Source organism: Acanthochromis polyacanthus, chromosome 6 (genome assembly GCF_021347895.1).
Source record: "Acanthochromis polyacanthus isolate Apoly-LR-REF ecotype Palm Island chromosome 6, KAUST_Apoly_ChrSc, whole genome shotgun sequence".
Taxonomy (NCBI): domain Eukaryota; kingdom Metazoa; phylum Chordata; class Actinopteri; family Pomacentridae; genus Acanthochromis; species Acanthochromis polyacanthus.
In genome coordinates, this window is record NC_067118.1 from 6513740 (window position 1) to 6574687 (window position 60948).

Consider the following 60948-nt stretch of genomic DNA (forward strand, 5'->3'; position numbering starts at 1 on the left):
TTGGTTTTAAATGAATGTTGATCCTTCTCTGAGAACCCGAACTCACTGCCATCCATCTCCTACTTATCTGGGTCGGTCTCCATGGCAGCAGATTAGACAGATCTTTCCAGATGTTCCTCTCTTCAGTGAAACTCTGCCTTCAGGCCAGATGAGATATGTAACTCCTGCAAAGTTGTGGTTCTACCTGAGTTCTCCTCCCAGCTGGAAACCTCAAAAGAAGGAGGATCCTGATGTTGAACCACCTCAGCTGGATCCTTGTAGAAGAAGTGTTTCTACTCTGAACTCTTCAGCTTCTTTAGGACTGAGTTGAGAAACCCTTAAAGCTCGTTTCATGCTTGGATCTCCTCATTTGGTTCTCTAAACCATATCTAATGATCCCAGTAGAACGGTGGAACAAAGACCGACTGTTAAGTTGAGAACTTTACCTTCATTATGAAGGTCCGTTAAACACCTTCATCACTGCTGAGGCTGAACTGATCCATCCAGCTATCTCACTACATCTAACCATCACTCTGAGGAAGATCCTCAGAAACTGACAATCCTTCTCTTCCAACCAGAGGAAAAATCCACCGGGTTCTATCAGAGAACCTCAGCTGCTGACTCATCTGTCCACGTCATGAAGCAACAGAATCCACACACTCTGAAGTTCTGACCTCCTTCAGATCCATGAATCTATGGACCATGAATATCACAAACAGATCGGAGATGGTTGTACACTCCAGCAGAACCTCCTATGGGGTTCTCTAGAGAACACAGTTATAGGTCTAACTCCCATAATCTTCTCAGCAGCTCTGCAGGATAAACTGTTTCATCACCATGAGGTAATGACACGGTTCCTCCTTAATCTGAGGATTTACAAGAGATCACATATCTCATTTGGCCTGAGAAGACCTCGGGTTCCCCCAGGAACCAAATACGTCTGGTAAAGGAAGATCTGGAATGATCTGCTGCCACCAAGAGAGTCTGGATCAGAAGATGGATGGAAGTTCTCTTACACTGTGATGAAACCTTTATTTAAACCCAACCTGATCTCCAACAGAACCTTTGATTAAATGAATGTTTTGCAGCAGAACCTCAAATCTGACTTATCAGAGTTATTCTCACGGGCTTCGCAGTTTAAGCCCTGGTAGCCCTCCTGGCAGGAGCAGGTGTAGGTTCCAATCCCGTCTTTGCAGTGTCCGGCATTAGCACACGGCAGCGACTCGCAGGCGTCGCCATCTGCAGGACCAAAAGAGCAGGTTCAGTTTGTTCTGCTGGAGAACGTCGTTCCAGCACCGCGTTCTCTCCAGACACCAGGAGACACAAACTTTAGAACTTTAACAAACATCTTTAGGGTTTCTTCAGGGCCTCTTCAGGGTTTCTAAAAGAACTTCCTTACCGACATATTTGGCCCAGAAGTCATTCTGGAAAAAAAACAGAAAATCCGAGATTTTAGAACAACTTCAGAATGGATCAAAATGTTTTAGTCTATCAGAAAGTGAACAGACCAGGGTTCTGGTTAGAACGTTAGTCTGTCTGTTCTACGTGTTGGATTTAGTTTCAGGTCAGTCAATAAAATCCACCAAGAAATGCTCCAAAACCTCAACATTCAGTTGTGTGTTTCTAACCTACAGAAGATCTGAGAGCGGGACTTAGTTAAACCTGGTTCTACTTAGACGTTATTAATGGGACTAAAATCCTGAGATCTGTTTGATTGGTTCTTTGTGTCCTGCTGGGTTTGATGTGAGGGTGGAGGAGGTTCCAAAAGTGTTCTGTTAGTGTGGTTTTACGTGTCCTGTTAGTGTGGTTCTATGTCTTCTGGAAGGTTACTAAAGTGTTCTGTTAGTGTGGTTCTATGTGTCCTGTTAGTCTGGTTCTATGTCTTCTGGGAGGTTCCTAAAGTGTTCTGTTAGTGTGGTTCTACGTGTTCTTCCTTGTTTCTACCGTCTTCTCTCTGCTTTCAAAGATCTCCCGGGCTTCCTCCCAGTCGCAGCGCTCCTCCACGCATTCTCTCTCTAGGTTTCCTACTTTCATCTCCTCCAAGAAGCTGTTGGCTCTCCTGGACCGGATCAGAACCTGGCTGGCTGCCAGGCCGTCCAAAAACACTGGGGAGAGAACTGAGACATTACTGCAGAAGGTGTTCCGTGTCACCTGGATCTCAAACTATCAATTATTAACAGTCCTGACAGTGAAGCACCGAGGTGGCGGTATGATGATGCTGATGGCATTTCAGGATGAAGGTCTGAGGAAGAACCAGAATACTGGCTGACCAGATGAAGAGGAGGAACATTCCAGTAGGAGAACATCCAGAGAACAACATCACACCAGAGCTTCTCCACTAGAAGCAATTGGAACCAGAACGTCTATAAAAAGACGATTATTTTCCAAGACGACTTGAAATGTATACAAGATTAGTCAGATTCAAAATAACAAACTTCTACAAAAGTGCTGTAAAAGTAGTGGGAAGTCGCTCAGAATGACTTCAAATCAGTTTAAAATGACTTCAGATCAGTTTAAAATGATTTCAAATCAGCTTAAAATGACTTCAGATCAGTTTAAAATTATTTCAAATCAGTTTAAAATGACTTCAGATCAGATTCGTCCACTTGGGTCCAACCGTTTCCTCACATTAGTTCCACTCTGAGTTCCTGCTGTGGATCCTGAATCTTCTATCTGAACTGTTAGAAGTAATCGGATTACTGTGAGGGGCTTCAGTTCCTCTTTATCTCATAGTCCATGAGCCAAGTAGGTAAAACTGGAGTCATTGGTACCACTGTGGGGGGCAAATTCTCATATGCATTTTTGTTAAGGGCAATATCCCTGGTAACTATTCCTGAATGATAGACATGCACAAGTGGCACCTTCAAGTGAGATATCCATGGTTTTTATTAGGTACGTCAATGCAATTTTCTAGCCTCTGATACGCTAAATACAAACATACACAATGATTTAAATACTAACTACACTCATAAAAGACATTCAAAATCATCAAAAACTATAATGAGTTGATTACTGATATGCAGTGATGCAAAGAACTTAAAAAAAACTTGCAACTTGAATAAAATACATTAAACTGTCACTTTGAGAGGTCAAGCATAGGAAATTGATATATGCATGGGCAGCACAATGGAACGGTGTATGTGGCAATTTGCCCCTGAGTGGTACCAACCTATCTGGGTCATGGACTATCAGCAGTGAGATCTACAACTTCAGACACAGAACAGATCCACAACCCTCCAAAACCCACACCAGAACCCAGATCAGAACCTACCATGAGCAGCGGCCTGCCAGAGCAGCAGGAGGCCCAGAACCAGACGTAAACACCAGAACATGATGCTGACAGACAGAATTTGGACTGAAGAACCTCAGAGGGCTGAAAGAGTCTGACTTGGAGCAGTAGCAGAAGATAACCTGGGGGGCGGGAATCAGCTGACCTGCTGGGAGGGGCTTATCTGGGGCTACCGGGAAGAGAATTACAGCTCCCAGAATACGCTGCTGTTAATATATAAACATTGGAGAACGACAGCTCCCAGAATGCCCTGCTGTCACTATATAAACATTAGAGAACTATAGCTCCCAGAATGCCCTGCTAATGGTGGATTGGGAGCCATGGCAACAGCCTGGTCCTGACACTGAAGAACAGAGACCTGAAGATTCAGATTTTGTGGTTTTCCTGCTGGTCTGTAGATCAAAGCTAAATTGCTGCAGCTTCATCACACAGAAGAAGAAGAAGGTGGGAGGAGCCTCAGCACTGCAGCAGCCAATCAGCTCGCTGAACCTCCACAGCAGGAAGTTTATCTGAAACACCCAAAAGTGAAAAATGACCAGAAATGAAAACTTTTATACTAAAAGAAAAGCAGAAAAAGATGGAAAAAGTCAAAATAACATTCAGATAAATTAATTTAAAACAAATTCTGTGATTTAATGTTTTACAAGTAGAAAACTGAAAGTTTTTTAATAACAAATCTAACTAAATAAGTAAAAAGACAAATAAAAGGTAAACGTTTGGGTGATTATAAGCTGCTTTATTGGTTTTATTTAGTATTTTTACATCAAACTGATTTTATTTCCATAAAATAAAATTAGAAAATAAACAGACATCAAACACTCTGGTTTGGAAACAGAAAAATCATCTTAGTTCAAATCTGACCTTTCAAAATAAGAGTCAATTAATCATTAAAGAGAACCAACAATGATTTTATTATAATTTTTTATCTTATTTAGCTGTTTTACTAGAGTCCAAGCACCAAACGGTGCAAAGACCCTACGGAAACCCTATGGTTTATTATTCTTTCTTTTCCCATCTTTTGAAACTCAAATTTGGCGGCCTGAACATACCTCAAAATGCGTGAAACTTTACACATACATCAGAACTTGCGCATGCGTGTGCCAAAATGGCTCCATAGCACCCCCTGCAAAATTACAAAATGTGGTCATTAATCCAACGGGCAGGACATTTCACCTGCAGCTACAAAATTCTGTCGGCATATGAAGCATGTGTCGATTACAGCCATACACTAAACTGAACAGGAAGTCAGCCATCTTGAATTCACTGTGAAATCAGTTTGAGAGACCTCAAATTTGGACAGCCTATAAAACACACCTTCCAGATGAAAAGTTATCAAAATGCTCCGCAAGAGTCAAAGGGTGTGGCCATGGCAGCCCCTAAAAATACTGATCGTTCGCCATGAAACAGGAAGTGCTAACTCTCCTGTACATGCTCCAATCTGCCTGAAACTTTTCATGTTTGACCGAGTCCTGCCCTGATGTCATTGGCATGGTAAAATTCATTCACAGTCACAGCGTCACCTTGTGGTATCAGGAAATAGACATTTTATACACTTTGATGCACTATTGTCAGCCCGTTGACCAGATTCACTTCAAATATAGTGACATAAGCCTAAACATGAGAAAATAGAGTCATCATCAAAGGGCGTGTCTGCGGTGACGTGGCACATTTCGATGTTTTGCCATGAAAATTGCCAGATTCATATCTCAGCTCCACATAATCCAATCTGGGCCAAATTTCATGTGATGGACACCAGTCCGGGTCTGAACACATCCACACTCATACATTTAGATATACTCATAGCGCCACCTGTTGGCAATAAGAAGTTTTTGTAATTACAGTTGCACGTACCATTGCTCGAAACTGTCATATCATTCTCGAAACTGGACAGCTCAGTGTTAAATTCAATTCAATTTTATTTATACAGCGCCAATTAGAGTCAAACTGTCTCAAGACGCTTTACAGAACCCATATGCCTGAACCCCCAGAGCAGCCCTAAGGCGACAGTGGCAAGAAAAACACCTTCTAACAGGGAAAAAACATTGAGCAGAACCCAACTCTATGTGGGAGGATCCATCTGCTGCTGGCCGGCGGGTTGAGAAGGACAGAAGAGGTAGAGAGGTAGAGAAGTAGAGGTAGACAGGTAGAGGGGTAATGAGGTAGAGAGGGTGGCAGGGAACAAGGAACATATAACACACAATTGGATACATGTATGATAAGACAGATGATACATACAAAGTAAAAGCTAACACTGAAATTGATTCATAGTTTACTGTTATGGTGTACAGCTCTGGTATTAAATAAACTACATATATAGATGGTAGTAAAATTCAAACAGTGTGTAGATGAAAATATCAGGTATTGTGAGGGTGATGCAGAGTAGATTGGTGGAAATGGGCAGCTGGAAGCAGTGGACTGGAAGAAAGTCAGCAGCAACATCCCACAGTGGACATGGTGGAGACTAGACCAGTTGGTGGGACAGCAACCACAGATCTGAAGCATCCAGCTCTGGGACCAGGGACACTCAGAGAAAGGACACAGGAAGAAACAGAGTGAATGTAATGCAATAACAGTATATCTAATTAAATATAAAGGTGGATAGAGAAGGGCTCAGTGCATCCAGAGAGGTCCCCAAGCAGCCTATAGGCCTATAGCAGCATGACTAGGGGGCGTTGAAGAGGCAGACTCCAGCTGACCCCCTCAGGGTCGCCCAGTCAGCCCTAACTATAAGATTTATCAAAAGGGAAAGTTTTTAGCCTGGCCTTAAAAATAGAGAGGGTGTCTGCCTCCAGAACCCAAACTGGGAGCTGGTTCCACAAGAGAGGAGCTGATAACTGAAGGCTCTGCTTCCCATTCTACTTTTAGAGATTCTGGGAACAAGTTAGCCTGCAGTCTGAGAGCCAAGCGTTCTGCTAGCCTGTTAAGCTTCCGTCAATTTTCGCCTGAAATTTCTACTGAAGATGTACAGAAAGTAAATTGAATGCTGTTCTTGAACTGTTTGGAGTACAGGCATGGTTGGGGTCTCCTTTGAAAGCTGACAACCTGAATTTTCACCCAGTGCAGTCAGAATTACTCTAGGTGTTACTGGCACAGAGTATTTTATGTTGGAACACACTGAATTAGGATGAAATTTATTTTCGCCTAAATTTTTCCCTAATAAAACACCTGAATATAAGTGTGGCAGCACTGTGAGAGCTTGAAAACACAAAAAGGCAACAGCCTGGGGTCTTACATAGTTCAGGTCAAAATTTCAGAGCAATACTACAAGAAATGAGTGTTTCACACATGTATTTGTACTGCTATGGCCAGGCGCTGTCAATTTTGGACACCTTCTGTACAGCCTCTGCACACTCTGGGCAAAAATGGTATGTGTTCGTTTTTCAGCCCATTTTCACATTATTTTCACTCCAAAAACTCATAAAGAACTCAAAAACGGCACTTCAGAGCAGATCCAGTGTGGATCAGACACAGAGACTGGGAAGGACACAGAGAGGCTGCAGCTGCAGCCCGGAGACGAGGTGTGAAAAGTCACACAACCCTGCTGGCAGAGGCTCAATTTATATCCTGCTATTCAGCAGGCTCATTGGCTATCAGCCCTGTCAGTCAAACGTTTCCTCCCACGTGATTTGCTCAGAATTTACTGACGAAATGAGGTAGGTCCAGATCGGTCAGTCTCGGCTACGGTTGGCCGTTTAGGTCTGGGAGGCAGGCCAGAGTGACTTGATTGGTTGAAATGTGGTGTAAACCAAAAGGAAAGACTTCAGTCGCCATTTTGAGTGCAAGACCGCGTGGATTTGTGTATGCTGAATAAAAATATGGACATAAATACAGTGAATATGAAACCCACAGTGTGGATTATTTACTTATTTCAAGACATGTTTTGGACAAAATATTATACTTGCTAGTTTTGTCTAGATGCCGAAGCTTGGATTCTGGCCGGTTTTTGTGGATTATTTTCATCTTTGACCAGTAAAAGAGCGTCCAAAGGTGAGTTGTGCCCTTTAAATGTTTTGTTGTTTGTTGGAGAAATGTGTTTATATTACCCGCTGTGGTAATCACATCTGAAAGTGGTTTATACCGGCGGATTCATGAGAATCTAAGCTTTCCATGGGTGTGTAGTTTTTGTATAATCGCGTTTGCAGCTTCAGACATTTGAGGAAATGCTTATGCAGATCTCAAAGTGTTCCACGGGCGGAACACTGAAGCGCAACGGGCTAGGATAATATGGTACTATCAGGTCTTTAAGATATGATGGAGATTGGATGTTAAGAGCTTTATATGTCAGAAGGATTTTAAATTCTATTCTAGATTTAATAGGAAGCCGATGAAGAGAAGCCAGTATCGGAGAAATATGATCTCTCTTGCTAACTCCCATCAGTACTCTGGCTGCATCGTTTTGTCACGCCTTGACGATGCCACAGTGTGAAGATTTTGACAATTTATAGAAACGCTGTTGCCGTGGCAATGCATCGTTGCCCTAACAAAGTACTTTTTGACAGGTTGAAAATGCTCACCAAAATTTCCATGCATATCTGGACCGGCGAAGCATTTAATATTTTAGGGGAATTGCAAATGTGTGGCAAAATGGCTCAATAGCACCACCTGGAAAATTTCAAACATTTACTATGGCCACTAGGTGTCACCTACAGGTATGAAACCTGGTAGGCATATGTAACTCGTCAAGACGCACAAAAATGTAATTGACACCCATGCCCAAAACACAAGAGGAAGTCGGCCATTTTGAATTGTGTCATATTTTTGACGATTTAGGGTCATTTTTAGACATTTTCTAAAGCTATATACTCAAACAGGGTAACTCCGACAGAGCTGAAATTTGGCCAGGATGTACAGCAGACATGGGTGACCAAAAGTTATCAAAAGTCTGCGGGCGCGGAAATGGCAACCCCAGGGTTTTGACAATTCTCCATCACCCAGGAAATGCTGTGTACCTGCCCTGTACATGCTTCAATCTGCCTCAAACTTTACATGTATGACCAGAACCCGGTACTCATCACATACATATGTCAATATACCCTCTTGGTCACAACGCCACCTGGTGGACATGCTTGGATTCACCGATCAGCAAGGATGTGAGGACCCGTTCAACACTGCTTACAGCTTTAATTTTTCTTCTTTTACTCATTTTCTTCTATATTCAAATTAACATATTATTATTTAGATGTTTTTTATTGTTTTGTTTTTTTTATACATTTGGGTCTTATGGGGTTAAGGTGTCTCTCTGCTGCAGTTTTTGTGCAACATTGATCACCAATTCAACACAGATCTGATGAAAACAATAAGAAAACCCCAAACACAACAATGTGATTAATACATATCTCCACTCTAAACAGGAAGTAAACTGCAGATCTTTCAGATTAAAATCCAGACCAGGCCTCTGATTACTGTCTTCATCAAATGAAGACATTTTGGTATAAAAATGTTTGAATTCCATAAAAGCCAACAGTAACTTTAACACAGCAGCAGGTTCCTGGAGTGATTTTGTTCTTTAGGGATCAAAATATTTATAAAAGATGAGCCGGTGACGGAGGTTGAGGCAGTAGTCGTGTCCATTTACTGTCATTTCATTCACTATGACACTGAGAAATAAAAACGACACAAATTGAATAGAAACCAAAAAAAAAAAAACAGCAAAATTTCTCTTTCCTTCACCCGTTATTTATAGACAGAAACTGAATCACATGAAGCAGCTGCACTGTTTGAAACATTAGATACAATAATTAGCTTTACAAACCTCCAAAGGTTGGCACATCCAGATGCAAAATAAACATTAAAAAAAACAAGAGAAGAAATGAAAGCTGCGATCTAAACGAGGTCCTGCTTCTAAGTCATCAAATCAGGAAACAGAAACTTTCAAGCCTCCAATCAGACGGTGGGAGATCTTTTTCTCAAATTCAGTCACTCAGATTTATGATGTTCGAGACTTTTACAGGAAAAAATGTGGATTTTTTAAGCACAGATTTGCTCTGAAGATCCAGAATTTAAACCTGGTGCTGCTTTGTTTTGACTCTCCAACGAAAAGACCAAGAAACACTGAATGTATCCTGATGATTCAACCTGAAATATGAGAGTCCAGTTGACGTGTTTCATTAATGTGACCAAAAACAACATCTAGTCTGATGTTCTGCTGCAGGAATCACTTTGTAAAACAAAAAATGTGGATTAAAGATTGGAGATAGCAAAGGTTTTGGACCTGAGGTGGATAAAAAAGTGAAAATGCAGATAAAAACTGCCGAAACAGACACGCTATTTTCCATTTCTGACAATATTTGTAGCTGCAGGTTCAATCGTTTGGTCGATTTGCTCTCAATTCACCAAATTCTTTCAGGATTAATCCATTATTTTACGCTGCAAGAGGATTAAACTACAAAGACTGCATCCTTTTGGCTGCGTTCTGTTTAAAAAACGGAGTTTAAACTTTGCGAACAGCAGTTTTTTTTACATCACGACTCGACAAAAACACATTCGATCGTCTAGAAAAAGTTTGTGTTTTAGCCCTCAGTGGTTCCAGTGCTGCAATATTTCAGAAATCTTGAATATTTGATCACTTCAGTGGAAAATATCCCAGTAGAAAAGATGCACTACGCTAAAAATAGTAGCTTTGTGATTTATTTATGCAAATAAAGCAGCAGATGGTCCATTTTTTGCAACCATTTGATTCGTCAGACAGCAGATTTCAGTCGTTTTGCATCATTAGAGCCTGAATTTTGTTGATTAAAACTTCCGTCCTTTTAAAGTTTTCTTTTTACAGCAGAAATCAGTCGAGATGTTTGGTCTTTCAGGGACAAATTACAGCAACAGCAGCGTTCTACTACCACATGATACAACTTCTTATTGATTCAGAAGAGCTTAAATGCTCTCTAATGAAGAAACAAAGACAGCAGCACTAGGGAAAAACTCCCAAAGCGCTTCAAATCAAGTCCAAGCCTTCCATAATTAGAGCCACTGAAGGTAACAAAGTCTGATTTAAAGGTGAAATGTAGATTTTAGACTCTTTACTTGTATTTATGACATATTTTTGTCCCTTTTTCAACATCAAACCTGCAGCAGGTTCTCAGGTTTTGTGAGGATATTCGTCTGAACTCTGAGGCTGAAATTCTCATTAGTTTCCGTCAAAATCTCTTCAGTGCGACTAAAAAAAATAAAAACACACAAGCATAGAGAGAAACGACGACTCCTACATCAAAACAAAATGACTACATGTTTTTTCTTAAAAATTAAAAAGTAAAACTGAAGTAAAACAGAAAGTAAAACTGGTAGAAACAGGTTGACCTAATCGTCGTAGTGGTGCTGAGAAGGAAGGTTTTATTAATACCGGGCAGTTAGAAGCAGGACGTATTCCAGTGTACAAACTGTACTTTTACTGACAGGTCAGATATTTCTGTGTTTGGGGCTGAAACACCGGCAGCAAACCGCCTGAAGTGTCGCCTCCACCCAGCTTTAACCAGAAACAACCTGAAGCTTCACCACTGAGCCGTCAGAAGGGAAACATGGAGCTGCTGCTGAGGGTTCTCACATGTTGGGTCGTTTTAAATACATCAGGAGCTACAGGTTGTTTGCTGGACAAGAGCAAGTTCACGGAATTCCTCCTCCTCCTCTTCCTGGTTAGTTCTGCGGCCGCCGTCCTGCAGCTGCAGTGGGTTTTTCCTGCGGTCGTCAAGGAGACGTCACACCGCCGTGCAGCATCTGTTCTGGAAGAGCTGCTCCACCACCGACGAGTCGGCCAGCGTGGAGGTGTCGCCGAGGTCACGCTCGTTGCAGGCGATTTTACGAAGAACCCGTCGCATGATTTTCCCTGAAGAAAGAGAAATATGTAATAAAATGCACATCCTATGCTTAATCTAGCATGTATTTTATTTATTTTGAGTGAGTTAGTGTCCATTTTTAATTGTTGCACTTTTAATATTTCTCTGGCGTCTGTCTTGGCCAGGCTTCCCCTGAAAAAGAGGTCACTGTATCTCAACAGACCGACCTGGTTAAATAAAGGCTAAATAAATAAAAATAAATCAGCCAACACCTCGTTCTGTTTACTACGATGGAGGCTGCAGTTCGTTTGTAGTGTTTAATGATCACAGGAAGTGCCCAATCAGATTACAGAACTCAGATTACAGGAAGTACATATTGGCCAGCAGAGAGCGTTGTAGGACTTAAGCTAGCGATGGGCACCATGACAAAGACTTCTGTGGAGGTTAATGACCTCCAACCAGAGATGATGTTAATGAAACAAACTGGGAACAACCAGGACGGCGTTTCTACATCCCAATGTCATATGCAACAGGAAACATGTCTACTACACTGAATTTAACCAGCTTTGGTTCATAATGCTGTTGATTACTGACTGAGGACAATATTGAAAATGTGTGCAGTCCTATTCAGAAACTGATCACAGGAGGTCATCGGTTATGACGTCATCGACCTACGACATTTAGTCTTTACATTGGAACTGGTTATGTGGAACTAGTTGATGAGCGGACGAATACGTCGTCACACTGCACCATAAGACGGCTTCATTTACATTCTGGTTGTACACCACCTTGGATTGTGCTACATTCACGAACTTTTTGCCCTTCATTGTGGCTCCTAAGCGTAAATCAGACTCTTCTGATGGAGCTCCATCTTACGTCGGGTCGTAGGAACGAAACTCGAGGACCAGCTGTAGTTAAAAAATGCTGGTCCTAGTCCTGATCTTTCAGATAGGATAAAGACATCCCTTTGTTGTCCAGATTTCTGTACACTCCGTAGTTTTAACAAAATAGTTTAAAGCTTACATTTTTTCCCAGTGAAAGTAACGGCAGGACTTAAGCTAGCGATGGGCACCATGACAACGACTTCTGTGGAGGTTAATGACCTCCAACCAGAGTTCATGTGAATAAGACAAACTGGGATCAACCAGGACGGTGATTTCTGTTCACTGTAGTTTTAACAAAATAGTTTAAAACTTACATTTTTACAGCGAAAATACAGTGAGGCTACTGTAAGCTACCAATGGGCACCATGACAAAGACTTCTGGGGTGGATAATGTCCATGTAATGGTAAACAAGGACAGCAGTCCTGCAGCCGAGTGGATGATATTACATTTCCATGGTCAGACATGGCTTCAACACCACATTCTGATACATTACTGATCGATAACGTGGCTAGTAATGGATAGATAACGATGAACTGAAACTAAGAGCTAAGAAAGATTTTATTTTAATCGAGACGACAATATTATTATAGTTTCTGCGGAAATGTTAAAATAAATACAGTTTTAATCGGGTGCTGACCAATTATCAGATCAAATATTCAGTATTTCAGTCGGAGCTTCAGAAACATGTTCCTGATGCAGCCTCACGAGTTTTAGGATTCACATCACATCAGCTGTCCAGAGCACAGAGTTCCTGGTGAGAATATAAACCAGTCGGTCCGCTGTTCACACACTTCTCCTCTTAACAAAGTACACAAGTAAAATACCAATAAAGGAAGTTTTGTGTTGCCAGATGTCAGATACAGGATGGAGTTATTTTGTAGTTTGGGTACAGATTCTTTTAAGAGATATTTCCTGAACAGCTCCTTTTCTCAAATGAAGGAGGACTTTACCAGATCTGGTCTTGGGGAGTCCTGGTGCGTTCTGGATGTAGTCTGGAGTAGCGATGGCACCGATCTTCTCCCTCACTGCAAAACACAAACGTCAGTATTCATACTTATTGTTACGTCACCAAGAAATGCAATCGTGTCGCCTCCAAGTTGAGAACAAAAACTCAGAATTCGCTCTTTTATTTAAAAAAAACTAAACAAAAAAAAAACAAATCGACAACAAGGAGTAAATAAAAACACTTGTTGGTATTCAGAAGGTTAAACCAAAAAACTAAATACAGGTTTTAGGTGGAAACAGGCCAGAAACTGTTACTGTAGTTAGAAGAAGCTATGATTTCTCAGTTTATCATTCCACCAAAGAACGTGGCAGAGTTTTGTGACGATTACTCAAAAACAGACCGATGGATTTGGATGAAATTTTCAGGGAAGGTCAGAAATGATACAAGGACCAAGTGATTAGATAATAGCAGACATCTGAAAATCCACACATGGAAGAATGAGCAGTGATAAACAGTACCAGTCAAAAGTTTGGACACAACTTCTCATTCAATGCTTTTTATTTATTTGTATTATTTTATACATTGTAGATTAATACTGAAGATGAACACTTTTTGTTTCCAACATAATTCCACATGTATTCTTTTATAGTTTATTAATCTACAATGCATAAAATAATGAAATAAAAACCACTGAATGAGAACTTTTGACTGGTGGTGTACATACTAATAGTGTGTTTATTTGCCCTCTCCTCTTTGTTTCTTTGGTGGTTGATGAATACTCATCCTAAATCTGAGGTAACGTTTTAGTTATTAAAGATCAGAAGCCTCTAGAGGAGCTGCACACTGACCTTGTTTTTTGAGTTCTGCCTCCAGAGAGTCGTTGTACGTCACTCCCTCGGTCAGAGTGACGAAGCAGTACAGGCTCTCTCCTTTGACCGGATGAGGTCGGCCGACCACGGCAGCTTCAGCGACCAGTCTGTGCTCCACCAGAGCCGACTCCACCTCAGCGGTGCTCAGCAAGTGACCTGGAGGGAGGAGATGGAAGAAATAAAGAGTTTAACACACATGAGAATGATGTTAAATAAAGTTTAGCTAAGATCACACACAGTTTACTCTCAGCTGACCCACACACACAGACCCTGAAACAGTTTTAAAGCAAATCTAAATTGAAAAGAAGGAAAAAAACAAGACGCAAAACGGCAAAAACGAGACAAACGACACGAAGCAAAAAAAGAGACCAAAAAGTAGACAAAAAAGTTACAAAGTGACAAAAAAATGGATCGACGACAGAAACGAGACACAAAATGACATTTGTGAACGTTTAGACTGAAACATTAAATACTTTCAAGATTTTTTATTTGCCTGTCGCCTAACTTTCAGCACATTATTTTCACATTGAAATTTGAACAACAATATCTCAGAAACTACTAAAGAAAAAAATGGATATTTTACTGTAATTTCTCAGCATGTCCTCAATTCAGAATCTGGAATATTGGACAAATAGATAATCTGATTATGAGTGAGTTGAAACATTCAATCAAAATTGAAGTCGACATTGAAAGTCCAATCTTTTAGCTCATTGACAAAAAAAAGAATAATCCAAAAGTCAACTAGTGATTCTGGTGCAGAATGATGTTAATACAGACACAATAAAATCATTCACTGAGGCAATAAATTAACTGAGAAGTCGGTTCATTTTCTCATAGACGGATAAGCACAGGAGTCGCCCCCTGCTGGCTGTTAGAAAGAATGCAGGTTAAAGTCACTACTTTTCAATATTTAATTTATTATGACAAAGACAAAGTCGTGTTTTTATCAGGAAACGTCCAGCTTTGTTTGATTAAAACCTTAAAAGATGATCAAAAACTACCACCAGTCAAATGAACAATCAGCTTTATTGTTGTAAATTTGTGGGAAAGCCATTCTCCTGCTCCAGGATTCTGACCTCTGACATCTTCTATTGTGCTGTATCTTTTATTTTATTTATTGTTATTGTGTTTTTATTCAGATTTGTCTTGTTGTGCTTATGTCTTTTGGGTTGCTATTTAAATTCATACAGCACTTTGTTTAATATGTGGTTTTAGAAGTAAATCTGACTTGACCTGCAACACTGAAATGTTTTTTAACTTCTTTTTAATTGCCCCCTGGGGACAAATAAAGTTTTCTGAATCTGAAATTTAGCCGTTTATTGATGCCAAAAATCTTGTTCTAGTCAAGTCAATATTGTAAATTAAATTCAGTCCAATATCAAAGTGTTTTATAATTTGTACAGAACACAAAAACTTCTACCTTCAGATTTAGAAACAGAAAAACTCCCAACAGTCCTTTACCAGAGAACAAACAGAAGAAACCTCTGAAGCATTACAGCAGCAGAACAACACCGTAGATTTACATTAAGCATGCTATAATTCCCTTAATGAGTGAAAAGGTTCTGACCTGAGACGTTCAGCATGTCGTCTATCCTCCCTGTTATCCAGTAGTAGCCGTCCTTGTCTCTACGGCAACCTGTAGGATTAAAACATCGTTAATTTCTAGAAGTCCAGCTTCACTTTAAAGCTCCTTTTATTAGGATTAATCCTACATGATGGATCTCATTTTTGTCCATAAGAGTCACGTTTAAATCAGACCTTCTATCATTTGCTATGATAATAAAAGCAGATTGTTCATATCAGTGTTTATATCTGTCGAGGAGGGACGTAAAACTGGAACAAAGTGCATCTTTCAGGCTCGAAAAGTTACAAAATACGTTCAACAGAAACACAAATAAGTGATCCAGTGAGGACAGTCAGACCCTGAAATCATTTTAAGTTATACAGCTTTAAAACATAATAAATTATAATAAAATGAAATAAAAGGAGGAAAAAATGTCTAAAAACATTTAAATATAAGAAACTAGAAAAGCACTCAGAGAGCAGTCCTCCTCCAAGGCTGTCCATTCCCCCATACGGCATTGTCAGAAATGCAGCATTTGTTTATTAGTTATTGATGATCAGAAATCAACATAGAATGTGTTTGTTTAATATAGATGTACCCACAAACTGAATGAGCTTGCGCTGAGCACAGGACAACTGCAAATTTTGTCCTCATAATATTTTTTAAATGAATTAAAGTGATACAAATTGCTACTTTTTCATTATGAATTATTGTCAATAATAACATTCTGAGGAATATTTTTTTATTTATTTATTGCAGCTAATCAGATAACAGAAGGAAGAGGTGGGTATGAGCAAACTTTAAGGGGTATTCTGTCCATTAACATCTCACTTGAGCAGATAAAATAATCAAATATAGTCACAATTATTCCCATGTAAGTGTTTGTACTTCTAATAGAAGCTAACACGACCAAACAGATATATTTGGTATCACAGGATGCAAAAAGTCCTCATCTTAGCAAAAATAGCAGCAATTTTCTTTTAATTCTTATACCGGGCTTTGTAAAAGTTCTGTTACACGGTTTCATGATCTTTAGAGACGTTTACATGTTGGAGTGAAAAATTCCATTAAACAAACTGAAAGTTCTACCTCATAGGCAGGTGTCATTAATACAATTTTTTTCTCCGGTGAAGTTGTATCAAGATGGAAGTCAAAAGAGTTGAGATATCTGCTCTCCTTCATGCTGGCCACAACAAGTCTGACAGAGCCAAGCAGCTGAACATCAGCCGGATGACCGTCCACAGAGTCGTGGAGAGGCTCAAGAATGGTGAAGATCTTTCAGGTCTTCACTCACCTTTTCACTCCGACATGTAAACGTCTCTAAAGATCATGAAACCGAGTGTAACAGAACTTTTGCAAAGCGCGGTATATTTTAGACAACAGCAGCTTAAACACATGTTGTCCTGATATAAATCAGGGCTAGCAGCAAATTAACAGTGAAAGGTACAGGAAGCTACAGAAATAAATCTTTAATTTATTGACTTTAAATGCTCTGCTTCTTCAACAATTTCAGGTTTCAATCATTTTAAATATTCATAGTTTATAATAAAAAAGCTTTAATGAGATCAGAGATGATCCAGCAGAAGGATCCTGATGATCAAAGACGGAACAAACCCAACATGTTTGCATCGCTCACCGTCTCCTGTGACGTAATATCCAGGAAACTTCTTGAAGTAGGTGGTTTCAAACCTCTGGTGGTTTCCATAAACCGTCCTCATGATGCCAGGCCACGGCTGTTTGAACACCTGAGAGGAGGTAGAAACACGTCAACACATAAAAACTGGTGTGGAAAGAAGAATAACGGTTCATTTAACTCGATAATCCGTCTCCTGACCAGGTATCCTTCACTGGGTCCCTCCAGCTCCTCTCCAGACTCGTTCAGGATGGCCGGAACCACTCCGAAGAACGGGAACGTCTGGAAGACGGAAGGAAATGTTCTTTTAGGTTAATTTCTTTATGAAGGCAGCAGGATCAGATTTACACAGGAGGACTGTCTGACAGAAAACCAAAGTGAGATCTCTGTCCACATTCTCAGCACAAAGTCAGACTCATCTCCAGTGAAAAACTTCCAGAAGTTAGACAATCACAAATGGTACGTTTATATTTGGCAGAAATGAATCTTCAATTTATTGATTTAAAAGGCCGACTGATGTGTTTCTGTATCAAAGCCAGCTTTTCTGGCATTTTAAAAAGGAAACTAAGAGTTTTTTTTACTTGCAAGACCTCATTTATACAGAAAACAGAAAATAATCAAAGAAATCCAGCTTGTTATTTCATTTTTCTATGATTAATGGTATTACAATTGCATCATGAGTTCTCAATCTGTTTATTCATGGTTGTTCTGTTTCCATTGAGCTGCAGCACTTTAGATAGCAGAGGAAAAATGAAGACGAAAAACGTGACAGGAGTAAATAAAAACACCTACAAACTGCTTGGTGTAAATAAAACAAGATAGATTTGTTTAATTAAAGGTGTCAAATGTATGTATCCAAAAAAGTTTTTAAAATAGTTTTAATTTGCATAAATATTAAATGAACATACGACAGTTCTGTATTTGTAGGGACCATTTTCTGTTCTAAGAACAAAAAATTAGAAAATATCTGATAGTTCTTATATTTTGGAAGCATAAACTTTATACTCATCTTTTTAATTTTGTTTGTTTTGTTATATTTTTGTACAATTTTACAAGAACTAGTTTATTTTGTGTACCGTATTTTCACGACCAAAAGGCGCACTGTACCAAAAGGCGCAGTCTCAGTTATGTGTGCCATTACTGTATTTAAAACACACATAAGGCGCACCTGATTATATGGCGAGGGTTTTATATATAATCCACGCCCACACTTCCCCCTTTAACGTTCTCATGGTGTCCTCTACTACGTCGGCCTTACAACAACAACACACAAACAAGCATACAAGTGTGCGTATTTAAAAATAGAGCCGGAGCAAAACTGAGTTTGGTTGTGCTTTATTTAAGTATTGATTACAAAGTACTAACATTTTTTAATCATCAATAGGCGCGGGCATGGTAAAACACAGATAAAACAAGCACACAAGTGTGCGTATGTAAAAATAGAGCGGGAGCAAAACTGAGTTTGGTATTCACTTTTTTTTTTTTTTTTTTTTTTTACCGGTAATCGTCATCAATCAAACCCATGGAAGTCCTCATCCTCTGTTTCTGAATTGAACAGCTGCGCTAAACCTCCATCAAACATGCCAGGCTCACTTTCTTCACTGTCAGAGTCACTTTTCGTGCCGTGCGGCGCCTCGGAAATGATGCCGGCTTTTGCGAAAGCTCAAACAACAGTGCCAGCAGACACGTTAGCCCAAGCATTTACAATCCATTCGCAAATTGTGGCGTAACTCGCCCGGCGCTGCCTTCCACTCTTAGTGAAACTGTGGTCTCCATCGGTCATCCATCGCTCCCACGCCGCTCGCAGCCTTACTTTGAACGGCCGGTTCACACCGATGTCCAGCGGTTGGAGTTCCTTTGTCAGGCCTCCCGGAATGACAGCAAGCTCAGAGTTCATTTGCTTCACTTGTTTTTTCACATCGGCTGTGAGATGGGCACGCATAGAGTCACAGATCAACAGCGATGGTGATGCGTGGAAAAAACCACCTGGTCTACGTCCGCCTTACAACAACAACAACACACACAGGACGCACTGCACCATAGGGCGCGCCGCACAATTTGAAGAAAATCTAAGACTTTTATGTGCGCCTTATAGTCGTGAAAATACGGTAATATATATAGTTTTAGTAATTAACTACATATGTCTTATTTTGTCTTATTCAGTTGTTTTAATATGTATTAGTCGGTTAATCTACTTTTTTTACGTTACAGGTTTTGTCAGCTGTGGAGCAATGGAGATTAAAACAAGTTGTTGTTGTGTATTTTTGTTTACTTACAGCAGATCCAGGCTTCATGGGCGTGGCTGCAGGTAGAGGAGTCAAAACATGTCCTCCCTGGAAGGACAAACAGAGTTAAGGAGTTGCAGCCACCAGGGGGCAGCAGAGCACAACGCAGAAAACTGAAGCTGAAGAAGAAGAAAAATTCTATATTTACTGGAACAAACAAGTTAGAAAGTTTAACTTAAGGGCTTTTTTTCAGTCCTGGTTACAAATAGGGAAGTAAACAGTGAGCAAACTAATTAAAGAAAGCCTTCTGTAATGTTTAGAGCAGATTGACGGTTATTTACAGTTTCTGTTTGCCAGAAGGTGTCTACGATGGGACATCTTTTCTCTCCCACCACGTTGTAGTACCACTGCCAGGCCTCGGGGTTGATCGGTTCCCCGACTGTCCCCAAAACCTTCAGAGACTCTCGCTTGTACCTGCAGACGGACAAAAACACCAACAGGCAGATTATTAAAATCATTTACGGACCGACAACATGAAGGAGGAAGTAAATGAATTAATTAACTTCAACCTGAAGATGAACGTTTGACACGATTCTGGTGAATTTAGAGAAAAATTTAACTGTTTCCATGTCAGAATTTGCATTTCTACATCACTAAATGTGTAAATATTAAACATAAATCCTCACTTCTGCAGAAATACCAGCAATTTTCTTTTACTTCTTATATATTAAACAGCAGTTTAAAACGTCATCTAAAATCACGACGGCTGTAAATCAGGTTTTAACTGCAAAAGTTACAGGATCATAAAAATGTTTATTTTAGAAAGAAATAAATCTTTTATTTACTTTGCAGGCCGACTGCTGTGTTTCTGTATCAAATTCGGGTTTTTCTGAGAGTTTGAAAAGAAAACTATAAGGATTTTTCTGTCCCTTCAGACCTCATTGTTGTAGATAAAATGAATAATCAAAGAAGTGTTTGTATTTCAATTAATCTCCTTTTTTGGAGCCACAATTTTTTTCATTTGTTAAGTTGTGCAAATTATAAGAATAATAGTCTTCTGAGGAATTGTTTTTTTTTTTTTTTAATTTATTGCCGTTATTTAGATTACAGCATCAGAACAAAGAGGAAGGTAAGAGTCTGTTTCTTCAGCAAACATGAAGAAAGACGAGCAGAAAACGAGGCATCGGTGCAGCTCTTAACCTCACATTAGACTTCTGTTGTCTGGTATATAAACATTATAAATAATCCAAATAAAGGCGACAGAATCAGCAGCTCAAGTTCACTGATTTGGACAGACTGAAGTAAAAGTTTTGTTTAAGAAAGCTGACATTTAGAAGAAATGAAACAATCATGACAAAAAATAGAGGAAAAAATAAAGAAAAATGTCAAATGAAGCCATAAAAAAATACATTGTTTTAGATTAACTTGAGCTGGAAAAATGTTTATACTGTTTAAGAAATGAACAAAAGACTTTTTAAAAGGCATTTTAATACAATTCATTAAATAATTGAGTTTACTTTTCAAAAAGAAAATCACAAAAGCTGCAATTTAGGGTAAATGTTTTGTAGCACTCCTGAACCAGGGTTTATTTATTTTTTATCATTTTTACTTTAATTTGAAAATTTAGAAAAAATTACAAACTGCAACACAAACTTGATTTAAGTTTTTTTCAGCATATATCCTTGTTTGTAGAAAGGTCATAATATTTTTTGATTGTTAGAATTCATGTTTTTTTTAAATGTTATTGCTTTGTTTATTTAACTTACAGCTTTTGTTATAATCGTTTTATCTCTTATGGAATTTTAAAAAACAGAATAAACACACGTCTTGTTGTATCAAATAAAGCCTACAGGTACAAGGTTAGAAGTGACAAGACCAAGTATAAGGCCGCACACACATGAGAGAACAGAACAGAGTGCAGATTGCATTGTGTGTGTGTGTGCGTGCGTGTGCGTGCAAACAGTCAGTCCTGGCAGGAGGCCAACAGTCAGCTGGCCATAAATAAGATGAATTAGGGCTGGGTGATATAGCTAAAAAATTAAATCTCGATTTTTTTGGCTTGAAATCCGATAAAGGATTTTAATCGATTTTTTTTTTTTTTAAAAAAAACACTGCAGCTACACTTTGCTGTTTTTTTGGAGCTTCGCTCTTGGAGCTGGCCTCGGTGCATGTAAGGCGACGCCTGACACATTGCTCCCACTCTGCCGGGTGCTTCTGCTTGAGGTGCTGAAAGAGATTTGTTGTGCTACTTCCCTTCGTTTTGACCGTCTTTTTACAAACTCTGCACAACACCTCAGTCTGTTCCGTGTCCGACCTCGCATATCCAAACCAAGTCCATACTACTGAAGTCACGGTACCCTTTTTTTGCACAATATCGTCCTCATTTTCTTCTCCTTTCTCCACCTCCATCTCTCATGTGTATACCTGTCGTATCTGGTTGTGTGTTCTTCATCTATTGCTCAATTGTAAGAGAATGTTGACTGTACACTGTGCTACAGCGCCAGTCCTCCTGGTATGGCTACTGTGTGTATTACACGCGTCAGGTAAAAATAGCGGAGGGACATTAACATTAAACTCGATGTTGAGATTTAATTTTTTTACACATCGATTGAAAAAATAAATCTAATTAATTTTATATATCGCCCAGTTTTAGTTTATATGTTTTGTTGGAGTGTGGTTGTAAACTTCATTGTTGTGTAATGTCTGCTGATAAGAGGTGACTGATGAGATGCCCTGGTATTGTCCTTGATGTACCTTTAATAAAGCAAAAGGGTGGTGATTGGTTGGGCATGAAGCCAGGATGAGAGGGTTATCTCGTCCTGGTGACACTGCCCATCAATCATTAATTTTTTGAGAAGCACCCAGCATTTAGTCACAATTAAAGGAGGAATAAATAATGTAATAGTGACAGATATATGGGAGCTGTCATAAAAGAAGGAGGGGGAACTCCACACTCCAGGACTTTACAGTAGAAAGACCAGTGCTCCACAGGGGATAGACAGACTTGCCCCGGGGCATCTCTCAGAGCGATTGACCTGTGATTGAAGGATAAAATCTACATTTTCTGAATCTGAAGGATTTACTCTGGACTCTTTTCTGCCACAATTGGTGAGAAGCTGAAACCTATTATACTTAGACTTGTATATCAAGTGAATTAGATTTAAAGCCAGAACTGAAGAATGTTTAAGTTGTGGAACATCAATCATCCACGACAGTCTGAAGCTCCCATCCTTGCATCAGATTACAAAGACGTTAACATTTTGATGGAGTTTTGAGCAGTAATCATTTGTTTTAAATCTATTACACAACAAATTTTAACTAGACGCTTTAATAGGTCTTATTAAAAACATATTTTTTTACTCAAATTGTTCATCCTGTAAAGAATCGAAGCCTCACAGAGAATTAAAAACGCAGACGAAGACTCACTTCTGCACCGGTTCGCTGCCGAACTTCATCAGCATCCTGATGGCGGTCGGAGCCGTGTAGAACTTTGTCACGTGATATTTGTCCACGATTTCCCACATCCGGCTCACGTCTGGGTAGGTGGGGAGGCCCTCGAACTGAAACACAAACAAGCAGGAAAAATAAACAAGAAAACATCTATAAAAAAAGCAAAACTAAAAGATTTTCAGCCTAAATTACCGCTATAATAATGATGCTTACGATTTCAAAATAAAATCGCAATTTACTGCAGCAAAAACAACAATTTCAGTTTACGAGACAAAAACACACAAATATGCACATCAGAGAAGCTAAAAACCGTGTTTAAAGAAATTTTTTTTTTAGATAATTCTTTTGCCAAATTTCTGAGTCAAAGCAGTTAATTTTAAAATTCATCCTGAATTTTAACTTTAAGAATTACAAAAAACACGAATTATAACGGTTGAATTCAACATTTTTGGTGAAAGTTTAATCAATGAATCAAACTAAACTCAGATTCATTTTTCAGGAAATATAACAAGAAATAATTTCAAAATAAAACTGCAATTTACTGCAGTAAAAAACAAAACAATATTCAGTTTACAGCGATCGGTGCATCGATGCAGTTTTTAACCTCACATTAGATGTCTGTTATCTGCTTTTAAACTATATTTACAACACTTTTAAACAAGACATGAAGAATAAAGCGATTCTGGTGAAATATTACAATTTTAGGCTTATATTCTTACAGTTTTTACAGTTTCCAGCTCTAAAAAAATTATACAATTTTTACAATTTGAAGCAAAAAAGCCCCAAAACAAACATGCCTGCCACACCAGCTGGCAGGTTTGAGGGTTTAAACACAGATTTGTTTCCCCTGTTACCAACTTCACCTACAAATTAAGCTCTTATGAGGAGATGTTCAGGTGGCATCCTCTAACTGTGACTCTTTATGACGACAGGTGAGAGAGTTCATGAGTCTATTTTAGAGTGCCTGGATCGTCATAAAATGAAGATATCTGTGAATTCTGGCTGTTTTTTAAAATATATTCAACAATAAGAAGCTGGTATTGTTTACACTTGGCTTAAAGAACACACTTATGCTTTTTGGAGGTCTTTTGAATAAACATAGATTAAACATAAATGACCCTCTGGATGAACTAAACTGTCCATGTTTTGCCCGTTAGATAAGCTACAGCTCCACCGGTCAGGTTGGATTTCAGGAACAGGAAGTTGAATAAACCCGGCTGGACTCACCAGGACGCTGGACGCTCCGTTACCCAGCGGACCGTAGGTGATGTAGGAGTGTCCGGTGATCCAGCCGATGTCCGCCGTGCACCAGTAGACGTCATCGGACTGGTGGTCGAACACCAGTTTGTAGGTGGTGGCGGCGTAGAGCATGTAGCCGCTGACTGTGTGGAGGACGCCCTGCGGAGACGCATCAAATCATTAACGTACACTACCGTGAAAAGGTCTGGGGTCATCCAGACGATTCCACGTTTTTACATGAAAACTCACGTTTTTATACATGTGCTAACATAACTGCACAAGAGTTTTATAATCATCAATGAGCCTTTCAACACCATATATACACACGTGGACAAAATTGCTGGTACCCCTCAATTAAAGAAGGAAAAACCCACAATTCTCACTGAAATCACTTGAAACTCACAAAAGTAACAATAAATAAAAATTTATTGAAAATTAAATAATCAAAATCAGCCATCACTTTTGAATTGTTGATTAACATAATTATTTAAAAAAACAAACTAATGAAATAGGGCTGGACAAAAATGATGGTACCCATAACTTAATATTTTGTTGCACAACCTTTTGAGGCAATCACTGCAATTAAACGATTTCTGTATTTGTCAATGAGCGTTCTGCAGCTGTCAACAGGTATTTTGGCCCACTCCTCATGAGCAAACAGCTCCAGTTGTCTCAGGTTTGATGGGTGTCTTCTCCAAATGGCATGTTTCAGCTCCTTCCACATATGTTCAATGGGATTCAGATCTGGGCTCATAGAAGGCCACTTTAGAATAGTCCAACGCTTTTCTCTCAGCCATTCTTGGGTGTTTTTGGCTGTGTGTTTTGGATGGTTGTCCTGTTGGAAGACCCATGACCTGCGACTGAGACCAAGCTTTCTGACACTAGGCAGCACATTTCTCTCCAGAATGCCTTGATAGTCTTCAGATTTCATCGTACCTTGCACACTTTCAAGACACCCTGTGCCAGATGCAGCAAAGCAGCCCCAAAACATTACTGAGCCTCCTCCATGTTTCACCGTAGGGACAGTGTTCTTTTCTTCGTATGCTTGGTTTTTGAGTCTATGAACATAGAGTTGATGTGCCTTACCAAAAAGCTCCAGTTTGGTCTCATCTGTCCAAAGGACATTCTCCCAGAAGCTTTGTGGCTTGTCAACATGCATTTTTGCAAATTCCAGTCTGGCTTTTTTATGAGTTTTTTTCAGCAGTGGTGTCCTCCTTGGTCGTCTCCCATGAAGTCCACTTTGGCTCAAACAACGACGAATGGTGCGATCTGACACTGATGTACCTTGGCCTTGGAGTTCACCTTTAATTTCTTTGGAGGTTGCTCTGGGCTCTTTGGATACAATTCCAACGATCCGTCTCTTCAATTTGTCATCAATTTTCCTCTTGCGGCCACGTCCAGGGAGGTTGGCTACTGTCCCGTGGGTCTTGAACTTCTGAATAATATGAGCCACTGTTGTCACAGGAACTTCAAGCTGTTTAGAGATGGTCTTATAGCCTTTACCTTTAAGATGTTTGTCTATCATTTTTTTTCGGATGTCCTGGGACAATTCTCTCCTTCGCTTTCTGTTGTCCATGTTCGGTGTGGTACACACCTTTTCACCAAACAGCAGGGTGACTACTTGTCTCCCTTTAAATAGGCAGACTGACTGATTATGAGTTTGGAAACACCTGTGATGTCAATTAAATGACACACCTGAGTTAATCATGTCACTCTGGTCAAATAGTTTTCAATCTTTTATAGAGGTACCATCATTTTTGTCCAGGCCTGTTTTATTAGTTTGTTTTTTTTTAATAATTATGTTAATCAACAATTCAAAAGTAATGGCTGTTTTTGATTATTTAATTTTCAATAAATTTTTATTTATTGTTACTTTTGTGAGTTTCAAGTGATTTCAGTGAGAATTGTGGGTTTTTCCTTCTTTAACTGAGGGGTACCAACAATTTTGTCCACGTGTGTATATATAGTAAAAATACAGTAAAAAATATAGAAAAAAACATAAAAAATACAGCAAAAATACAGCATAAATACAGAAAAATTACAGTAAAAGTACAAAAATAAAGTAAAAATACAGTAAAAAATATAGCAAAGATACAGTAAAATATAATAAAAATAAACTAATAATTTAGCAAAAATAAAGTAAAAATATAGCAAAAAATACAGTAAAATATATTGAAATACAGTGAAAATGCAGCAAAATGCAGCAAAATACAGTAAATATATAGTAAAAATAGAGTAAAATGTAGTAAAAACAAAAAATATAGTAAAATATATTAAAAATATATATATGTTTTTGAATAAACTTATTTATAATTGGGTCAATACAGCAACAGAAAATGCAAAAAAACAAAAAAAAAACAAACACAAATCCATTTAATTTAAAGCGATACGAGTGCGTGTTCTCCTTGCCTTTGGTTTTCCGGTAGATCCGCTGGTGTAGAGGATGAACAGCGGGTCTTCAGAGTCGCACCACTCCGGTTCACACTCGTCTGAAACGCCACGGAGTAGTGAATGCCAACACAAGTCCACCTCCGGGTTCCACGGAACCTACCGAGGGAAAAACACGCAAAAACACGCATAGAAATAACTAGAAATAACCAGCAAAACAGCCCCAGAACCACAAACTTCTCTACGATCTAAAACACAAAACACAAAGAAAGGAAGTTAGTCTGACAAACGTGTCTACAAAGCTAGTGAGGAGAGTGCAAACAAGTGAAAACTGTAAAGTTTAGCTAAAAATAACAGTTGTTACAAAAGTTAAAAACAAGTTTTTGTAATGTATTCCATGCGTGTCCATCAGAGCCGAGTCACTCAGCAAAACGCAAATTGCACTAAACCCTCTAAACTCCAAAATGCAGAAAAAAATCTGGAGATGATTGGGACCAAAATAAAACATATTTGATCAATAAATTATGAATAATACATTAAAAAGATCATTCAAGATGGCTCAAAATTTGTCAAAAATTACATAAATTGGTTATAAAAGACTTTAAAAAAAAATCATCAAAAACCAGATATACTGGTCCAAAATGATGGAAAAGATGATTCGAAATGAGTCAAAATTTGTCCAAAATGACTCCAAAATTGTTCAAAAAGATCACGAGAGGAAAACAGACCATGTTGGTTCATTAGATTAGTCAAAATGTAGAGCAATGTGAGTTCATGGAGGTTATAAAAAATGAAATATTCTAGTTTAATTGTTGTCCAAATGACTCAACAATTGTCCAAATTGACATAAACTTGTTGAAAATGACAAAAAGTTGATTCAAGATGACTCAAAATTTGCCAAAAACGACCCAAAAATCTGATTTAAAGTCTGAAGTGACTGAAAAGTTTATTCAAAATGAGTCGAATTTGGTGTTTCTAAAGTGGTAAAGACGTACAATGCAGATTATAATCAGATAATACAGTCATTAACTTAGACAGTATATATAATATATAGAAAAGTGGGTTAGTAAGTAAGAATCAGGGGTCTGTATCTAGAACAACGTTAATCTAGAGTGTAAATCCAAATCTAGATAAAACTAATATCATCTCAAACAGTACAAAAGCGTCTCGTTTAACAAGTTTCAGACAAAACGTTAAAGTCTATACAGTATATATTTGTTCATTTTTGACCCTGGAAACACAGTTTGATGCACAAAAATAGTTTTAGTCACTGATTTTAAACCAGATCTAACATATTTTGAAGCCATTTCATGAGCCTTGAGCTTGATTTTTTGCCAAACTATTTTCATATTTCAGCAATAATCGTCACAAATATCATCATAAACATGTCCACTAATCAGGCACAACATTAAAACCTGTTATTTACGCACACTTTGCTCGCTATCATCTGTCTGTCTACGCTGCTACTCTTTAGAACAGCCCGTATACGTATTTATTCAGCTGGGAAAACCCCTATTGATAACTTTTAATGGAGTGTGCTGCATTTTTTAACCTCATTTATTAGCTGTATTTTTATTAGAAAATGAAAACCCTGGGTTTCTTCTTTTTTTTGAATCCCAGTGTCAAAGGCCTAAACTGGCGCAAAATTTGATATTTTATGGAACTTGCATAGTAAGAATGCGAGTCAATATGGCTCAATAGCGCCACCTGAAAAATGTCAAACAGGCTCTAGGACCAGGATGTGTCACCTACAGCTATGAAACTTGGTAGACATAAGTAACTCGTCATGACGCACAACATTGTAATTGACAACCATGCCTAAAACGCAACAGAAAGTTGGCCATTTTAAAATATGTGACATATTTTGGACCAATTTTTGCACTTTTTTAAAAGCTATAAACTCACACAAGGTAACCCCAACAGAGCTCAAATTCAGCCAAGATCCAAGCCAGGCATGGGTGACCAACGCTGCTTTCAGCTTTAACTGTTATTATGCATTTCTGCTTTTTAAAAGATATCAAAATGCTCCAAAAAAGTCTGAGCTCGTGGAAATGGCTGTTGGTGAAATTTCGACATGAAACAGGAAGTGCTCTATAATTAGCCTGTACATGCTCCAATCTGCCTCAAACTTTACATGTGTGATCAGAGTCTGGCCTGATGAATTCCACAGACCAACATACAGTCACAGAGAGAGCGCCACCTGGTGGATGGGTCACCATGTAACAGGAAGTGTTGTCTAATTGGCCTGTACATGCTCCAATCTGCCCCCAATTTTCTATGCGTGATCGCAGTCTGGCCCTGTTAGGACACCTAGGCCGATTTACAGCCACAGTAATAATGCCACCTGGTGGACAGCTTTGATAGGTCATCATCAACAAGGCCATAGGCCGAAATACACTCTCAGTCGCAGCTCCACCTGGTGAACATGCTTGGATTTGCTAAGGTGCAAATACCCGACCAACGGTGCATTCAGCTTTAACTGTTATGCATTTCTGTTTGTTTTACCGGGACTGCAGTATTTTATTTTTTAATATATACAAATACACACGAAACAAACAATTTTGATCTTAATCTTCTAGAGAATGTCTTTTATAGACTTTTGTTGTGGTCTGCGATTGCCTCAATTTATTATATTGTCGTTCCCTGATATAGGATAATGACAAAAAAAGCTTCTAATTCTTCCTGTTTCCAACGTTCTAGCTTAAAAAACTGATGCATTAAATATCCAAACAGCTTCGCCTGTCAGTGGTTTTAATGTTGTGGCTGATTGGTGTCATATTGTCAATTTAGAGATTCAACAAGAAAAGGATATAATCGCATAAAGACAGAAATGTGGACATCATAAAATACTTCTACAAATGAAACTTCTGATCCTAAATCCTCTGTAACAGTAAAGGTATGTTTAGAGCTGAAAAATGAAAAATAATTAAAAAATTGCAGGAGCTAATGTGCATTTGTTAGACCTCTGATTCTTCCTAACTTGTTAAAGTAAAAGAGAAAAGTGTTACAGCAGCTGCATTAATAAGAAAAACACAACAGCAGGTTATTTTCTTTGCTGTGTACAAAATCTAAAGTGGCTCGACTCCATCGTGAGTGCAGTCGAAGCTAAACTACCACAACACAAAGAGTGTGTTCACGACAAGGAGAAAAGAGTGTTAATCAAAGTCACACATTTACAGAGAATTTACATTTTTATTCCAGTGAATTTAAACAGTTTAAACAGAAAACAAACAGCTTTTCATCTTTTATGGTTCAATTGTAGCCAATTAATATCGAAATTTGGGGCTCATTCTTAATTCTGTGGCACAATATTTAAAACATTTATGATATATAACAAACAACCTCCAAATTCATATTTAATATTGAATCAGCCAACTTTAAATTTGATAGATGTCAGGGAGATAATGAATTTATCAAAAAAATTAAAGCTTAGTTTGTTTAATAAAAGGAGAAAGTCATTTTCCCATTTACAGAAATTTAGTCTGAACTGTTAAAACTCACAGGAATAGCAAGCTGCCGTTTCTGGGTAAAAGCAATAAATCATCAGCCATTTAATTATTAACAAAAAATAGATTCAATCATATGTTTCAAGCAGCAAAATAAATAAATGCTTCTAAAAATTAACTTACTGCATTTATTCTGTTTACCCTACAGCAGTAAAAATGTAAATTCTGCTCACGGGTGAAATTCTGTTTGTTGCAAACAAAACAACCAAAAACAACCAAAGATGTTATGGATGTTTAGAGGGATGAAGGTGAGGATGGAAATACCTTCGGAACAGGACGCGCTTTCTTTACTCTCGCTGTTTGTTTTTCCTGCTGGACGGTCAGGAAGAGGAGGAAGGAGAAGTTAATGACGGGGAGCAGATATTTTAAAAAAAAAGTTAAAAATAAGGGTCCCGAATGTCAAATAAAATTATGGACGGTGATTGTGAAGCTTTAGAGGCTTTGCAGGATCAGTTATGTATAAAATAGGACCATTTTAAAGAAAATGAAACACCTCAATCTTTAAATGCACTGAAAAACAAACTGAAAACTTATTTTACATGATTGCATAGACCAGGTATCTTATGTGAGGCAGGTTAAGTTAAAAATTTATCTTCACTTCATGCTAACATTGCTTTCTGCAAATCAGGTTTTCACTTTGTTAAAGCACTTTATAAAGTCTTGTTTCCAAATGGTGCTATAACAACAGCAACAGCAGCAGCAGCTGTAGTTATAGTAGTGGTAGTTGTTGCAGTCATAGTTGTTGTGGTTGTTAGGGTGGGTGTTATTACTGTGTTGTGGTTGTGTGGTTTTCGTTGTGGTCACTGTGGTTGTTAGTAGTACTAATAAAATTATGTGGTGGTTGTGGTGGATGTGGTTGTTGCGTTGTTGTGGAGTCCTGGTTATTGATGCGGCTGTTGTTGCTATTGACGTGGTTGTTGCTGCTATTGTTTTGGTTGTTGTGGAGTCGTCGTTACTGTTGCAGTCGTTATGAGTAATAAAAATAAAATAACAGACTGAACTCGTCTTATGTTTCTATGGGACAGTATTAATAAAACATATGATTTATTACAAACGTGCTTTATAATTTTTTTTCAAGAGGGAGATCAGATTTTTTAATTTCATCAGTATTTCTGAGTGCAGACTGACATTTGTCTTATTTTGCACACAGTAATAACTAGTCACAGTAATCTCGTCACTTGTGGTTATCACAGCCTGTTTAGAGCAGACAAACTTCTGTATCACTGCGTCTGCCTTTAGACTCTGTAACAGACAGACGGTGCTGCCACCATCAAGTCAGAACAGAAATTACAACATCACCCTCTAGTGTTATTAAAAAAAACTGCACTTACTACACAGCCAAAAGTACGCACAATGACAATGGGAATAATGCAAATTGAAATGAACCTAAAGTGACATGATATAATGATACAGAAGTCAACTCTCCATCCAGGTGTGGATCAAACTCACCTGCAGATCAGGACACAATCTTTTGGCGGGAGGAGACTGAGAACCCAGAATATCTTCTGCTTCTTTGGACAAGTGTTTCAGCATTATACACCTCTCGACCGGAAAACCTCTGCACAGACAAGGTATTATTATTTATTATAACCTCATACTTTGTGAATATTTAACCAAAAGGTTCCTTTTTTGTGCTCAATTTGAGCTCTAAACAAATGTCACCAACTTATTTAGTTTAAAAAGCTTTACAGAAATGAAACTGCTAGGCTGAATATAATTTATATTAACCAATTGTTTTGGCTTGCACACTGCTGCTGGACTGTCCATTAACATTTAAAGAAAACTTGGTTTCATAAGGAAGATAAGTGCAAGGAATCCATAGTTTTCTCTTAAATAAAAACCTGTGTACTCCTGGAATTTCAAAGCACGACATTACTTTTTCCACACAGAGCCAGGTAGGTTTGGAGAGCTTATTTTCCCTTAAAACATTAAATCAGAAATTAAAAACTGCATTTTGTGTTTACTTGGGTTATCTTTGTCGAATAATTACATTTGTTTGATGATCTTAAACATTAAAGTGGAGAAAATATGCAAAAACATAAGAATGTGAGAAGGGAGCAAATACTTTTTCACGGCACTGTAGCTGATGTTCAAGACTCTATTATGATAAGGATTTGAAGTAATACTAAAGTACAAGTGTGTGTGTGTGTGTGTGTGTGTGTGTGTGTGTGTGTGTGTGTGTGTGTGTGTGTGTGTGTGTGTGTGTGTGTGTGTGTGTGTGTGCGTGCGCACTGTACAGCTTACTTGTCTTTGCATTTCTGCAGTGCATCGTCAGCTAAGAGCTTCAGGTTGATCAGCTTATCTCCTCGATAGAAACCGTCTGAACAAATGAAACACAGCAAAACACATGAGCAATGCAGAGGTGGTGGGAGACGGAAAAACCAGGAGAAGGAAGATTCATTTACAGATGAATAGATCGTCTTTATCCCAAAGTTTGAAATTGTTGTGTTACAGCAGCCGAATGGACAATAATGAAACACAGAGTACAAAATAGCTCAATACAAGAAAATACACACAACAAAAAACAAAATAGAAGTCTCAAATTAAAGCTGCAAGCAGCAGGGGTCAGATCCTTGCATCCTTGCTGGCCAGTGAATCCAAGCATGTCGACCAGGTGGCGCTGTGACTGACAGTGTATTTCACACATAATTGAAAATGGCCCACTTCCTGTTGTGTTTTGGGCATGGGTGCCAATTACATATTTGTGTATTTTAATGAATTACATAAGCCTACCAAATTTTTAAGTCTAGGTCTGGTGCTTGGACTCCAATAATTAGGGGTGTAACGAAATGGTCAACTCACGAAACGATACGAAATACGAAACAGGGCTCACGATACAAAATACTCACGATATGAAATAAAGATGAAAGAAAATTCCCAACAGCAGGAAGTTATGCAAAAATCTCATTTTCTTTATTTTCTTCCTTATGCAAAAAATATCACCGTTCTCTCGTTGTTTACATAGGAAGCCAAAATAGGTCCACACAACCGATTTATTTGACGAAGGAGCGTCAGCTAATTCCTCAACCTCGTCTTCCCCCATTTTGAAGCCAGTGTTTTGCTACGGTAGGCGAGGAGGGTCAAAAATCATCAGTCTCAGTGGTGTGCGATGCCCCTTTGCATTTTTTATTTCGTGCGTCTTTGAATTTTATTTTGTCATTTTTTATTTCGCAAAATTTCATGGCACAGTACATATTTGTTCATTTTTTGTGGCACGAAATTTCGTTACAACCCTACTAATAATCCAACAAGTATGGTGTGTTTTGTTGAGCACACACAACTGAAAACTGCGATCTCAGGCAGACAGAGGGGCAGAGCTCTGAAGAATTATTGCTTTGGGCAGGAAAGACAGAAAACCCCCTCCATCAGTCTTTGTGACAGCTGAGCTGAGTCAGTCTTTTAGAGAAGATGCTTCATTGTTATGTTATTCAGGATATTCTGCACAGAGATCATGAAAATAACCTCTGAATTTACTGGGAGCCACAAAATAGCCATTTCTGGTTTAAATGGCAACTTAGAAATGGTTACTAATTGATTCAGCATCCTCAATAACCTGCCAAACTAACAGTGAACCACCAGAGAGCGATCTAGATGTTGAGCAGAAAACTCAACAGAGAGCACACGAGGAAATTAAAATCAATTCTGTGGAGCAGAAAGTGAAGTCAGTCTCTGTTTGGAAGTATTCTGGATTTAGGTCAAGTGATGCTGAGCAAAAACAAATCGTGTGCAAACTAACTTGTTCAACCAGCTGGAAAAACACCACAAACTGCAGAAGAACAGTGATGCTAATGTCACTGAATCCTCGTCCAGCATCAACTCACGTCTCCATGACAGTCATGCATTTTGGCATAATATTAAAGTGAAAGTGATTTAATTTCAAGCTTGGTTAAAATTTTATTAACATTTTACTTCTAGGAGATGCACTGAGACTAAGGGACCATGTCCATTTGCTGCTAAGATTCATATATTAGCAGCAATGTTGCGCAGCATGGAAGAAAACGCAATGCTGAGTTTAAATATGAAAGTGCAACAACAATATACTGTCACTAAAATTTATTAAGTAATGCATAAAAAGTAATGTAATGGAGCAAAGGGTTGCAGAGCAGCAAAGTAAAGAAACTCAAGAGTAGAAGTCACCGCTCTGCTCAGCTTTATAAATCCAACAAAAGACAGAGGAACCTCCAAAAAATTTAGCAAAAGTAAGTTTTGGTTTGACTGAAATAGCGGGACTAAGAGAACAAGGCTGGAGTTACCGTCCTCATACTTTACTGTGCAGAGTTTGTGCAAAGAATGCTAAAATTGAGATACCTGCATTAGCAAAAAACTCTTCAAATGGAAAACAATAGATGCACTTCTCATACATTTTTACTCAGTGATTTGATTTTGTTCGTCTAAAAACTGCGACGGATGCAAATTATTACAAAGCAGAGTGTTTTCATGAGTCTTAGAACTTGTGTGGGATTTTTGAACATGTAAGAACTATTTTTGGCCGGTTGGATCCAGTGAAAAAGTACTAAAACACCATATTTGATCTGAGAAATAGGTTTGTTTTTACACGACCATTCAAAAGTTTGGGGTCACCCAGACAATTTATGTTTTCCATGAAAACTCACACTTTCATTCATGGTCTAACATCAATTATCCTTTCAACAGCATTAGCTAACACAATGTAGCGGTAGTGTACGTATCTGACAGTATTTATGAATTCGGAGTCGTTAGAGGAATGCAAGACCAGTTTTCATTGTCTTTTTGCTCCGTTTTTGGTCTCCACCAACTGCTTAGGGAAATATCTGGCTCATTAGCAGCTAAATACTCCTTTACGTTCACTAGACAGTTTCTGCCGCCTCCACAAAAGAGGCCTTATTTTTTGCTAACCAGTCTGTTTATTGCAATTCACAGCAAGGCATCAACCCACTGCAGCTTCTCCAGTATTTGAGAAAGATTATAAAACTTTAAATGCTATTAAAACTCAAGAACAACTGGATAAGGTTTTATTTGTTCAACATAATACACTACGAGTTCACTGGCAGTTAGACAGAAGACTGGAACAATGAACCCCAACAAAGACTCTATCATCCTCTTAGCAGGACTTATAATGAATGAGAAAAATGTGTGTGTGGGCTCCATCCAGAGGCTATTAACCCAGCAGATTAACACATTTCTATCCCCAGACGCTAATCCGGCTAATGAGACTTTGATTCAGCACCTCATCTGAGCCAGCAGCTCCTTGTTTCGCCCATTCAGCTCGACTGGCTTAGAAACCAGCGTGTCCCCGCTGACCGTCGACATGTTTTTATTTAAACAAGCATTTACTGGATGCCACAATTTCTCCCCCAGTATTCTGATGCAAACTTGCAAATTAGTAAATTATATTTTTTGTAAATCTGAAACTGACCTGCAGTGATGAGCATCGAACACTGAGAGTCCATGATCCTCTCACACAAGGACTCAGCAGAGAAACCTGCAAACTGGAAACAGCAGTGAACTCAGTATTAATATTTAACTTTTAACCTCAAATTAAACACAACTAAGCCATTTTCTGTACATTCGCAGAGCTTTATGACTCATTCAGGTTTTCTACATTTTCAACTCTTAAAATGGATTTAGCTCATTTTTAAATGAATCGACTCACATCGTACTCCACAAAAAAAGTTGTTGCGAGTGTTTTGTAAAATTATTACAAATAAAAGATTCAAAAATCCAATTTACAGAAGTACTCAGACCCTTTGTTATGACACTTGCAGTTGAGTTGTGGTACATCCTAATTCTACCAATGGTCCTTGAGATGCTTCTACATCTTCTTTGCGTCTAACTGAATTCATTGGATGTAATTAGGACACTGTCTATGTCAGGTCTAACACTTGATGGTGTGTTTTGGAGTGAAAACAAAGCCTTGAGGTTCAATGAATTGTCGGTAGACCATTGAGACAACATTATGTCTCGGCACAGATCTGCAGAAAGATACAAGAAAAATTGAAAGTTGCCAAAAACACACCAGCATCCACCATTTCCAAATGGAGGAAGTTTGGAACCACCACCAGACTTCTAGATCTAGACCATCCGTGATGAAGAGTCTTGGTCACACAGGTAACCAAGAACCTAATGGTCACTATGAACGAGATCCAGAGTTAATTTGTGTAGGTGAGAGACCCTTACAAAACGACGAAGGTCGATGTAGCATTTCACCTATAAAACTTAATGTTAAAGTGGCCAGTAGAACCAGTAAAGCCCACTGGGAGACCATCAGGAACAAAATCTTCTCATCTAATGATACCAAGATTAAACTATTTGGAAACAATTTCCAACAACATGTGTGGATGAAACAAGGCACTGAGAACCACCTCCATAATGTAATCTCTACAGCTGAGCACAGTGGTGGCATCATCAACATCATCCAGGGAGGGTGTTTATGGGAGACTAGTCAGGATGGAGGGTAAAAATGAATCTAAATAAATGAAAGGGTGATCATGGATGAGAACCTTTATTTTGGGCCTCTACATCTTAAGCTGGGGGCAGAAGTTTACATTTAAAACTGCAAAGATCTTAAGTATGCAATCAAAAAAGCATAGGAGTGACTTAAGAGAAAAACCTGAAAAAGTTCTAGAGTCACCAAGCTAGAGTCTGGACCCTAAACTAAAAATATCCCCTCTGGACAGACCTGAAAATGCACTTCCTATCCAAGAAGATTGGTAGAAACTTTCAAAATACAGGTGAGTCCTACATGTAAGATCATTTCCAAGAAGACTTGAAGGCATCATTGCTGCCATCAAATGAAGGGCCACAATACTTATGGGAATGAACTATTTACATTTTTAGACTTCAATGAAAGGTACAAAACACTCCAAACAATGGTGTATGCTTTGTCATTGTATAATACTTCGTATAGACTGAGGAAAAAAGAAGATAAACTGAATCCATTCAAGGAGTCCGACTCACGAAAAAGCTTGGAAAATGTTCTAAAAACACCACAGACAATGACTTCTAACTCACTACTATGGAGTGAACAGCTCCGATGCGGACGCAGGCCAACATGGCGACCACCAGTTCAACCACCATGGGCATATAAATGGAGACACGGTCGCCTTTTTTCACTCCTGTAGAAGAGAACAGAAATAACAGACGGAAACAGACTTTACTCCACCAAATAATAAAGAGGAAACTAACACACCATAAAAAAAGACCAAGCTGTTTGTCCGTGACCTGTGAAAACCAGAAGCACAATTGTTGGTGAGGTTTGACTGAAACTGCATATTTTACTACCGATATTCACACCGACTGCTGGGATTATTCTTTTCTGTATCTTACATGGCATGCAAGAATGGCCTTATAATGTCTCTTAAGCAGTTTCAGGGAGAAAAAAAGGAAGATTTCACACAAATGATTCACTTTAATGAACAAATTACTATGAACACGGTTGGAAATAACCCAGAAAGACAAGCTCTGGGAGACACACACTCACCTATAGGATGTCATTTAATACCTGTTGTTCTTGTCCTGTGGGGGGTCAGGTCTTGTATACATGTCAACTAGTAATAAAACTCTAAAAGTCTAAAAAGGTCTGTAAAACTCAAAGACTAAGAGCATCAATCCAACAAAACAACAAAGATATACTACAAATTATGTTAGCAAAAACTTATTCCACATAATGCACTAAAAAAGTAAAATTAAAGATGAGAAACATAAACACAAGATCTTGTTTATTTCATCAACGTCTCTCAACATTACAAAAGAAGTTTGACGGCTGCAAAGATGCTTTTGGTACCTTATTTTATGAAGATTTAACTGAAGATATTTGTTTATATCTGCACATGGGGTTTACTTTTTACAAAATCCACTTTATTTCAGGTAGCAGCAACCTTTGAGCAGCAGCCAAAACGCTGAAATTTTAAAACTGTGAAGACTGGGAGCGTGCAATACGCCAGTGTCAAGTAATAACTGTAAAGTATTTGTTGTCTAATGTATTTCCTACTTCAAAAACACAACATATGTGGACTATTCAGAGTAAATGTGCCGCTGAATGTGTTATTTTAGCGTCTACACGTGCAGCACTGCCAAGTTGTGACTAAACCTGATGCTGAACTCCACACAGTTTAAATAATACGGGTAGGCGGACATATACATACCTCAGTAAACTCTATTAGAGGTAAATTTACACAACAGACAGCTACCACCAGCAAAACAAATGATGGTGACAAGATGCCAGAAACAAAACGACAAAAACGTGAGACGAAAGTCAGAAAAAAAACAATATATTACAAAAATGAGACACAAAATGGAAAGAAAAAAATGATCAATCTTGTATTTTACTTACTTACTTGCTTAGAAATTATTTAAAATTTTTAGTTTTACAAAAACTACAATCTGAAGTTAATGTCTTCTCAGTAATTTTTACTCTTTGAGGGCCAGATTGGACCCTCTAGAGGGCCGGTTTTAGCCCATGGGTCTCATGTTTGACACCCCTGCTTTAAGACCTACTATTGTGCCCGTCCACCAGGACATATTCTTACATTTTTTAGTGCATTTTTGGAGTATATTAATTTGCTTTACATAAATATAACCCTTACATCCCAAGTTTTAATAACATGTATTGACTCATGTCTAAACTACTACAATAAATCGCTTAAAAGAATCAGAATCAGAATCCCTTTATTCATCCCCGAAGGGAAATTCAGTTGTCAGGGTTCAAAGTAAAAGTTTAAAAGAAAAAAAACTTTAAAAGTGCAACAAACCTAAAAAATGAAAATTGTTTTTGTTTTTTTCGTCACATACATTTCAAAATACAAAAATTGCATAGCTGTATCCCTCAAATTCGTAAACGTAAAAAAGTTGCACACTATCTCGTGGTCTCGTTTATAAAGGTTTTTGTCATGTGCGCCTTATTGTGTATTTTTACAAACTCATCACTATAACAAAAAAGCGCTCTGAGACCTGGTGAATGCGTGAAGTGTTAGTCTGACTCCACAGAATTTATATGTAAAAAGAATCATCATTCTTGTCCAGTTTTAAATCTACAGCCAGTCACAAATGAATATGCTACTGTAGCAGCGGTGCTACACTAAGCTCCACAGGGATAATAAGAACTCCTTTAAACGTAATGCTGTACAATTTACACCCACAAAGTAGAATTACACACGTGGACAAAATTGTTGGTACCCCTCAGTTAAAGAAGGAAAAACCCACAATTCTCACTGAAATCACTTGAAACTCACAAAAGTAACAATAAATAAAAATTTATTGAAAATTAAATAATCAAAATCAGCCATCACTTTTGAATTGTTGATTAACATAATTATTTAAAAAAACAAACTAATGAAATAGGGCTGGACAAAAATGATGGTACCCATAACTTAATATTTTGTTGCACAACCTTTTGAGGCAATCACTGCAATTAAACGATTTCTGTATTTGTCAATGAGCGTTCTGCAGCTGTCAACAGGTATTTTGGCCCACTCCTCATGAGCAAACAGCTCCAGTTGTCTCAGGTTTGATGGGTGTCTTCTCCAAATGGCATGTTTCAGCTCCTTCCACATATGTTCAATGGGATTCAGATCTGGGCTCATAGAAGGCCACTTTAGAATAGTCCAACGCTTTTCTCTCAGCCATTCTTGGGTGTTTTTGGCTGTGTGTTTTGGATCGTTGTCCTGTTGGAAGACCCATGACCTGCGACTGAGACCAAGCTTTCTGACACTAGGCAGCACATTTCTCTCCAGAATGCCTTGATAGTCTTCAGATTTCATCGTACCTTGCACACTTTCAAGACACCCTGTGCCAGATGCAGCAAAGCAGCCCCAAAACATTACTGAGCCTCCTCTATGTTTCACCGTAGGGACAGTGTTCTTTTCTTCGTATGCTTGGTTTTTGAGTCTATGAACATAGAGTTGATGTGCCTTACCAAAAAGCTCCAGTTTGGTCTCATCTGTCCAAAGGACATTCTCCCAGAAGCTTTGTGGCTTGTCAACATGCATTTTTGCAAATTCCAGTCTGGCTTTTTTATGAGTTTTTTTCAGCAGTGGTGTCCTCCTTGGTCGTCTCCCATGAAGTCCACTTTGGCTCAAACAACGACGAATGGTGCGATCTGACACTGATGTACCTTGGCCTTGGAGTTCACCTTTAATTTCTTTGGAGGTTGCTCTGGGCTCTTTGGATACAATTCCAACGATCCGTCTCTTCAATTTGTCATCAATTTTCCTCTTGCGGCCACGTCCAGGGAGGTTGGCTACTGTCCCGTGGGTCTTGAACTTCTGAATAATATGAGCCACTGTTGTCACAGGAACTTCAAGCTGTTTAGAGATGGTCTTATAGCCTTTACCTTTAAGATGTTTGTCTATCATTTTTTTTCGGATGTCCTGGGACAATTCTCTCCTTCGCTTTCTGTTGTCCATGTTCAGTGTGGTACACACCTTTTCACCAAACAGCAGGGTGACTACTTGTCTCCCTTTAAATAGGCAGACTGACTGATTATGAGTTTGGAAACACCTGTGATGTCAATTAAATGACACACCTGAGTTAATCATGTCACTCTGGTCAAATAGTTTTCAATCTTTTATAGAGGTACCATCATTTTTGTCCAGGCCTGTTTCATTAGTTTGTTTTTTAAAATAATTATGTTAATCAACAATTCAAAAGTAATGGCTGTTTTTGATTACCGTATTTAATTTTCAATAATTTTTTATTTATTGTTACTTTTGTGAGTTTCAAGTGATTTCAGTGAGAATTGTGGGTTTTTCCTTCTTTAACTGAGGGGTACCAACAATTTTGTCCACGTGTGTATATCTGTGATAATGACAACAAAGTGTGAACATGGAAAAGCCTCATAAAAGTAGAGTTTATGGCAGAGTGGTTGCACTATATTTCATCAGGTATACCTAATAAAGTGGCCAGTGTGTATTTATGTGTGCTGTAGCCGGTTTTATTTACGGTGCTGACTGCTGGAACTCACCCTGAGATTTTAGGACGTTGGCAAACTGACAAACCCTCTGCAGCAGCTCTCTGTAGGTCACCGTCAGCTCATCGCCGGGCTCGTTGCCTTCCCTGAAATAAACAATAAACACACTGAAAAATGCATAAACAAACAACTTCTTATTTTCAGCACTGTTTAATTTTTGTAAGAACAACTCATTGTGAGATTATGTTTTCCACATTCTCCCTACCTAAGGAGGTGCAGAGCAGTAAAATCAGGTTATTCCAACAAAAATACATTCATTCAATGTGTTTTATTTATAATTAACTGCAAACAATAAAGGCAAAGGACTTTATAGCTCAAACTATTAATTAAATTCATATAAAATCAGAAAACAGCATGAAAATAATTATTAGTTGTAATAATTGTAAAAAAAAAAAAAAAGTAAAAGTGCAGCATTTATCTGATCCAGAAAATATAAAACCAAAGAATTGTTGGAGTTTCAGTTTTCCGACGGTCCTTGAACTACTCATTCGTGACATATCATCAGAAAACCTAAAGTCATGATATTTTGTTAAAAGAACATTTATTCACCGTGCTTCATTTAGAAATTCACCAAAAGTAAACCGCATTAAATAAACAGATTCTGTAAAAAACTAAAAATTCTGCGTTCCTCAGTAAATCAGTGAAGGCGTCAGTGAGTCAGCTGCAACCAAAAGTCATGTGGCAAAAATTCAGGGACTTTACAGCTGAACTGCAGGAGACAAGTACGGAGACACTCTAAAATTAGAAAATTATTTATAGTTACATTAACTGCCCCATGGCTTATAATGACCCAGAAGTTCTGGGCTTTGTGAGCACCAGCTGGTTTGTACTAATTTAAAAAAGGATCACTAAAAGACAACGACAGCAGGTCCTTGGTTGACGACATCCTCAACCTACAACATTTCATGGTTACGTCGCCATCTCACGTAAATTTATTAAATAAATCTTGTTCCATCACTCTGGCATATGGCATATGCGATGTTCTCTTTGGTCTCTTTTCTTTTCTACTTTTTATTTTTACTGTACAGTGTTTTTATGTCCTATATTATGATTTTACCGCTGTGTTAGCGTAGGTGAGTGACATAAGTACGAATGTACATATTTTACACCGAAAATCACATTACTCCGTGCCATTGGAACAGAATTCTGACTAAGTCGAGACCCCCTGTACCTGTTATCCTCGCTTACAGTTTCAGCGTAATTACATATGTTTGTCAGTGGGTAGAGTGGCCGTCTTGTAACTGGAGGGTTGCCGGTTCGATCCTCGGCCCGTTGTGCTCATGTTGAGGTGTCCCTGAGCAAGACACCTAACCCCTAATTGCTCCTGATGGGTCGTAGTTAGCACCTTGCATGGCAGCTCCCACCATCAGTGTGTGAATGTGTGTGTGAATGGGTGAATGTGATGTATCATGTAAAGTGCTTTGGATAAAAGCGCTATATAAATACAACCATTTACCATTTATGTTTGTCTGTTTTGTAGCATAATGTGTTGATATGCACAGTGGAAAGTGATGCACATTCTGGGGTTATATAAAAGTCTGGTTCAGTTACTGAAGAATATGCTTACATGGTTTTGAATTACTTTTAAATACACACATTTCTTAAGTCAATGTTTAAGCCTATTGTTAAATGCTGATTAATTTTGACTGTAAATCTGAGGAATTTGAGCTTATCTACCGTTTCCCCCCCCACATAATCGAAGGGGGAATCATTCTCAAGTATAAACTAAATCCACCAATAAAACTCTTCCTCCACCTTCTGAATGCCAGAACTTCAGCTGAGTTGTGAAAGTCGACTGGTGTAAACGTTCCCCTTTTTCACAACAGAACAACGTCCAGGGTGTTTCAGGAAACTGTGTTCTTGCAAAAGTATCATCCAAGGTCACTGCGACACACATTAGTTAAGACCTTTAGAGTAATAATGCTGGCTCAATACCGGACAGAGGATCGGTTGTGACAGATCTGCCTCCTCAGATTATTAAACACAGCCGCCGTCTTAAAGTGAACATCGTCTAGCTCCACTCTCAGCATCCACAGCAGGAAAAAAAAGAAAGAGTTTGACGCTGTGTCCCATTTCTACAATCTAGACTGCATTACATAAAATATAGTTGAGTTGCATTTTATTAAAGTTTCCATGATATTAAACCTCACAACAAGCAGAGTTCCTGCAGAGAGTTGGACTAAACTGTGTTCAGTTTCTCATCATGTGGATTTAATAAACAAGCCGACAGAGGAAAAGAACAAAACTAATTCATAAGAAAACAAAAAAAAAAGAAATTAAAGAATCTGGAATCATTTGATTTCAACATAGCTGCTCGATAGTTTTTCTGTTTCCTGACTAATTGATTAACTGACTAATTTCTGCAACGTGAGTGTAATTACAACTGTGTTAAATACAAATAAATCTGTCAATCTGTACTGAAACATTTGGAACAACGGGAAGAAGAAGATTATTAGTAAAATTCATGAAAAAGCAACAGACTTCATAGATCAGTTATATAAATCAAAAGACAAAAAAATCTGATTCAGTATTAATGAAAAGAATTTTTAGCTGCACCTCAAATTCTGAGTTATTTTTTAACAAATTACTGCTCGACTCTCACAAAAACTCTTGGTAGGTTTGGAAATAAATGCTATAGTTAAATAAAACAAACATATAAAACACTACAAAAAACAAAGAATTTCCTTCAACTACACATTTGTCATGCAGTTCCATCAGAAAACCTAAAATCATGAGATTTCCTCGAAAAACAACATTTATTTACCATGTTTACATTTTAAAAATTTAGCAAAAATAAACCGCAAACAATAACCACATTCTGTAAAAAACTAAAAATTCTGTGTTCCTCGGTGTATCAGTGAAGCCAGCAGTGATTCAGCTGCAACCAACAGTCATGCCACTAAAATTCAGGGAATTTGACTGAACTGCAGGCGGTGTTTACACAGAGCAGACAGAAAACTATGGAAAACTGTAAATAGAAAAACATTTACTTTACGTAGTTACCTTTCTTTACAGGCAGTTTATAAAAATGCAGTTTTTCTGTGAAATAAACGTGATTTATGGCATTATAACAGGGCCATTCTCCCATCTTCCAGCCACGACTGGAAACACAAAACACTATTTACGTAATCCCAAAGAGAGATATTCAAAAAAACTCAATACATCTGTTCAAAACTAAACTATTCTAAATGTACAACGACATACGCTCAACAAAAACGATTATATTTAAGCTTAAATATGACGTACAGAGAAAAAAAATTAGCAAAAGCAGTAACGCTTAACATTAGAGAAGCTCGATGCAGGAAATATTTGTATATTTATTTTTGATTAAAACTGAGAAAAAACATTCTGCTGAGGGACTGAAAAACATTTGGAGTAATTATTCAGCCATACAGTATAATACACTAAAGCCAGAATAGAAGTCTGTGGACTTTTTGCAGCAACAGGAAATTGTGCAATACGTGCACAAACACTCATCAATCACACTGCAACCTTGAAATTCCACCAGTGATGTAAAACTTCCAAAATTTCTATATATTTGTTTCTCCAGAGTAATCAGAGGCTAATCAGTGTTTACATCCAGTTTTATGGAATATGTGCGTGAAGCATCGACTGCCACTGACATGAATAACAAAACAATGAGAGAAATAAGTGAAGAGGTTTTTCTGCCACTTGTGAAGCCAGCTGTGTGAAATATTTAGTTACAGGACGTACAGATCACTACAGTATGTGTGTTCTCTGCACGTTAAACAGCTAGCATGTGTTAAAGCAGCTGAACTAATGTCTTTTCCTTTTACACATTTACACGATTCGACTGCCAAACAACTTCAAAGCCTGTTAGCTAATTCACGTTTCACACACAGAGTCCAGTTTTCTCCGTGATTTACAGCAAAAGTTAGATTTATTCACCATACCTGGATGTTAAAAAAACACGAGGAGTTTTGCAGACACATTGGAGATCACAGAGGCTCTCAAAGGAATGAATGGTTGATTTGTGGACAAGTTGTTAGCTTGCATTAGCTCAGTGAACCAAATAAACTGAACGCAGATGGAGCTGGGACACAACAAGAGAACCTGAGGGAAGACTGAAGCTTTCAGGTTGAAGATGGACGACTGGCAACACACAAGAGAATCAGAAAAAGTGCATTAAGAAAGACCTCCGAGGTCACACAAAATGTGGGTCAATAAAGAAAAAAAAAAAAGCAACAACAATGGCTGCCTGTGGGGAAACTTTACAGCAAAATCTGTATTTCAACAAGAGAGAAAAACTGGAGGACTGAACTGCAAAGAGAAACAAACCACTGTGTGCAAAACTCAAAGATAAACTGAATTAGATGGCACTATACTTGTTATGCTAATCTACATACTGTTTGAATTTTACTGCTAGCTATATATCTAGTATGTTTAATGTCCGAGCCGTACATCATCAGAGTAAACTATGAGTCAGTTTTCAATGTTAGCTTATACTTTGTGTCACATATCTTGTCATGCATGTATCCAAATGTGTGTTGTACTTCCCTTGCTTTCCCACCCCTCCCTCTCCTCCCATCCCTCGCCCTCCTCTGTCCTTCTCAACCCGCCAGGCCAGCAGGCAGATGGGTCCCCCCTATATAGAGCCGGGTTCTGCTCGAGGTTTCTTCCTTGTTAAAAGGGTGTTTTTCCTTGCCACTGTTGCCTTTGGGCTGCTCTGGGGGTCAGGCATATGGGTTCTGTAAAGCGTCTTGAGACAATCTGACTGTAATTGACGCTATATAAATAAAATTGAATTGAATTGAATAGATTATGAGCAGCATTTTATTTTTTTTAACTCAAGTCGGTGCATGTTCTGATTTACCGCTGCACAATAAAACCCATCAGCAAACACCGAAATGAAACTCAAATGCATCATACTGCAACTATTTTTGCTGCTTATTACAAAATGAAAAGTTCCTACTTCCCGTTACTGGACTACAAGAGAAGTCTGTCTGAGAGGTGTCTTAAAAACTTTCTGTACAAAATAAAGAGTTTGTTGACTTGCAGGCTCCACTAGAGCACGACAAAATGAGCGAGAAACGGGAAGGAAACACTGGAAATCAAGATGTGGTTACAAAAAACCCAACATCATCAGCTGTATGGAAATATTATGGCTACTGAAAGGATGACATTGACCAAAGAAAGCAAAAACAAACTACTTTGGAGGCCTTTGACAGTTTCGCCCCTTTTAGTTTTTCAGCTTCTAGGAAATATGTTTCATTTTCAATACCAACACTTTCCTACAATATACAATCGTCATCGGCGGTCACCCGTAGTCGGGTATGACTGTCCTCCCTCTTAGTCCTTGTGGATCTTTAGGTGGGCATAGAGGCCGATTCTGGACACAATTATTCTGCTGCAATGTGGGCAGGGGAATGCAGTAGTGGTGGTTTGGGTTGGGCCTGTCTGGTGGTTGCTCTCTCCTTCCTGAGTCTGCGTTTGTCTTGTGCAGCATGATGGAGATCAGCGTTGTACTGTGCGACACCCTCGCGGACAATGTTTCTCCAGGTTGCCCTGTCGGTTGCCATATCTTCCCAAGCTTTCAGGTGTATGTGGCATTTCTTTAGGTTCGTTTTTATGTTGTCCTTGAATCTCTACTTCTGGCCTCCCAGAGCCTGCTTCCCTTCAGCTAGCTGGAAGTGCAGGACTTGTTTTGGGAGGTGAGAGCCAAGCATTCGGACAACATGGCCAATCCATCTGAGCTGGTTTTGGGCAATGGTGGCAGTGATGGTGGGGACGTTAGCCTCCTCCAAGACGCTGGTGTTGGTGCATCTGTCCACCCAACTAATCCTGAGGATTTGTCAGAGGCATCTCTGATGGTGTGCTTTTAGATGCCTGCTGTTTGTGGTTCAGGCTTCTGATTCATACAGGAGAGCAGGGAGCACCACTGTTTTATAGACCAGGATTTTGGCATTTGCTTGGAGATCGCAGTTCTCAAAGTCTCTCCTCCTTAGCTTTGAGAAAGCCCCACTGGCACTGCTGAGGCGGTGGTGTATTTCATCACTGATGACTGCTTTTGATGAGAGGAGGCTGCCGAGGTATGGGAAGTGGTCCACATTTTCCAGTCAGATGTTATCAGTGGAGATGTTTGGAGATATGGCAAGCGTGCTGCAGTTTGGTGGTGGTTGGTGGAGTATTTGTGTCTTTTTTATATTGACGGCCAGACCAAGCTGTTTGCCGAAGAGTTCTTACCTGAACGCTTTGACTGTTACCTGGTTTGATCTGCTTTATTAAAGTTTTAGCGGTTCCTCTACCTCATGCTGTCAGTCAAAACATCAAAACTGATCCAGGACTGAAGAAATTTAAGTCTTTCAATACACAATACACTGGAAAACACACACTACACTGGAAACTTCAATATTTCATTATAATGTGCAGTATTGTAGGGCTGCAACAATGAATCGATAATAATCGATTATTAAAACCGTTGGCAACAAATTTCATTATCGGTTCGTTGTGTCACGTGATTCATACATCACTCGCCATGTCGCGGAGCCGTCTACTTCACGTGCAGAGCAAGGTGGATGCAGAGCAGAGGCAGTGTTTTCAAAGGAAGAGTAAATTCAACAAATGAAACATGACTGACACGGAGAAAACAGTTTCTCCAAACAAAAAAAACATGCCCCTTGTCCACTACATGCGAGTTTCCTGCACGGCAACGCACGCATCTGAAAATCGCACGGATGGCGGAGGGTCACGAGCGGACCACTATGTCACGTGACAGCGCTTTCAGCCTGACCGTCCGACAGATGAGTCTGATAAACACAGCGGCTCAGCCACAAACTTTCTGTATTATTTCGAAAACACTTAAGCGAAAAATATTTCTGAAATCATTTGAAGGTGAATAAGCTGCAGCAGCTGATGTTGTCCTTGCTTTAGTTCACCAAAGGCTAGTTTAGATGTTTGGGGACAGCAGAAGTCGAGTCTACTCTATGCAAATGAGCTGCAGGTAAACACACCGGATCGCAGCTGGAATGCTAGCTTTTTCTTGTTAGCCGATTAATGATGGTGATGGGGTGTGTGTGACTGTGAGAGATGCTTTTTATTTCACTTTTATCAGCTAAAGCAGGGTTTGAATATGCTTTATAAATAAACGTAACTTGCACACAGGGGTGGTAATAATTTAAAGATTAAGCCTCAAGTTTTAAGTTTTCAAAGTCCGAGTGAAGACACTAGTCTGTGTTGGAGTGAGGCAGGAGGAATTACTGTGTGGAAATATGGGGCAATAACTACAAAACAAATATCCAGCCAATTTTTCTATTGCAAAAGAAAGCAGTCAGAGTTATTGGTAATGCACATTACTATGCTCCTACAAATCCACTTTTTGTTCGTTTTAATATCTTAAAATTGCAGGACCTTGTGGATTTAAGTACAGCAGTAGTAATGTACAAGGCTTATAATAATTTACTCCCAAACAGTTTACAAGGATTGTTTGCACCCAGAGAGTCTTCATACAATCTTAGAGGAACGGCTATTTTTAAGAAAAGTAGAGCGAGGTTAGATCTAAAATGTAGATGTGTTTCGGTCCGAGGTGTTGATCTCTGGAATAAATTAGATGATCAGTTAAAAGGCTCCAAAACAATCAATACCTTCAAAAAAACATATAAACTGAACACGTTTCTAAATTATAGGAAACTTGAGTAGATATTCCGTTGAGCAAATTGTCCTGGAAATTTTTTTTCAGTTTTTTTTTTTATTACTACTTGACTTCATTATTTTGTTTTTAGACATTCAAAATGTATTGTTTTGTCTTATTTTTATTTTCTTTACTTTTTTCTGAGTATACTTTCATTCAATTTGGTTAATATTTTCTTATCATCATTCTTGATGTTAACCTCTTCAGATGTATATATATTCTTTTTTTGGTTACATTTTTCCTCTGTATGCTCTGTATATTGTAGGACTAACATTGTTAAGCAAGTGTGCCATTTTTGTTTTTTTTTTTCTTCTTTTTTTCCTTTTAATTGTGTCTAATTGTTTAATAGGGTTTGGCATAATAAGTTTTAACTTCAGCCAAAACCCTTTCGATCTAGCTAATTTCAGAGCCAAATTGTCGTAATGAATTGTCTTTTTTTCTTTGTATGTGCTATGATTGAAGAATAATAAAAAGAACAAAGAAAGAACAAGGATGAATTGCATTGATAGGCTTTATGATGAGAAAGACATCATGTCCACCACAGCCAGCAGCTGTCTGACTGAGAGCATCCTCAACATGACCATCACTGACATGAGGCCTCTGATGATGGTTGAAGACAAAGGCTTCACTACAATCATCTTATTTGCTCTGTCATTCTAAAGCTTCGATTTCTGAATAAAGAAGCAGAAATTAAAAACGTATTTTTTAATCCGATTCATCGATTAATCGAAAAAAAAAATAATCGACCGATTAATCGATTATTAAAATAATCATTAGTTGCAGCCCTACAGTATTGTACTACCTCAGTATAACTGCCAGCATTATTTCTGAGCCCACTTATTTTTATTTTATATCTTATTCTGTTTTTGCATGAAGCACTACATTTTCTAATGTCATGTAATTTTGTTTGTGTCAAAAAACCTTTGGGATTAATAGTTTTATCTTATCTAGTAAATGATGAACTGAACGTTGCATTTGTACCTGATTTTCTCTCTCTCTAGCCCGAGTTTGATACCTCAGCAATACTTAACCTGTCACATTTCTTTAAAAACTCAAAGTGATTATATAATGCAAACTGAACTCTCTGAAGAACTAAAGCTGTATAAATAATGGTCAAACTGGCTTTTAAGCTACTTGTTGGACACAAAAAAATGAGTTTTTAATGAGCAGTGAAACGTTGCATGAAATTATTCCGTGTTTAGTTAAAACCTGTGTCGGTTTCTGTCTGCTCCGCTGATTGTTGAGGCTGATAACTGCAACACAAAACAGCAGCACAAGAAAAGACTTCAGCAAAAATAAAGGTTGTGAAATATGTCTTTCAGCAGCAGAGAAATCAGATTTCATTCCAGCTCAGGCTTGATCACCAGCCAGCAGAGCCGCCCCAGTGTTCCTCTGTTCACTGGAGTTTCTCAACAGTCTGCATTGTATTTATAAGTGTGTGTTTTCCAGTGTAGTGTGTGCGTGTGTGTGTTTTCCAGTGTAGTGTGTGTGTTTTCCAGTGTAGTGTGTGTGTTTTCCAGTGTAGTGTGTGTGTTTTCCAGTGTAGTGTGTGTGTTTCCAGTGTAGTGTGTGTGTTTCCAGTGTAGTGTGTGTGTGTGTGTGTGTGTGTTTTCAGTGTAGTGTGTGTGTTTTCCAGTGTAGTGTGTGTGTGTTTTCCAGTGTAGTGTGTGTGTTTCCAGTGTAGTGTGTGTGTTTCCAGTGTAGTGTGTGTGTTTTCCAGTGTAGTGTGTGTGTTTCCAGTGTAGTGTGTGTGTTTCCAGTGTAGTGTGTGTGTTTCCAGTGTAGTGTGTGTGTTTCCAGTGTAGTGTGTGTGTTTTCAGTGTAGTGTGTGTGTTTCCAGTGTAGTGTGTGTGTTTCCAGTGTAGTGTGTGTGTTTCCAGTGTAGTGTGTGTGTTTCCAGTGTAGTGTGTGTGTTTCCAGTGTAGTGTGTGTGTTTTCCAGTGTAGTGTGTGTGTTTCCAGTGTAGTGTGTGTGTTTCCAGTGTAGTGTGTGTGTTTTCCAGTGTAGTGTGTGTGTTTTCCAGTGTAGTGTGTGTGTTTCCAGTGTAGTGTGTGTGTTTCCAGTGTAGTGTGTGTGTTTCCAGTGTAGTGTGTGTGTTTTCCAGTGTAGTGTGTGTGTTTCCAGTGTAGTGTGTGTGTTTTCCAGTGTAGTGTGTGTGTTTCCAGTGTAGTGTGTGTGTTTCCAGTGTAGTGTGTGTGTTTTCCAGTGTAGTGTGTGTGTTTTCCAGTGTAGTGTGTGTGTTTCCAGTGTAGTGTGTGTGTTTCCAGTGTAGTGTGTGTGTTTTCAGTGTAGTGTGTGTGTTTCCAGTGTAGTGTGTGTGTTTTCAGTGTAGTGTGTGTGTTTCCAGTGTAGTGTGTGTGTTTCCAGTGTAGTGTGTGTGTTTCCAGTGTAGTGTGTGTGTTTTCAGTGTAGTGTGTGTGTTTCCAGTGTAGTGTGTGTGTTTTCCAGTGTAGTGTGTGTGTTTCCAGTGTAGTGTGTGTGTTTCCAGTGTAGTGTGTGTGTTTCCAGTGTAGTGTGTGTGTTTCCAGTGTAGTGTGTGTGTTTCCAGTGTAGTGTGTGTGCTGCTGGTACAAAGATAACTCGCATAGCTCAAAGGTCTCTGTGACCCGTCTGGCAGCTGATTGAAGCTGCATTCACAGAATAACTGACACCGTGCTGAAGGTCTGACCTTGACGATCACATTCAAGGTGATATCTGAGCCGACCTGCTGCTGCGATCACAATTAGCTGCACGTACACTCAGTTTGATTGGTGTGCAGTCAGAAAAATAAGCATTAGCTGCACTTTGACAGTCATATTTTTTTCTTGATCTGGTCAGATATAAATAGACCCTTTGTGGTAAAACCAGAGTTAAACGCAGTCAGACTGGATTTCATTCACTTTTCATGTAAAAAGGAAAGTGCATGTACTCTTACTTCTGTCTAACACAACATACATGAGAAGGATGGCGTTTGATCATTCAGTTCATTAAATATGCATAAATTGTAACCTGTAATAAATCTGAAAACACATTCAGAAATCTGTCTTCTAGAGAAACTGGGATGGCTAATTCTTTCCTTTAGGCATTTTACACGTCTCTGCTCAACACCAGCCAAACTATTTGATCATGAAAGAAGTTCTGAAGGCCCAATCTGCATGTTAATTACCCCTGAAACAAGGTCAGCCCAGCTGTATGGGAGGCTGTGCCATCTCTCTCAGTAAACATGGAGCAAGTAACCTGAATTTATTTTCAGTGCAGGTGAGCAACAGTGTGGGAATATGACCGTGATTTTGTTTTAGCTTGTTGACAAAAATGCGTTTTTGTTTTAGTCCTTTGATGTATCGTTAGTTTTAGTTTAGTTATAGTGTGCAAAAACTACTGATTTTAGTCTCTTTTGCTTTTTTACTTACTCTAGAATACTGTGTTTCTATGCAAATGTTTACTTTTCTTGCACTTGCGGTTGGATATGAAACACATTTTTCAGCAGCTATGGAAACTTGTGTTGAAAATGACAAACAATAAACAATTAAATATTCAGTAAAGAAATCAAAGCACAGATTAATGGATGCAGCCTTATTTTGGACTAGAGCTGAAAAGATCAGTTGATTAATTCACTGACAGGAAATAAAGAGCAACAACTTTAGTGACTTCTTCACAGTTAAAGACCTCAGACAAAACTGTGGTTCACAATTTGGATTAACCACTATTCACATATTATATCTGGACTAAACAGAACGAATCATATCTGGACTAAACAGAACGTACTATATATGGACTAAACAGAACGTATCATATCTGGACTAAACAGAACATACTATATATGGACTGAACAGAACGTATTATACAGGAAAACTGTGTATTTTAGGTGGAGCCCTGAACTTCTGGGTATTTTCCAGAGATTTTTCTGCAGATAAATGTCACCTCATCCGGCTACGTAACCACAGTGATGAACACACTTTGTGATGTCGTTGCTACATCCAATCAAAAGTTTCCATTCTCCCCCGGACAGCTCTGCTTTAAAAGCTCCGTCTAGTTGAACTGCATTTATCTCTGCGGCTTCGCTGTTCACATCAGGACACATCAGTGACAAAGACAGAACCGAGAGGAATAAAAGAGGCAGAGAGGTTTGAAAGAAAGGACTGAGGAAGACAGAAGTGATGCGGCAGATACATTATTTAATTTATCTTCCGCTTTCTGCCAAAATAAACAACAGTTTTATGGTATATGTTAAGAAATCGACTGCTGTGACTGATTCTGTTTTAGTGTGAATGTTGTGAGGAACAAAACACGTTCATCTTAACTGATTCATGTGCAGACTGCGAGTTCAAATGCAGCTATAGCTTATTTAAGTTATCGAGTATTTTATTATTTTATTACGGATTATAAAGCAACAGTAAAAACACAAAACAAAATGATAGAGGTATTTTATAGTGAGCAAATTATTCACTTCCTGCATATAAATAAATACATATTCATTGACATTACTTTACCAGCCTTCATTTTACCTGGAAACCATATTAACTTGACGCTAACGCTAGCTTGTACCGGCTCTGCTCTGTTGACTGGATGCTTCCTGCTAAAGCTTTGACTTCATGCTGCTTTAGAAGGTAAGTTTAGTTTGTTTCAGAATCTAACTGATCCCAAACCTTCTGTGATTTTCCTTGATTAGCCTCTTCTCCTCCTTTTTTTTCCATCCAAGAGGCTTCTTCAGTTCCGTAGTTCTTCTTCAGAACTGAAAAAGTCTCTTGGATAAGAGGTGAAACACCTTCAAGAACCTTAAAGAGAACTTCAGTTGTTTTCTATGTAAGCTTCCAGGATTACCATAAGCTGGATGACCAAGAATCTACACAAACAAAACTAGAAAAAGACTCAGAGAGCGCAGTGTTATGCATGTGTATGTTATGTACGGATATCAAATCGTGTGACCTAAATATGTAGCAGGCGGCAGGAATAGATGGGACTCAGAAACACCCCCACAATTTAATCAATAATTCATTGGAACATTTTCCACACATAAGTTCCAATAAGTCCTCAGTGGAGGATTTGTAGTAGGATCACAATCGTGTGATCGTCAGCAGGCAGCTGATGTAGTGTTCACTTGTTGTCATGGTTACAGTGACGCTGTGCTGATATCTCACAATGATACAAAAATCTTTAACAAATCCGTGGATCCAGACTATAAGCTGCATCACTGCCATAATCTAATCACTTGGTCCTTGTGTCATTTCTGACCTTCCCTGAAAATTTCATCCAATTCTGTTAGTCTGTTTTGATTAATGATAAATGAAATGCGCTGTCTGTCGTCACTCTGTGGTCTCAGAAATGTCTGAACAAGAAACACAAACCAGGAAGTTAGCTTCTCTTACGATGGCTAATTCTATGCTAACAGCTAGCGGCTAAGTTAGAAGGCAGATTAACCTGAAAAAGATCTGGGGCCTCATTTATAAAGCTTGCGTACGCACAAAACAGGGCTAGAAAGTGGCGTACGCCACTTTCTACGCAAAGGTTGTGATTTATAAAAACAAACTTGGCGTCAGAATGTGCACACCGGCGCACCAACCTTGATTCTTGATGCTTCTTTACGCACAAAACAGGGCGTAAATCACAAACTTTGCGTAGAAAGTGGCGTACGCTGTGTTCGTTGTGATTTCTAAAAAAAACTTGGCGTGAGAATGTGTGCACCGGTGCGCCAATTTTGATGCTTGCTTAAGCACATTTTGGAGACAGAGGGAACGGCAGTGCCGGAGGATGAAGTGGTGAATTGAAACCAGACTGATCTCAAACTTTTATTGTTATCACATATTAGACTTGTAGAGCCTGATAATCATAAACCCTCATTGTTGTAGATGTTCATATAGTGCGCCATTCGGCCGACGACTGTATTTGCAGAACTATGTTCATATTAACAGGAGCGGATTGAACGTTATTTCATTCGGTCGTTTGGGGCCGGTGCGGTGATCTTTATTAAATAATTTTGTTTACTGATCACCCGGCGCCTGTATGGCTCATCCATTTGTAGGGGTGGTCTCTGACGCAGTGGATCGGGTTCGGTTCCTGCCCGCGGCACTTTTATGCATGTCTTCCCCAGACTCTTCTCCCCATTTCCTGTCACTCTTCACTGCAACTATCACAGTAAAAAGGCAAAAAAAAAAGTAAAGAATTTTGTTTATTTATCCATATGCGGCCGAATGGGATGAGCGTCCAACCACTGGCACGCAGGCACACATGCTTCACACCACAACTCCCGAGTGAAGATGAATTTCTCTATGTGAACCGAAAAAATGCACATTCAATCAGTGTGCAAATTATTTGTACATCGGACATGATCATAACAAATTTAGTGGCAGGGTGTCCTGGGTCAACACATGATTCATTCATCCTGACGCACAGCAGTGAAGACTGCCGGCCGGCGCTGCGTGAAATGCCGTGGATCAGCAGCTTATTTATATACAGATACATTCATGAGTTACTTTGCATTGACCATTCATGGTAAAATGTGGGTGTGTTGTGGGCGGAATGTGAGGTGGATCCACCTGTGCAATCTTCCAGCTGGTGTGTAATTTATCAAGAAATTGCATGCAGCTGTGCTTACGCAAAGTTTTATAAATCAGGGGCGAGGGGCATACGCCCTTTTCGTATTATAGGCGTACACAAACTTTAGTATGGATCCTACGCAATGTTTTATAAATGAGGCCCCTGGACCTTAGTGGGCAGACAAACCAGCGCTGATCGTCACATAACTCCACCATATTCCTTGGCGGAGTAATAAACAGGAAATAGATTTTCTTAATTTCTCTGGTACTGAAGAGCAACAAATAACACTGGAGTGTGTCAGGAGATTATTTTTAAAAATGGGCTGAAACATTCGTCTTCATTTCAAAACATATTGTCGTGTATGTAGCCTTAGAAAATAAACAGCAAAAGGTTTTGGGCAGCTTACGAGGAAGGCGTGAAATAAAATGTGAGAAACGAGACAAAAGCTGGAGGAAAGAAGAAAGAAGAGAAGGAGGGGAGGTGGAAAGACAAAGGAGAGAGGACGACTGCAGCTCCATTCATACGATCTGCTGCTATTCAGTCCTGGTATTGTTCACGGAGGCAGAACCCTCACAAAGAACACACAGAAACACACACACACAAAGCTCCAGGCTCACCAGAAGAAGGCTACTTTATCGCCGAGCTTCTTCTCGTGAACGTTGCGGTCCAGAAGGTTGTAGCAGATGTTGGTGGAGGCTCCTTCCATGAACTTCACAAAGATTTCTCCTTTGGTCACGTCGAAGTTGTAGTCGAGGAACTGACCCGTGTGTTTGGTCTTCCAGAAGAAGTCTTTGGCGATGTCACCCCAGAACTCTGCAGGACAGAAGAGACAGCAGTTAGAGAGGTTCATGTTTACGCTTGGAGAACAAATCACAGATCACTTTTATGTAAAAACACACAAGATAAGAGTTTGATTTGGTTCATGACAGGTTTTAAAATGTAAGCTGTATCTGGTGAAATAGGATCCAGAAGACTTTATGCGGTGTGACAGCAGCAAGAAATTCATATATTTCAGTCGAGATGAACTTTTTACTTTCGCATCAGATTGGACAACATAGACCAGGGGTGTCAAACATGAGGCCCGCGGGCCAAACCCGGCCTGCCAGAGGGTCCAATCCAGCCCGACTTTGTAAAGAGTAAAAATTACAGAGAAGACATTAACTGTAAATTAGTAAAACTATAAATTTAAAATCATTTCTAGACCATGACAAGTTGCTCTGATCATAAAGTAAAATACTAGATTGCTCATTTGTTGTTTTGTGTCTCGTTTTTGCAATATTTTGACTTGTCATTTTGTTTCTCACTTTTCTAATTTTTTGTCTCCTTTGTGTCATTTCTATGTTAAGTCTCATTTGTCGTTTTGTGTCTGTTAATGTAATATTTTGTCCTTTTTTGTTGTTTTTTGTCTGACTTCAGTTGTTTGTCTCATGCTTTTGTCGTTTTCTGTTTCCTTTTTGTCTCTCGTGTTTTTGTCTTATTCTTGTCATTTTGTGTTTTGCTTTTGTCTATTTTTTTGTCGTTTTGTTTCTCACTTGTAATTTTTTGTCTCTTCTGTCATTTGTATAATTTTTCGTTTCATGTTTGTGTCTTTTTTGTACATTTTTATGTTGCTTTGTAACTTTTTTGTCCACTTTTTTTTTTAATCTCTTTTCTGTTTTGTTTCGTGTCGCTTGTCTCATTTTTGTCGCTTTGTGTCGCGTTTTTGTAATACGATGTCTTGTTTTAGTTCTTTGTCTTTTTTCATTTTGATCATAAAGTAAAACCCTATATGGTTCAGTTCCAGAGAGCTGTGACCAAATGTTGTGTTTCTTTGTAGAAATTCTGTGATCTGGAAATTGTAACGTGTAAATGATAAATTGAGGCTGAATGTTGTTGAAATTGAATCTATTTTTCTTACAAAATTTCAGGTTGTTCATGATGTTTTGCAAAAAGATAATTCCTTAAATGTGTACTTTCCTGCACTGAAACAAAGGATAGCTTAGGAGTTGTGGTTATTTATCGGTTATTATGTTGTGATTTTACGGTTTGAATGTTTGACACCCCTGGCATAGACAGTAATCCAGGCAGGATTAAAAAAAGACCAAATTTTCTTCAATCAAACCACTAACCTTTAATGACATCCATTCGGTTATTTCCATAATTAATTGCCATTTTTTTTAACTGATAAAAATGTCCAAAATGTTCAGAAAGAGTCAGCAGACTGAAGTAAGAACATTCTTTTCACATGTGAGGAGACAGAACCAGCAAATACTTTCAGGATTACGCTACATTGATGATCAAAACTCTAATTTCACTGCAACAAAGAACTTAAATGATTATTTTCTCAGTTTAAACCTTTAGTTAATCAATTGTGAACCCAGTGCAACGTTTTGAACGGTCAAAAATCTGCCAAAAAATGACAAATTAATCAAGCATCAAAAACTCAGGACGGATCGATTATTGATAAATTAATTGCTCTATTTCAGATCTGATCAGCCTCTTCTCTCTGTCTGTCGTCACTCTGTGGTCTCAGAAATGTCTGAACAAGAAACCAGGAAGTTAGCTTCTCTCACAGCAGCTAATGCTATGCTAACGGCTAGCAGCTAAGATAGAAGGCAGATTAAACAGAGTCTGGAACACCAGAATTAAGATCTGCGGTTTTAATAATATATATACGTAATCAATTTAGATATTTTTAGGATTTTTACTCATTTTTCGAAAACAAATTTAGGGGATTTTTTAAATAAAACTTTTAAGGTAATCTTTTCAGGAATTATTGGAATTATCTTCCTGAAGGTTTTGCAAGTTTTCTGAAATTTGAAGAATTTTTTTGGTGCCCGTAAATCAAGACAACAGGAGGGTTAAAAATCATCTGTTTCCAGCTAGAATACTCATTTACCACATTAACAATGTCTAGACTGGATTTATCATTGATTTAATGTCATCTTCACTGAAAAACACTGCTTCTCTTTCAAAAATAAGGTCATTTCTACGTGATTCAACCTTTTGAACAGTCGTGTATGTTTTATATTTGCATATTTTTTGCTGTACTTTTAAAATAAAAACTGTTGTCTGTGTGTGTGACAGGATTATCGCTTTATTTCATCGTGCACGGTGACAATAAAGGAATTCTGTTCTATTTCTTTGAGGCTAATGAGGCCAGCAGGTGACGTGCACTGAGGCTGATTTAGGTCGTCTACAGATAACGTGCAGTTTCCCACCAGAACATCTAATCATTTGGTTAAAGAGCAGATTGGATTTCTTTCCACCCAGACTTTCCGTCCTAATCTGGTGTTCTGCCAGGATTTGTCCCGTCACACCTGTAAAGCACACAGACCGATTTCCCAGCACAGCTCATAAACTTTGCTAAAGATGCTGTAAATCATTAACCAACTTCTCTCAAGATCCACCTAAACTGGTTTTCCTGCTACTCTTTGTGAGTTTTCAATGTTAGTTTGCAATTCAATGTGTTTAATTTTCTCCTAAAATCGTTTAAAGTATAAGTTATTTTACATTTGCAAGACTTTAATGTTGCCAGTTTGGTTATCTATTATTATCTTATCTGTCTGTAAATTGCAAAAGAACCCAACATCGTCGCCAAACCCTCACCTCGAGACGCAATAAATGTTAATGAGCTCCCAAAGTAGGAGAATGAAACCTGCTTCTGTCTGCAGGTCGGACACGTTTAACTGCTTTATTTCAGTCTGAAGGGCTTTCCTCATTACCTCAAAACCACAAAACCTCCTCCAGTTCTTGACAATAAGCTGCATTGTTATAACACAGAATACTGCACCCACGGACATTTCTTTAACAAATCATGCTGAGGGGCTGCAGGTTTTTATTACTGATTACTATGATATTTAACCTGATAGTAGTTTGGTCAGAAAATGAGGAAAAGTTGCTTCTTTTTTTCCAAAGTCAAAACTTGAACGATTTTGTATAAAGCAGTAAATTCTTACATTCACTTCAGCCACAACATGATCGGCATTTCGACAATAAAAAAATGACTTGCAGCTATTAAAAGAGGGCTACAGCTCGTTACTCTTGTCTTAGTTTTCTTGTCATCTCTTCCTACAGGAGGATATGTGTATAAAGTGCTTCTCTAGCCCGCGAAAATGTACAAAAGCCAAACATGTTTCGTTTTATTGCAATAGATTTTGTTGAAGAAAGGCATCAGATTCTCTCATCTGAGAACCTTCAACCGGCAAGTGTTTTCCATTTTTGTCTAAACTTGATTGAATAAGAAAATATTTCAGCTCCTGCAGGTTGCAGACAGTTGACAGGAGGTGAGATATGTTTGTATATATTACAGCTTTAATTTATTGATTTAACACTGTCACATTTTAATTTTACATTTCACTCCACTGGTAAAAAAAATTGTAATTCCTTTAGAAAAACAGACATTTTTCAGAATAAAATGCAACATAAAATCACAACGTATTGAGGTCAGGTCAAGATCTGTTTCAGTTTTAGCAGAAAAATAAAATACATGATTGTTCTGCAGAAGCTAGAACAAAACAGAAGTAAATTCCAGAGGTTTGAGATTTGTAGTCTCATTTTAAACACGGAATTTCAAGCAAAAAAAAAGGGTCAGTTCATGAATTAGTGCAGCAACACCAACTAAATCAGCAACCGTTTTGATTTTGGAATACTAAAGTAGATTTAAAGTGAATATATTTGGAAGAATTATCTCAAGAAATGGTCATCTTGTTTTCCGTTTTGGACTTTCTGAGAGCTACATTACTCCTTCTACACTTCCTGAAGTGCCTGTGAAGCTGTATTTCCACTGTGTTGTTATGAAATTAAATGCACGTTTTAACGCCAGATGTTGCCTTTAATCTGCATGAGAAACAATGTAAGACGACTTACCATCTGGATTCTCTATTGATTTCATGTAGAGCTCCTTGTATTTCTCAAAGCTGGGGATGTGAGCCTCCTTCTTCAGGTCATCAGACCCGTGGAAGACGTTTTCCTTCGGGGCTTTGTCGGGAATCATCTCTGAAACGTCCGCTTGACTCTTTCCAAGTTAAGAGACGCTGCTGTGGAGCTCTGTGCACCACCACGCTGCCTTCGTAAGCGCAGATATATGCAGGTTGATCGACTTTACGACCAGATGTGTCCGCAGATGATCAAGATGCTGCACAGACCCCCCTTCAGCTGCAGAAGCACGTAGGTAAATGAATCAATGTGGCTAGGCGCTAGCTAGAAGGCTAGCAGCAAAGTTCATTCAGACTTCCTTGTTCTGGAGGGTGGTCTCTGGTGCTTTTTGCTTCAAAGTTTTCCGTGCAAAAGCCACGCCTGAGGCCAAAACGTGCAGCTGTGTTTGTAAAGTGAAGCCCGGATCGGTTGTGGTGCAGCTTTGAGTCTCTTCGGTCCTGAAGGTAAAAGTCCTACACGGCTCTGTGTGTGTTAGCCCGCTAAGCTAACAGACTCGGTTAGCTCACTTCAGGAGAGGAGGAGAAGCACCGTGATGCACTCGGACGTCCAGCGGGGGTCTTCTGTTCCAGTTGTACGGACTTTTCAATCTTCCCAAGTGTGAAATAAAAAGCTTCCAGTCAGCAGGGAGTGTTTCGGTTGTCCGTGACGGTGGAGGAGAACACTTCGTATCCCCGCGCTGACAGATGGACCGCCGTCCTTCTCCGTCTTCTTCTTCTGTGTCGGAGGACAACGGGAGTGTGGCGCTGAACTGTGTTTGGCCCGGAGCGGCAGCCAATCCCAACGCGAGGTGCGTTCACGGACCCTTGAAAAGCATCGAATTCACAGAGCGCAGGAATCTTGTGGCGTTCACGGACGGTATAAAACCACTGTAAACAAAAGCTTCAACATGTTTGAAAAATAAACCTTCTCTTTTACAATTTTCTGCTCTATATTCATCAATAATAGGTAATAAACTATCAAAGGCTTGATTGGCTCAGCTTACACATCAATGGTACCATTTTTATTTCATTATTTGTTGTTTGCCAACCCTAATCTAATCACAGTAACAGGGTTGCTAATCCATGCTAATGTGATGTTTTTCTCAGCAGTAGAAACGAGACATTTCGCTAGCTGTTACTCCTGACCAAGAGGACAAACTGACTGATGGAAAACAGTAAAAAGAATGAGTCTGATCCTGATCATATGAGTT

The 60948-nt window shown here is 38.7% G+C and overlaps 2 protein-coding genes and 1 long non-coding RNA gene across 7 annotated transcripts in view; 1 reads left to right on the forward strand and 2 right to left on the reverse strand.

Annotated features, from left to right (window-relative positions):
- Positions 1 to 3419, reverse strand: part of LOC110970840 (coagulation factor X-like) — a 7479-nt gene extending 4060 nt beyond the window's left edge. The window contains exons 1-4 of one of the 3 annotated variants that reach the window (XM_051948973.1): positions 3251 to 3419; positions 1924 to 2084; positions 1379 to 1403; positions 1105 to 1218 (exon numbers count right to left, since the gene is read on the reverse strand). In XM_051948973.1, the coding sequence (XP_051804933.1) occupies positions 1105 to 1218; positions 1379 to 1403; positions 1924 to 2084; positions 3251 to 3311 (361 nt within the window). In that variant the 5' untranslated portion in view covers positions 3312 to 3419. Of the gene's footprint in view, positions 1045 to 1104; positions 1219 to 1378; positions 1404 to 1923; positions 2097 to 3250 lie in introns of those variants that run through there. The other 2 variants (XM_051948972.1, XM_051948974.1) reach the window with 2 other exon arrangements.
- On the forward strand, positions 1225 to 2067 carry LOC127534288 (uncharacterized). Its single transcript, XR_007942307.1, has 2 exons — positions 1225 to 1804; positions 1872 to 2067. It is a non-coding gene; the product is annotated as an uncharacterized LOC127534288 (long non-coding RNA).
- A 4950-nt stretch (positions 3420 to 8369) lies between the features above and the next one.
- On the reverse strand, positions 8370 to 60499 carry acss2 (acyl-CoA synthetase short chain family member 2). 3 transcript variants are annotated; one of them, XM_051948967.1, is made up of 19 exons: positions 59691 to 60499; positions 55460 to 55655; positions 40676 to 40767; positions 36727 to 36830; positions 35132 to 35204; positions 31981 to 32056; positions 31186 to 31294; positions 30001 to 30045; positions 26252 to 26389; positions 23831 to 24001; positions 22580 to 22713; positions 19495 to 19627; positions 19205 to 19261; positions 17130 to 17210; positions 16932 to 17040; positions 15299 to 15367; positions 13711 to 13887; positions 12867 to 12941; positions 8370 to 11081 (listed from the first exon to the last, which is right to left on the reverse strand). In XM_051948967.1, the coding sequence occupies exons 1-19, from the start codon at positions 59815 to 59817 to the stop codon at positions 10954 to 10956; spliced, it is 2094 nt and encodes a 697-aa protein (XP_051804927.1). In that variant the 5' UTR covers positions 59818 to 60499; the 3' UTR covers positions 8370 to 10953. The 3 variants fall into 3 exon arrangements, with proteins under 3 accessions (XP_051804927.1, XP_051804926.1, XP_051804928.1); XM_051948966.1 differs by having other exon boundaries at positions 30001 to 30048; XM_051948968.1 differs by lacking the exon at positions 30001 to 30045.
- Between the last annotated feature and the right edge of the window lie 449 nt (positions 60500 to 60948).

Bases quoted from the DNA above. Each gene is read 5' to 3' on its own strand.
- acss2 (XM_051948966.1), bottom strand. From the start codon at position 59,817: ATGATTCCCGACAAAGCCCCGAAGGAAAACGTCTTCCACGGGTCTGAT. The intron at 55,656-59,690 runs GTAAGTCGTCTT...TCTGTCCTGCAG, and splicing joins ATCAATAGAGAATCCAGATG to AGTTCTGGGGTGACATCGCC. The intron at 11,082-12,866 runs GTAAAGTCCTCC...CTCTTTCTTCAG, and splicing joins ACTCCCCAAGACCAGATCTG to GGAAAATCATGCGACGGGTT.